Raw genomic sequence first — 65,524 nt, 5'->3', positions numbered from 1 at the left:
CTCATCAATAATGCATAATGCACATTCAGTCATGTGGACCCTAAGCCATACCACAGGCACTCACACACAAATAGATACACATGCCCAATATCTGAGTATGTCCCAGGTGCACATATTCAGAGCCAATACAACTCCACACTTGGCCACACACTCCCTGAGAAGTTACAAGTACATGATCACAGCCACAAAACAAGCATCACCTATGTTATATAAGGCATATGTGTTAGTGACATGTGATAGACAGACTGACAAACAGACTCAGGTGTGTCTTCCACACAAACTGGGTAATCACATACGTTTAGATACATGGCCCACATAGTCTAATGCACACAATACATGAGACCTCACAGGTCACTCAGCACCTTGCACAACACACATGGAGTCCCGTGTGCTGCTCAGCCCCCAACCCTAAGTCATGCCTGCAGCCCCAGCTCCACACTCTCCCCAAACCCTCCCATTTGGACACACACAACAGCATGGTCGGTCACGCACTCACACTCACACACAAACACAAACCTCCTCCTAGATATTTTTAAACTCAGGCTAGTTCTGCTGCTATGGCAACCGCCCCAAACCCATTGCCATAGCAACTCAACGTCAGCTTTCCAAGCACCAAATCCTGGGGGATTGCAGGGCCCCAATCAGAGGCTAGTGGAGGGGGTTGCTGTACCCTCTGCCATCATCCGTGCCACTCCAGTACCCTCATCCTAGAGCCTCAGGGGAGCAACCACCCGAGGCTGGGCAGGGGCTGGAGCCAGGGATACAAGACCGTCAGACTGAGCTGGGACAAGGGCAACCCTCAACTTGCTTTTTCCTCCTGTTCATCAGAGCCTTATGGAGGAGCTCATGGGACAAAAGTCAGCCTGCATTTGGGCACAATAAGCCTGGGTTCAGAACCTGGCTCTGCCATTTACATGCTGTGTGACTTGGGCATGTTCTTATCCTCTCTGAGTCTTACACTCCTTAATTTGGAAAATCTTACTACTGTTGCTGTCAAAACTAACATCCCAAAGGACTATTGTGACTTGGTGGTGAAAAGCCCAGGCAGACCTGCATCCAAACTCTGACACTCCCACTCTCTGTCACAAAGTTGGGGGGCAATTAGTAGTCCAATGACACAGGGTTGCTAGGAAGATTTCCAAGAAAGGGGTGTGGTCACTGACCTAATAATTTTTCATGTATTCCAATGTATTTAAGTCTTAAACATGGCCTTGGGGGTAGGTACTATTATTATTATTCTCGTTTTGCAGAAAAGGAAACCGAGGCTCAGAGAGCTTGCCCGGGATCACACAGCTACAGAGTTTTGAAGCATAGGATTTGAATTGAGGTGGTCAAAGACACACCTTTAGCTATTTCTCTCTCCTGCCTCTGGAAGAGGGGAGTTTGGGGAAGGGTGATAGAATGGTGGATACTTGGAAATGCTTTCTAGCCTCAGTTTGCCAGCCTGCAAAATGGGAGTTCAAACAATCCTGTTGGCTGCAGTGTTAGAGGGCCTATGAGGCAGCTTGCTCCTGGGGGCTCTGAGGACAGGCTGGCACACCTGAGTGTAGGTGGGGAGTACATTGGGAGGGCAAGCGGGCAACTGGGTAGGCACAGGAGGGAGCTTGGCTGGGGCTCAAGCCCTGCTTTTCTTTCCCAGCCCAGTGACCTCAGGCACAAGCATTCTCTAGTCTGAGCCTCAGTCTTACTATCTGTCAACTGGGTGGTGAGGAGTACAAGAGCCAAAAGAGGTCAAACCACTTGGCATGGGTCCCAATGAAGAGCTGATATTAGCATCACCTTTCCAGTCTGTACCTGGGATTTAGGAGAGGCAGGGCTGTGTTGTGCAGGGTTTTGCAAACTTTATTTATTTGTTTGTTTGTTTGTTTATGGTTAATCCTCACCCGAGGATATTTTTTCCATTGATTTTACATAGAGTGGTAGGCAGGAAGGGAGGGAGGGAGGGCGAGAGAGAGAGAAACATCCATGTGAGAGAGAGATATCGATTGGTTGCCTCCTGCACGCACCCCAACTGGGGCCAGGAATCGAGCTTGCAACCCAGGTAGATGCCCTTGACTGGGAATCGAACCTGCAACCCTTCAGTGTGAGGGCTGACACTCTAACTGCTCACCCACACCGGTCAGAGCTGCAAACTTTTTTTTTTTTTATCCTCACCCGAGGATATTTTTTTATTTTTTGTACAGATAGAGTGGGAGGGAAAGAGAGGAAGGGAGAGAGAGAGAAACATCGACGTGAAGGGACACATCGAGTGGCTGCCACCCACACGACCAACCAGGGCCGGGGACAAACTGCAACCGAAGCACGTGCCCTTAGCGGGAACCGAACCCGGGTCTCTCCGGACCACAGGCTGACGCTCTAACCGCTGAGCCAAACTGGCCAAAAGGGCAGGGCTGCAAACTTTTTTGACCTGCAGTAAGAAATACATTTAGTCATGATTCAATGCAAATAATGCTGAAACAAAAGTTTTATGAAATCATACTCCAACTATACCTTAGTCTGTCTGTTTCTACACTATGAGCATAGGCTGATCTGTTCTATTCTACTGAAAAAATGCTGGTTGATCTCACAGTGAGTGGTGACCGACAGTATGAAAAACCTTGGTGTGATAACCACAAGGTGGACTCGTGGAGTTGCTGAGGGATTTTAAGCAGGGAGGTGACATGGGCACCAAGGGGGAGTGGAGGAGAAGGGGCCAGATGGGAGCTGGGATGGAGCCAGGACCAACTCCCGGGAGAAGGGGTTCTTTGCCTGGACCCCAGCAGGGCAGGGGAGATGGAGAGGTGTGATCGAGGCCAATATGTAAAGCAGTTAACGCAGTGTATCACACACAACATATCATGGTTATGAGTATCAACCCTGAAGGCAGATTCTCACTTATCCATCTGACAAAAATATTTTTTTATTTTTTTTATCCTCACCCGAGGACATTTTTCCATTTTTTGTTCAGACAGAGCGGGAGGGAGAGAGAGGAAGAGAGAGAGAGGGAAACATCGATGTGAAGGGACACATCGGGTGGCTGCCACCCGCAAGACCAACCAGGGCCGGGGACAAACTGCAACCGAGGTACGTGCCCTTAGCGGAAACCGAACCCGGATCTCTTGGGACCGCAGGCCGATGCTCCAACCGCTGAGCCAAACCGGCCAGGGCCATCTGACAAAAATATTTATTGAGCACTTATACTATGTGTTGGGCATTGTTCTTGGCACTGGAGATATAGCAGTGAGCAAAAAAGACACAAATTCCTGACCTTAGGGAGACAGACAATAAACAAGCAAAAAGGAAAAGAAAAGAAAACATATAGTATGTTAGATGATGCTAAGTGGCATGGCGAAAAATACATCAGGGAAAGGGGTGAGGGACTGGGGTACAGTGGGTGGGAAGGGGTTGCAATTTTAAATAGAGTGGATAGAGAAGGCTTCACTGAGGAGGTGACATTTGAGCAGAACCCTGAAGGAGGTGAGGGTATGTGGATCTCTGGGGAAAGAGCGGTCCAGGCAGAGGGAAGAGCAGGTGCAAAGGCCCTGAGGCAGAAGTGCACCTGGCACAGTGGAGGAAGAAGGAGGAGCCCAGGGAAGCTGGAGAGTGGGAGGGATGGGGTCAGAGAGTTAGGCAGGGAGCTGATTGTGTCTGCCTTGAGGGCCACGTAAGCACTTAGCTTTCACTCTGAGTGAGGTGGGACCATGGGAGAGTTTTGAGGAAGGAATTTAGTGCATTTAGGTTTTATTACAAGATGTTTTTTTTTAATTCTCACCCGAGGACATTTCTCCCTTTTTTGTTCAGATAGAGTGGGAGGGAGAGAGAGGAAGAGAGAGAGAGAGAGAGAGAGAGAGAGAGAGAGAGAGAGAGAGAGAAACATCGACGTGAAAGGGACACATTGAGTGGCTGCCACCCACACGACCAACCAGGGCCGGGGACAAACCACAACTGAGGTACGTGCCCTTAGCGGGAACCGAACCCGGGTCTCTCTGGTCTGCAGGCCGACGCTCTAACCGCTGAGCCAATCCGGCCAGGGCCACTTGAGGACATTTTTACATTAATCTTCAGAAAGAGCCAGAGGGAGAGTGGGAGGAAGAGAGAGAAACATTGATGTGAGACACATCGAGTGGTCACCACCCACACGACCCCAACCGGGGCCAGGGACAGACTGCAACTGAGGTACGTGCCCTTAGCGGGAACCGACCCTGGTCTCTCTGGTCCACAGGCTGATGCTCTAACCACTGAGCCAAACTGGCCAGGGCTTATCACAAAATCTTGCTGGCTTCCTATGAACATTACTCTGTCAGGGGGGTGGGGTCGAAGTAAGGAGCCCAACAAGGAGGTGACCTTGACCATCCAGGTGAGAGGTGCTGGTGGTTGGACCCAGATGACAGATAGCAATGCAGGTGGGGAGACATCACTGGAGTCCTGGTTCTCCCATGTGACTTCGGGTAAATCATCTCACCTCTCCCGAGTCTCAGTTTCCCCATTTACAAATGGGGTTGATAATAAAACACCTACCTCTGAGAGCTCCTGCCTGGTCTCAGTGTGACAGCTGAGATGGAGCCCTTGCACAGAACGTGTGCTCACCAAATACTGCCTGCCATTGTCACTGATATTATCCGCAGGCTCCCAGACCAGCGACATTCTGTGTCCTGTCCACTGGGGCAAGGATGGGTTGCAGGGAGGGGGAGAAAGGGAGGGGTTTGACTTTGCATAATGATTATGTGCATATCTGATCCCGGGGATATTTGAGTCAGAATCTTGGAGCAAAAATCTTTGCGCTGGGAGGGCCTTTGGGGGTCTTTTGTTCCTCGCAGCCTCTTTGTGGGGTGGGGAGATGGAGGCCCAGAATGGTTTATCATGCCCAGAAGCCCACAGTGAATTGGGGGCTGAGCCAGGGCTAGAATCCATCCTGTCTCCTGTCTCTTAGGCCGGTGTTCCCAGTCCTGGCTGCCTCCTTGGTGAATATGGCATCTGACCACGTCCCCTCCCCCCAGCCTTAATATCTTCCTATGACTCCCTACTGCCTCTGGGATAAATTCCAAACTCTCCCAGTTGCTCAGGCCAAAAACCTTGCATTTGCCCTTGACACCCCCTCTTTGCCTCACACCCACAACCAATTCATCAGCAAACCCTTTCTGCTGCACCTTTAGATTCCAAATTTGACCCCATGGTGTCGCCTGTGTCATCGCCACCGAGGTCCAGGCCCCCAGCAGCCCCCCTGGACTCTCACAGAAGCTTCTTTTCTGCGCTCCCCGCTCCCCCCTCGCCCATCTTTTCAACAGCCAGAGTCGTTCTTTTATTTTTTTATTTTTATTTTTTGCTAATCCTCACCCAAGGATATTTTTCCATTGATTTTTAGAGAGAATGGAAGGGAGGGAGGGAGGGAGAAAAAGAGAGAGAGAGAGAGAAAAAGAGAGAGAACTATCGATGTGAGAGAGACACCTGCAACCCAGGTAACATGTGCTCTGGATCGAATGGAACCCTCCACCCTTTGGTCCACTAGCTGGGCTGACGCTCTAACCATTGAGCCAAATCGGCCAGGGCCAGAGTCATTCTTTTGAAAAGCAGGTCAGATCAGATACTGTGCTATATGCAAGAAAAATTTTTAAAAGGGGGGTGGGTGGGTTTCTGTAAGAACTTTGTAGAATAGTGTAGATTTAATGCGTTTGGTTTGTGAAGGAAGAAGGAGCATTTCTCCACAGGGTGGGCATTTATAAATATTATGGATGGGGAAACTGAGGCACGGGAGGTTAAGTCACTTGTACCCTGAGGCTTGAACCCTGGAATCCTGGCTGCAGAAGCTACTCCCTTAACCATCCTACCACACTGTCTCCCTTTCTCACGTCTCTCTCAGCCCACTTTCTCCAAGGTATGTACCCCTCCCCCCACTTCTCCAGCTCATCACAGTGCATAGGATTAAGCCGATTCTATGCAATCATCTTTGGTTGAATTTAATTTTAGTAATTTCTCCCCTTCATCCACCCCCCCTCCCATAGGTACCCACTCCGGGGTGCTGAACTTTTGGCCCCAATCCTTCTTCTATTCTTTCATTGAAATCCATGTATAGCCTTAAAGTTAGTTTTACCTATGTGTTTCTTGAATTTGCAAAAATGCCTTTGAGCTACAAACCCATCTTTCTTGCATTGTGCTTTCTGAGAGCTGTTTCTGTGGCTCTACTTATTTCTAGCACATGGTGAGCGAGTGTGAAGAGGAGTCTGGAGAGGCTGCCAGGGTTTAAGTCACAGTCTGGCTGCTCACAAGCAAGATGATCTGGGGCAAGTTACTTAACCTCTCTGGGCTCCAGTTTCTCCATTTGTAAAATAGGGGGTGTTAAACAATGGTACCTTTCTCACGAGGTCATTGCAAGCTGGCGTCTTCAAGCATTTAGCACCACGCATTTACTAAGCATTGCATTGGATCCTTTTGCATTGCTGTGTGGTATTCCATCCTGCATTCCACGTTCTACTTCTCGAGCCCTACTAATGGACGTCAAATTCCTTCCAACTCTTTGCCGCCTCAACTGCCCTCATCGCTCATTCTCATACCTACCTCATTTACGAGCCTGTTGGAGAGTGGGGGAATTCAGTTGGCAGCCATCCTCACATTTAATTTCTCAAAGTATTGCTAGATTGCTCTCCAGAAAGGATGCACTCAATTGGACTCCTACCGTCAGTGCCAAATGGCTGGTCCTTCCATACACTTCTCTAGAACTTGGTGTTCTTAGACTGTCTAATTTTGGCCAGTCTAATGGATGTGAAAGTCTTGCTTTATGTACTCTCTTATGTAGATCAGTTTAGCATTTCTGGGTCTTCATTTCTAACCAGAATTACTAAAAATGAACACACGCCTCCCTGTGCGTATGTGTGCGTGTAAGGCTTTGAATGCTAACACTTTACTATTTTAGCCCCTGTCACAGTAAGCAAGGGACCATAATAGTACCTTTCTCCCACATTGTTAAGGTGACTTATTTATTTTTTCATAGCAGCTTTTATTTATTTATTTTATTTTATTATTATTATTTTTTACATTTATTTTCAGACAGAGTGGGAGGGAGGGAGAGAGAGAGAAACATCGATGTGAGAGAGACAAATCGACTGGTTGCCACAAACACAATCCCAATCAGATGGGGACAAACTGAAACCGAGGTACATGCCCTTGGCTGGAATTGAACCAATAGTCCAGTGACCCGCCCTCATGTGACTAGAGCCTTCTCACTGAGAGTCACACCCTCTTCCTAGGTTTATTTTCTTCCCTTGGCTCCCAAGACACCCCACTTTCATGATTTCCTTCCTTTGTCACTGGCTGTTCCTTCTCTGTCTCCTCTGATGTTTCTTTGGCATTTAGGGGGTTTTGAAACAGTGGAGGATCATGGGGCTATCTTTGGTCCTCTTCTCTTTTCTCTCTTCATCACTCCGTTGGTGATGGCCTCCCGAATTTATATATCCCGTTGGTTGGACCTCACTTCTGAGTTCAGATTCATACATTCACCTCACCTCTCAACACGTCCACTTAAAGTCTATTAGGTACCTTAACATGTCCAAAAATAAACTCCTGACTCCCCCCTCCACCCCATCTAATTTCCATAAAGAAAAACTTCATCTTGGCAGCTTCTCAGATAAAAAAAATCTTGCAATCATTTAAAAAAAATATATATTTTTTGCCCTGGCCGGTTTGGCTCAGCGGTTAGAGCGCCCGCCTGCAGTCCGGAGAGACCCGGGTTCGGTTCCCGCTAAGGGCATGTACCTCGGTTGCAGTTTGTCCCCGGCCCTGGTTGGTCGTGCGGGTGGCAGCCACTCGATGTGTCCCTTTCACATCGATGTTTCTCTCTCTCTCTCTCTTCCTCTCTCTCCCTCCCACTCTGTCTGTACAAAAAATGGAAAAATGTCCTCGGGTGAGGATAAAAAAAAAAAAAAAATATATATATATATATATATATATATTTTTATTGATTTTTTAGAGAGAGAGAGAGAAACATCGATTGGCTGCCTCCTGCATGACCCCACCAGGGGTCAAGCCCACAACCCAGTCATGTGCCCTGATCGGGAATCGAACCTGGACCTCTCAGTCCATGGGGCGACGCTCAATTCACTGAGCCACACCGGCTGGGCTTGCAATAATTTTTCACTTCTCCCTCCTAACACACAATCGATCAGCAAATCCTGTTAGCTCTACCTTCAGAACATATGCAGGTTCTAACCACCTCCCACCACCCCCACTGCTACCACCCTCGTAAAATCCACCATCATTTCTCATTCGAATTGTTTTTTAACCTTTTGGTTACACTTTTTTATTGAGGTGAAAGCCACATATAAAATTAACCATTTTAAAGGGCACAAGCCAGAGACATTTAGTACATTTGCAGTGTTGTGAAAGCATCAACTCTATTTAATTTCAAAACATTTTCATCATCCCCAAAGGAGAGCTCACAGCCACTCAACAGTGACTCCCCATTCTTACTTCCACCTCCCAGTCCCTGGAACCACCAGTCTGCTCTGTTTCCTCTGTGGATTTGCCTACTTTGGACATTTCATATGAGAGGAATCATACAATACGTGACCTTTTGTGTCTGGCTTCCTTCACTTAATGTTTTCAAGGTTCATCTATATTGTAGCCTAGATCAGAACTTTATGGGTTTTTTTTTGATGGCTGAATAATATTCTATTGCTTGGCTATACCACATTTTGTTTATCCATTCATCCATTAATAGACATTTGGGTTGTTGCCACCTTTTGACAATTCTGAATGGTGTTGTTATGACTATATGCAAGTATTTGTTTAAATATGAGTTTTCATTTCTCTTGGGTGTAAAACTAGGAGTGGAATCGCTGGGTCATATGGTAATTCTATGTTTAACTTTTTGAGGAATTGCCAAAATGTTATCTCATTTCAATTATTTTAACAGCCTTTAAATAATTTTTTATCCTCGCTGAAGGATATTTTTCCATTGATTTTTAGAGAGTGGAAGGGAGGGGGAGAGAGACAGAGAGAGACAGAGAGAGAGAGAAAGAAACATCAATGTGAGAGAGACATGTCAATTGGTTGCCTCCTGCATATGCCCTGACCAGGGCTGAGGATTGAACACGCAACCCAGGTACATGCCCTTGATTGGGAATCAAACCCAAGACCCTTTGGTCCATGGGCTGATGCTCTAACCACTGAATCATGCTGGCCAGGGCCTATTCCTTTTTTTTTCTTTTCATTTTTTAAACATGTTTTTATTGATTTTAGAGAGAGAGGACGGGAAAAGGAGAGAGAGAAACATCTACTGATTGCTTCCTGCACGCCCCCTACGGGGTATCAAGCTGGAAACTGGGGCATGTGGCGTGTGCCCTGACCAGGAATTGAACCAGCAACCTCTTGGTACACAGAATGACACTCAACCAACTGAGCCACATGGGCCAGGCATTAACAACCTATTCTTTTTTGTTGTTGTTCTTAATCCTCTCCCGAGGATATTTTTCCAGTGATTTTTAGATAGAATGGAAGAGAGGAAGGAAGAGAGAGAGAGAGAAACATCAATGTGAGGGAGACACATTGATTGGTTGCCTCCTGCATGACCCTAATTGGGGCTGGGGATCAAACCCAAAACCCAGGTACGTGCCCTTGACCAGGAATGGAACCCGTGACCCCTCGGTCTGTGGCTGATGCTCTAACTGCTGAGCCAAACTGGCCAGGACTAACAGCCTATTCTTAGTACCTTCAGCCGGACCACTTAAGTCTTAAGACATGAGTAAAGCTATGTTCCTGCTGCCTCCACATTCAGGGGGTCCCATCTCATTCAGAGTAAAACCGGAAGATATCATTCACAATGGCCTACAAGACCCTCCATGACTCGGCTTCTGACTCCTTCCCAGACACCTTCTACATACTTCCATTCACTCAGTATTGACCTCCTCATTGTCCTTTATTTATTTATTTTCATTTTTAAAAAATTTTTTCTTTATTGATTTTTTTTTTTTTTTTTTTAGAGAGAGAGGAAGGGAGAGGGACAGAGAGAGAGACAGAAACATTGATTGGCTGCCTCTTCCATGCCCCCCACTATGGATCAGGCCTACAATCTGGGCATGTGCCCTGACCCGGAACTGAACTGGTAACTTCTTGGTGCGTGGTCAATGCTCAACCACTGAGCCACACAGGCCAGGGCCTCACTATCCTTTAAGTTCATCAGCATGGCCCTGGCTGGTTTGGCTCAGCGTTACAGCGTTGGATCGCGGACCGATGAGTTGCAGGTTCGATTCTGGTCAAGGGTACGTACCTCGTTTTCGATTCGACCCCGACCCTGGTTGGGGTCGTGCGGGAGGCAGCCACTCTATGTGTCCCTTTCACATCCATGTTTTTCTCTCTCTCCCTCCCATTCTATCTGAACAAAAATGGAAAAATGTCTTCGGGTGAAGATATAGAAAAGCATCAGCATGTTCCCACCTCATGGCCTTTGCAATGACTGTTTCCTTTTCCTAGAATGCTCTACCCCTGTACCCACGGGGCTGGCTCCTTCACTCACCTCAGGCTTTGCTCTAAGTCAGCTTCTCTGAGACACCTTCTCTGACCACACTGTCTCCATTATTCTGCTTTATTTTCTCCACAACACGTATCCCCAACTGACATTTATTTATTAATATTTTATGGTTTGTTTCCCTTTCACCAGGTCATGACCTTTTTCTGTTTGTTCACTGATATCCTTATCCCCAGCACCCTGGAAAGTTCCTAGAACATAGCAGGTGCTCAGTAATGTTAGAGGAATGAATGAATGAATTGAACTCTATTTATAGATTGAGAAAGTGAAGCTCACAGAAAAAGCAATGATTGGTGAGAGTTACCCCTGCTGGTAAGAGGAAGCACTGGGTTCTGTTCTGGGTCTCTCTGCCTGCAAAGCTCAAGTTCTTAACTGGATGGTTCTGTGACTTTTATATCTAGGCCTCATCACAACCCTACATGTCAGTCTTTTAGCAATACTCAATTCGCGGGTGGGAAAACTCATACCCAGAGAGGAAAGAGGGCCCCACAACCAGTTGGTGGCAATGTCAGAACTGGTTACTTTGCCTTAGGGCAGGATTTCTGGTACTAGCCTCTGGCACACACTGGTCCCTCAATAAACGCATAACGACTGGTGTTCAGGGTGGGTTTATAGTAATGCTCATGTAAGCTTCAGGGCCCATGATTTGCATAGGCCTTTCCAAGGCCCTACAGATGTGTTCTTATGGTCTGATGATGTTTAAAGGAGGATATTTAAAATGCAATTGGTTATGACCACTGTCTTTTTTGAGTTCCTTTCCCCCCATGGCACTTCTCTTTATCATGGTGGTGCTGGAGTAGTCTCAGGCATTTATGGGACCTAGCTGATGGGAATGCGAGTTGAGGACTCTTAGGTTGGGTTTTGTGGGTTATTTTGATGGGGCTCATGGACACTTTCAGCTACACTTAAATCACCTACCTAGTTGTGGTGGTGTAGGAATGGATTCCGGGAATGCTCCTATTGTCCAAAGGTGCTAACTCACTAGGTGCAAAGCCCGTCTATTGTGGCATGAAGTGTCCTCTAAGTGGCTCACTCCAAAAGCACCTGCACAAGGGAGATGAGTCAAGAATCAAAAGGACTGAGCCAGAAGCTGGTTTGTGGAAACATTTCCCAGAATTTCCAGCTTACATGAGTTAAACTTCATGAAAATTTTCACAGATTTCCCCCAAATTTAGATAACATCAACAATACTGACGTGAAGCTGAAACTTAAAAAATTTCTAATGACTAAAATAAGTTCCATCAAGCATGCTAGAGGAAGGAAAATTTACCTTTCTCTCTGGAGATAAGGGTATTGTGAAATAAGTATATGAAGTAGGAAACATCACAGAGGTGTGTCAGGCAGTAAATTAATAAAAACATTACGTTATCATCTTTTGGGATTTTGCAATGTGTGCAGCACTTGTCAGCTCCTTTAAAAAAATTGATTCTGGAAAGAGGAAGGGGGAGAGAAACGCTGATGTGAGAGAGAACCATCCATTGGTTGCCCCTTGGAGATCGGGAATCGAACCTGCAACCTGGGTATGTGCCCCCATCGGGTAAGGAACCTGCTACTTTTCAGGCATGGGACAACGCTCCAACCAACCGAGCCACACGGCAAGGGCAGCTCTTTAAAATGTAATTTGTTATTTCATGTTCAAAGTAAATTTTCATGTTTACATTTTGTGTTTGTGATTTTGTATTCCTTTTCTTTTTTTCTTTATCCTCACTGGAGGACATTTTTCCATTTTTTGTTCAGATGGAGTGTGTGGGGGTGGGGACATCATGCGAAAGGAACTCATCCAGTGGCTGCCACCCGCACAACCCAACCAGGGCCAGGGACAAACTGCAACCGAGGTACGTGCCCTTAGCGGGAATCGAACCGGGGTCTCTCTGGACCGCAGGCCGACGCTCTAGCCGCTGAGCCAAACCGGCCAGGGCTGTATTCCTTTTCTTAAAGAAGGCTCCCCTCCCCGACTCTCTCACCTCATTCTATAAGTTGTAGCGCCCTGTTGATGCTTCACCGCCTCAAAATAGGAGTCGTTCTCAAGCTGTGTGGTCCCGGGCCAGTGGCTGTATTTCTTTGAGCCTGTTTCTTTAGGGGCATAATGGAGATCACAATAGCGCCCACAGCGCAGGGTTGTTACTTTAAATAAGCCAAGGCCTGCAAAGCACTTGGTGCAGGCTTGGGACCCACAGAGCAGTGACAAATCTCAACCGGTCTTTTTTATGCTAAAAGCACTTCCGCAGCTTTCAGACTACAGCCAAGATCTTCCTGCTCACTCCGTCCGAGCCCCCATCCCCTGCTCCCGAGGGCGCGGCCTACTCTGTCGCTGGGGGTGATGGGCGGTGTCAAGGGGCTATTTCCGGGATTTTCTTCCCGATCAAAGGAACAAACCTCTTTGTATGACCGACAGTAATGATTAGCCAGTAGTGATTGGAAAGGAGACTGATGAACCGACCCGTTGCGAAACCTCTCTTCGGAGTTGGCCAATTGCAAGATTTAGGGGGCGGGTTCTTCTCAGGGGCGGGACAAAGAGACGGGCGTCTGTTTAACTAATAGGAATTTGTCTGTGAGTAAACAAGAGCCAATCAGAAGTGAAAAAGCCGGATGCTGGGGCGGGGCTAGAGTTTCGGCAGTTGAACCGTTCGCGAGGAGGAGTGACGGCGGAGGTGAGAGGCGGAGAGAGCGGTGGGTGCGCGGGCCGGGCTGGCGATCCTGGGGGAGGGGGTGCTCTTGGGGGGAGTGGGCTGCGGCAGGCAGCTGACCCCGCAGTGTAGGGATCTGGAGGAGGTGCCCTTTAATGCGGGTGGGCGCTTTAATGAGGGTTTTTGAGGCAGAGGGCAGATAGTGAGTCGGAGGATGGTTTGTATTTCACAGGAGGTTTTTTTTCATGGTAAAGTGTGTAGATCAGGAGACAGAAGATGGTAAAATATAGAAATGCCCTTGTAATGATAGAGGAAGTAAGCCGCCGTTTTAGGAAAACAAGCACCCAGGAAAAAACATGACCTTTTCGCTTCCTGCCCCTGTAAGCTGCTTACCTCTTTCCCGCCAAAGAATGATGCCCTGCCCAGGCTGCTATAAAGCTAGGCATGCCCTGCAGCTCGGGCCCCAGAATTTGGAGACTGCCTCCTCTGGGTCCGCATGGGTGAATAAAGGAACCACTTCGCTTCCTCTGGTGTTAGGTCTGAGTCTTTTCCCTTACATTTTGGTTACCTGACCGGGAAATGACTCACACAAGCAGGTGATTGCCACGGGTGAGGTGGCCCTGCGGGCACTGCATGGAGCCCTGTGACAGAGGGAAGCGCCTGACCTGGTTATTTTGGGTCCTTACCCATCCGGGGCTCCGCTGCCAGCTGCAGGTGAGGTTCACACCCCACCTGGGCTGCCAGAGGAAATGCATGGGTTCAGTTTCGGGGGCTGTGCAACTTCAGGACTGGTGAGTGCCCCAGGGACCAGGAGCCAGAGTATAGACCCACCCTTGAGGTGGAAGGAGAGACTGATCACCTTTCAGGCCCTCCAGCCTCCAGGTAGAGCAAGCCCCAATGGGAGGGAATGTTTAAACTCATTCGACTGTCAGTGTGAGAGTGAGTGTGAATGTCTGTGCAACTCCACCAGCCTAGGGAGTCTGAGTGGGCCCCCACCTGTGGTTCTGTGGTGACCTCATACGGCTAAGGGCAGTATCAGGTTCTGGGGGACACAGTCCCTCCCTGCGAACCTGATCCTGATCCAAGTCAGGGGCTTATACTGACCTGCCAAAGCTAAGAGGCACCTAAGTCCCCGCAAGGGGAGTGGCCAGGCCGGTGATCGGAAAACCCCACCCCTTGTCTGTCTACCCGTTTCAGGAGGGAAACCACAGGAGGAGGTCCGTCAACAATACTTGACTGCATGGTACAGAACTTTGATCGGTTCTGGGGCCAGGATCTGAGAATGGCCTACTTTTGGGGTGGGCTGGCCCCCTGAGGGATCCCTCAATTTAGGGATCATATGCGCAATACATCTGACAGTGACAGGGAGGCCAGGGCACCCAGACCAGTATGTCTACATAGACAGGTGGCAGGAACTAGTTCAGGACATGCCGAATTGGCTCCAGTGCTGTGCAGGATAGAAGTCAAAATTGGCAGGGATAGCTGGAACAAAAAGGAAGACCTCACGCTCGTGCTGCTATCGCCCAATGCAGACAGTCCCAGCCTGTGTCCTCATAGCTCAATCTAAGGAAGCACGCCGACCCCCATTTTCAAAGGCGACCAAGAAGAAGAACCACTCGTCAATTTACCCCCCCCCCATATGCACCTGAGACAGTCCCCCGGGCTCCCTAAATCGAAACTCCACCACCATCTGTCTTGCCAGCATCTGTTCTGCTAGCGCCCCCAGCCTCCCCAGTCTTGACAAGGTTTCAACAGCGGCAGCCATTCCAGATGCCCCTCAGGGAGACCCAGGCCCCACCGCAAATTGGGCCAGATGGTACTGAGCAGCCAGGATGGACCATCGTTTATTACCAGCCCTTCACCACCACTGACCTCTTAAACCGGAAACACCATACTCCGTTCTGCTCAGAGAAACCCCAGGCCCTTTTCGACCTCATGGAGTACATCATGCAATCCCACCTGGTATGGTTGCCAGCAGCTGCTCCTCACGTTGTTTAACAGAGGAACAAAGGTGCATCCTCCAGGAGGCCCACCAATATCTAGAAACCACAGCTCCAGTGGGCACATGAGATCCAGTCCAATGGGCAAGAGCAGCAGCACCTGAGGCCCAACCTCAATGGGACCACAACTCAGAAGAAAGTAGGGCCGCACTCCAGAGATACAGGGATGCCCTCCTCCGCAGAATCCGAGCAGGGGCCTGGCAGCCTACTAACATGTCAAAGGTAGCTAATATAACTCAGTGAGCTGATGAATGCCCCAGGGATTTTTACGAGCGTCTGTGTGAGGCCTATCAGATATACACCCTGTTTGATCCCGAGGGGCCAGACAACCAGAGAATGGTCAACACGGTGCTCATCTCCCAGTCAACCTCAGACATCAGAAAAAAACTTCAGAAGCTCGAGGGCTTTGCCAGGATGAACATAACCCAACTAATAGAAATTGCCAGCAAGATATACAATAACAGAGGAGGCAGCCGAGCGGGAGGCTCGAAAAAGAATGGAGAAAAAGGCAGCTCTCCTAGTGGCTGCACTGGGAAAGCCCCTGCCACCCAGAAAAGGCCAACAGCCAGAGAGGAAGAACAAGTCCACACACTGGAGTGTAGAGTCAGACCAATGTGCCTACTGCAAAGAAAGGGGACACTGGAAAAGGGAATGTCCCGACCGAAAGAAGAAAAGGCAGGCCAATAGGCAATCGGGACCTGAGACCCAGGCGCCTACCATCCTTAGTCTGGCAGGCCTAGACTCGGACTAAGGGAGACCAGGCTCACTATACCTAGGCCCCCATGAGCCCATGGTCCAAATAACAGTAGGGGCCAAACCCTCCCGTATGGTGGATACTGGAGCAGAACATTCAGTGATAACAACTGCAGTCGCACCTCCCTCAGGGCGTGAAATTTCCATCGTTGGCGCCACCGGACAGCCCAGTGGCCCCAAACAGTTTTGCCAAGCCCGAACTGTAGAATGGGGCCACCAGGTAAAGCATGAATTCCTGTACATGCCGGAGTGCCCACTTCCACAACTGGGCCGCGACCTGCTTTCTAAGCTGGGAGTCCAGATCTCCTTTCGCCCGTCAGGAGAGGCTTACCTACAAGTTGGCACCCCACACCTCGTAGCAATCCTAGTTCCCCGGGAGGAGGAATATCGACTATATAAAGAGGCAGAGGAAGGCCAACAGGAGCCCACAGAAAGAAGAGGGGTTGACCTGCGAGAGAAATACCCAAAGGTCTGGGCAGAAGACAACCCACCAGGATTAGCAGGGAACCACCTGCCTATAGTTATAGAACTGAAGCTGGGAGCTGGCCCAAGGTAGATCCGTCAGTACCCCATCCCCAGGAAGGCCCGGCTGGGCATCGCAGAGATAATCCAGAAGCATCTGAGGGAAGGTATACTTGTCTCATGCCAGTCCCCATGAAACACTCCCTTGCTGCCAGTAAAGAAGCCAGATGGGAGCGGGTACAGGCCAGTACAGGACCTGCGAGCAGTGAATGAGGCAGCCATTGCAGTGCACCCCACGGTACCGAAACCCATACACGCTCCTCAGCCAACTCCCGCCGGGGGTGCCCTGGTTCACCTGTTTGGACTTGAAGGATGCCTTTTCTGTTTGGACTTGAAGGATGCTTTTTCTGTTTGGACTTGAAGGATGCCTTTCTGTTTGGACTTGAAGGATGCCTTGATTTGCAAAGGCGAGCCAACCACTCTTTGCTTTCGAATGTGAAGACCCCCACACTGCGGCAAAAATCCAACTGACCTGGACTAGGTTACTACAAGGATTTAAGAATTCACCTACTCTCTTCGGAGAGGTCCTGGCTAGAGACTTAAAACTGTTTACAGCCCTGGCCAGTTTGGCTCAGCGGTTAGAGCGTTGGCCTGCAGTCCAGAGAGACCCGGGTTTGGTTCTTGCTGGGGGCGCGTGCCTTGGTTGCGGTTTGTCCCCGGCCCTGGTTGGGTCCTGTGGGAGGCAGCCACTTGATGTGTCCCTTTCATGTCAATGTTTCTCTCTCTCTCCCTCCCACTCTATCTGAACAAAAAATGAGAAGATGTCCTCAGGTGAGAATAAAAAAATAAAATTACATTAAAAAAAGAAAACCGTTTACTGACAAAGAAATGAACCTAGTGCTGCTGTAATATATAGATGACCTCCTGCTAGCCGCCCTTACACTGGACTGGTGCTGGGAAGTAAGTACCTGTCAGCTCCTTGAACTATTAACAGGCAGGGTACCAGGCCTCGTGGAAGAAAGCACAAATGTGTCAGGCCCAGGTAAAATATCTGGGATTCCTCATTTCCCAAGGGAAACGGGTCCTGGGCCAAGGAAGGAGGCAAGTCATAATGGCCCTACCCACCCCAGCCACACGGAGGGAACTTTGAGAGTTCCTAGGGCAGGCCGGGTTCTGCCGAATCTGGATACCGGGGTATGTGGCGTTAGCCAAACCACTATACTGAGTGCTGAAAGCCCAGACACAGCACCCCTCTTATGGGAAGCCGAACAGGAGAAAGCCCTCCAGGGCATAACAGATCATCTTGGGTGCGTGCCGGCCCTAGGGCTGCCGACTACCTTTCGACCTCTACACACACGAAAAGGAGAAAAGAGCATTAGGGGTCCTTACCCAGCAAATGGGACCATGGCAAAGGCCAGTTGCGTACCTGTCTAAACAACTGGACAGTGTGGCAGCAGGCTGGCCACCCTGCCTGAGGGCCATAGCTGCAGCTGTCACTCTCTTACAGGCGGCAGACAAACTAACACTTGGGCAAGAGATCAACGTATTTGTTCCCCACATGGTATCCAGCCTTTTGGCTGGACAAGGACACAAATGGCTCTCCAACCCGAGACTGACACAGTACCAGGGACTTCTCCATGAGAACCGCCGAGTGAAAGTCAGCACTGTTCAGTGAAGAAACCCAGCTACGTTCCTTCCTGCTGAGCTGGGAGAACCAGACCACGACTGCCTCGAGACAAGTGAAGAGGTGCCTGCCAGCCGACCAGACCTGCGGGACCAGCCTCTAAACAAGCCAGACCTAACGCTCTGCACCGATGGGAGCAGGTACATGACTGAGGGGAAGCGAATGGCAGGGTACGCTATCGTGGACAATGAGAAAATAATTGAAGCCCCTGCCAGCCAGTTGGTCCATCCAAAGGGCAGAACTCTGGGCATTAATCAGGGCGTTTGAAATAGCAGAGGGGAAAAGGGTCAACATTTACACAGACGCTTGGTATGCCTTCGCCACCATACACATCCATGGGGCAATCTGCTGAGAGAGAGGACTCTTAACAGCCAAAAGTAAGGAAATTAAAAGCAAGGCAGAGATACTTTGACTGCTGGAAGCAGTCTGGGCCCCTTGGGGAGTAGCAGTAATGCATTGCAAGGGCCATCAGAAAGAAAAAACAGAAATAGCCCAAGGGGACAGAAGGGCCGATCAGACAGCAAAAGCAGCAGCTACAGAAAGGGAGGCCCCGACAAATACCCCAGCCATAGAAGGTATCCTATTAGAACTGAACCTCCGGACCGCAGGCGGACGCTCTAACCGCTGAGCCAAACCGGCCAGGGCTAGAACTGAACCTCAACCAGCCAGACTACACCCCGGAGGAACAGAAATGGGCCATACAAGAAAACTGCCTCTGAATGCCCACTGGCATATGGAAACTGCTGGAAGAACGGCTCTACGTACCCCAAGGCCAGGCCAGCAATTCGTCAGGCAATGCCACGCCCTCACGCATTTAGGGAAAACCTCTCTAGAGGCCTCACTGGGGAGGTATTACTGTTTCTCTAGTGGATCTGAGCTATGTGCAGCGGCAGCAGCTCAGTGCCCAACCTGTGCCAGGAACAGTGCAGCAGGCCACCCGAAAAGCCTCCCTGGAATGCAACACGGGGCAATAGCCTTTTGAGGACCTGTAGATTGATTTTACTGAGGTCAAGAGTAGCCAGGGATACAGATACTTGCTTGTATTAGTCTGTACTGTCTCAGGATGGGTAGAAGCATTCCCCACCAGGACAGAAAAGAACAGAGAAGTAGTTAAGACCCTCCTCAGAGAAATTATTCCTGGCTTCGGGTTACCTATGATCATTGGCAGCGACAATGGGCCAGCGTTTGTTGCAAATGTGCTCCAGGAACTAGCAACACAGTTAAAAATTACTTGGACACTACACACTGCTTATCGCCCTCAGAGCTCAGGAAAGGTAGAGCGCATGAACTGGACTCTGAAAGAAACCCTTGCAAAGTTCCATCAGGAGATTGACCTGCCCTGGCCATATCTATTACCCTTAGCATTGTTCAGGGTGTGAAATGCCCCTAATCCCACAGGGTATACACCTTTTGAGTTAGTCTATGGGAGGCCGCCAACCATACTACCCCTACCTAGAGTAAAGCTCCGGATTATAGGAGAAGCAGGGCAGACTAAGTACCTCCAGAAGCTAGGGGAGACACTTAGCCAGATACATCAGGCCGGATTACGCCAAGAACCCTTACCGCGAAGGGGGCCAGCCCACTCACATAAACCAGGGGACTACGTACGGATAAAGGACTGGAAAAAGGAACCCCTCTAACCCACGTGGACTGGGCCCCACCTAGTCATACTAATGACCCCTACTGCACTTAAGGTTGCAGGAATCATCCCCTGGATTCATCACAGCTGAGCCAAGAGGGCAACGGACCCAGCGGACTCCAGGACTGACAGGGACCCAGAGGACCAGCCACCACAGTTGCCGACCCTGAAGCTGAAAAGGAAACCAGGCATTGGTGGAGGCTCAAAGGAATAGACTTGCCCAGGATGGTACCTGACCGCAGTAGGAGGCTTTGCCATAATCCTAGGAATTGGACCAATGACTGTAGCCCCAGCAGAATGGAACACCTGGGAGCGGCTGGCTCTCAGGGGAACATATCTTGGGCTTGTTTGTGCTTTTGGATACTTAGTATGCTTTGCTTAGCAGACCTCACCCCAGTTCAAGCTCCTGAATGTAAATGCAGCAGGCCTAGAGAAAAGATGAGACTAGCAGGAGGGGTAGTGTCCTATACTTGGCCCGGGACCCACTTTGCATATAGCACTTCTATGCCCCAGGACTGGATATAGGCACAGACGTCCTACTGTGCCTGGAAAGGGCAGTTATACTGGCCAGGAAGAATGGCAGGGACTTAAGGATACCAGCGTCAAAAATGCCAGTCATATGGACCCCCGGGCAGACAGGTTTGTTGGAGTATTCACCACCAGTTAAACAGTCTGAATCAGGAGAAATTTGAGGCAGTTAGAAAGGAAGCTGTAGAAGAGGTAGCCAACCGACTGAAAAACCAGGAGACATACAAGGGTGCTAACCTTACGGCTTTCTAGGAGGAACTACAGAAAATAAGCCGCATAGTACAGGTCCAGGAGCTAGTACGGATGAGGTACTCGGCGTATCAGAATACTAGCAACGCCCCTCAGGAATGTTGGATTTGCCTGCCAATCCAGGAGAAAGGACTCCTTGGAATCCCTGTTCCACATACTTGGAATCATACTAAGGTACCTCCTGGTCCCAATCAGACCCTAACCCAGGGGCCGGTAACAACCAATGTATTCCTGGACGCCAGAAGATCAAATGTCACCTGCCTAGAGTCCAAAAAGGTCTCCCCAAAAGAAAATCCAGTAAGGTCTCTCAACCCAGAGCTTTGTACCAGTAACCTCGGTGTCCCTAATAACAGAAGTGTCTGTACTGAGCCTGGACTGTTCCTCCTATGTGGATGGAAGGCTATAGGTGCCTCCCTGCCAGTTGGTCTGGGAGATGCCTAGAGGTCTTCCTTACCCCTAGCATCAGCATCCAAACCTCCCGGGAAATGTCCGCTCTACTCCAACCAAACTGAAAAGGACCTACCCAAATCAAAAGCGGGGCGGCTATAGCAGTTGTAGCCGAAATTGGCATTGCGGCTGGGGTAAGGGCAGGAGTAGGGGGCCTGGGGTTCTCTGCCTCTACCTACTACAAGCTGTCTGCCCAACTTAATGCGGACATGGACAGGGTAGCAGACTCCTTGACCACCATCCAACAACAGATTGACTCATTAGCAGAAGTAACCTTACAGAACTGCCGGGCCCTAGACTGGCTAACAGCAGAAAAAGGGGGAACTTGCATGTTCTTAGGGGTAGAATGTTGCTACTTTGTAAACCAGTCTGGAATCATAACCTAACAAAAGGTCAAAGAACTCAAGGAAAGCATAAGGCGCAGTACCAAGGAACTAGAAAATTGGAATTGGGGCATAAACACACAGGCCTGGTTCCGATGGCTACTCCCACTAATTGGACCATTGGCCATCATTCTCCTAGGAATAAGCCTCGGACCATACGTAATGCGAACTATAGTCTGGACTCGGAGAGTCCACCGTGACCAGGCAAACCACAGCCAAAGTATTAGCCCTCCAGCAATATCAATATAGGTATCAAAACCTGTGAAGGTCTGAGGATCCAGACTATAGCCGTTTATCTAATGATGCAAATAGCAGCAGTAGCAACTAATAGCATCAAAAGGGGGGGAATGGTAGAGGAAGTAAGCTGCCATTTTAGGAAAACAAGCACCCAGGAAATAACATGACCATTTCGCTTGCTGCTTCTGTAAGCTGCTTACCTCTTTCCCACCAAAGAATGACGCCCCGCCCAGCCCTCTATAAAGCTAGGCGCGCGCTGCAGCGTGGGGGCCGGGAATTTGGAGACTGCCTGCTCTGGGTCCGCATGCGTGAATAAAGGAATCACTTCGCTTCCTCTGGTATTTGGTCAGTCTTTTCCGTTACAGTAATACAGTCTTGCGATCTAATGGGAGATGTTGAGGCAGACGGTTATTATGCGTAGTATGAAGGGACGGAGGTCCCTGCGATGAGTTATAAGCTTTGATTTGGGTGGAGGGAAATGAAGAAGTGACACTGAGGAGGGCGGGAGGGAGGCCTCCAGAGATGAGGATATGCGTTAATGAGGTGGAAGGCATAGCCTTTACTGAGGGCTTACTGTGTGCAAGGTACCTGTCAAGTGTGTTATGTGAATTAACTTGTAAACTTCCTAACAACCCCATTGTGGTTAGGTGCATGGGCTTTGAAGCCTTGGGTTGCTTGAGTTTGAATCCTGGCTTTGCCGCCGGCCCTACCAATGAACAACAGGGTGGCTTGGGTGAGTTGTTTAACCCTTTTTACCTCAGCTTCATCATCGATAGAGGGACCTCTTTTCTGACTGTATCACTCACCTAGTGGCCTCACGCAGTTTTGGGGTTTCAGATAATCTTTACATAGTGATATTTCCAGTCTGGATCTCCCATGTGAACTTCAGAGTCAAATGTCCAATAACTGAACCTTCTCTGCTTGGAAGTCTAACTGACATTCATACCTTAAAAACTTGTCCCAAACCAAACTTGTGGTTTCCCCACTTCAGCCTGCAAACCCAGTTGATGGCACTTCCATTCTTCCAGAAACTCAGCACGAAAACCTTGGAATTGTTGATCACACCTCCTTTGTTTCTCCCCCACATATGCTTTGTCAGTCAGATCTCATCTGCTCCACCTTCAAACATACTCCAAATTCAGCCGTGTCTCACTACCTCCCTTGCGACACTCTGGTCTAAGCCCTCACCTATTTTGACTTCATCTGTTGCAGTGAACTCCTCACTGGGATTCCTGCTTCTGCCCTTGGCCCCACATACAGGGGGATCTTGTTAACACAAAAGTCAGGCCCGGCCGATGTGGCTCAGCGGTTGAGCGTTGACCCATGCACCAAGAGGTCACCAGTTCAATTCCCGGTCAGGGCACATGCCCAGGTTGTGGGCCCAATCTCCAGTGAGGGGGCATGCAGGAGGCGGCCAATCAATGTTCTCTCTCATTGATGTTTCTATCTCTCTCTCCCTCTCCCTTCCTCTCTCAAAGCAATAAAGAAAAAATTTTAAAACAAAAGTCAGATCATAGGGGTGCATTCTTTTGATTCAGTGTTTCGGGTTTCTTTGGATATAGTCCCAGAAGTAGAATTGCTGGGTCATAAGGCAGTTCCATTTTTAATTTTTTGAGGTAACTCTATACTGCTTTCCACAGTGGCTGCCCCAATCTGCATTCCCACCAGCAGTGCACAAAGGTTCCCTTTTCTTTTCATTCTTGCCAACACTTGTTTGTTGATTTATTAATGCTAGCCATTCTGACAGGTATAGGATGATGTCTCATTGTGGTTTTAATTTGCATTTCTCTCTCTTTTTTTTTTTTTTGAGGACATCTTTTTATTTTTTGTTCAGATAGAGCGGGAGGGAGAGAGAGGAAGAGAGAGAAACATCGACATAAAAAGTACACATTGAGTGGCTGCCACCCACACGACCCAACCAGGGCCGGGGACAAACTGCAACCGAGGTACATGCCCTTAGCGGGAACTGAACTCGGGTCTCTCTGGACCCCAAGCCGACACTCTAACCGCTGAGCAAAACCAGCCAGGGCTAATTTGCATTTCTCTGATAATTAGTGACATCAAGCATCTTTTCATATGTCTGTTGGCCATCTGTATGTCCTCTTTGGAGAAGTGTCTATTCAGGTCCTCTGCCATTTCTTAATTGGATTGTTTTGTTTTTTTGGTGTTGAGTTTTATAAGTTCTTTATAAATTTGGAAATTGACCCTTTATCAGATGTATCATTGGCAAATATGTTCTCTCATTCAGTGGGTTTTCTTTTCATTTTGTTGATGGTTTCCTTTGCTCTGCAGAAACTTTTTAATTTGATGTAGTCCCATTTGTTTCTTTTTTCTTTTGTTTCCCATGCCAGAAGAGATATAGCAGAAAAAATATTGCTATGAAAAATGTCTGAGATTTTACTGCCTTTTTTTTTTTTTATCCTCATCCGAGGACATTTTTTGATATTTTGTTCAGATAGAGTGGGAGGGAGAGAGAGAGAGGGAAAAAAAATCAACGTCAAAGGGACATATCGAGTGGTTGCCACCCACACGACCCAACCAGGGCCGGGGACAAACTGCAACCGAGGTACATGCCCTTAGCGGGAACTGAACCCGGGTCTCTCCGGACCGCAGGCTGACGTTCTAACCGCTGAGCCAAACCGACCAGGTCTTACTGCCATTTTTTCTTCTAGGAATTTTATGGTTTCAGGTCTCACATTTAAGTCTTTAATCCATTTTTTATTAATCCTCACCTGGGGATATTTTTTCCATTAATTTTTAGATAGAGTGGAAGGGAGGGAGGAAGGGTTTATGAAGCATTTGGGAGGGAACAGAATCCAGGTGAAATATGGGGATGATGGAATGCAGACTGAAGGCGGGATGTGTGGAGTCGAACCCTGGGCAAATATGCAGGCAGAATCCTGGTGGAATAATAGGGGGCAGAGCGGAATTCAGGTAGTATATGGAGGAGCCCCAGGAGAACATGGGGGCTGCTGTAGGGAAAAGGGGAGTATGCTGTGCCCCCCCCCTCAATCTGGGAGAGCAGGATGCAAATAAGGGACTTGGGGAGAGAAGGGGAGGAGAGGAATGGTTTGGGGAATGTGGGGGGGGCAGGACTGGATGGAATATGGGGGGAGGGAGGTTCTGCAGAGGGAAGGGAAGGGGAGCTCAGAACCTCAAGTCCATGTGGAGAATGAGTGTTGAGGAGTGGGACTGATTACATCAGCAGTTGTTGAGGGCTCACGACAGGCCTAGAAGAGGGGATGGGGAGGGAGGGAGGGAGTGGGCAAGGTTTGTGGAAGTGAGGGAGGCAGGTGTGTTAAGGGAAGGTTGAATTCCAGGAGAATATTTAGGGCTTTAATATCTGGTGACTGAGGTGGAGGCTAATGTTTCCAAGGCACTTAGATGTGGAAAGGCCCTTTTAATCTAGTGCAGGGCTGCTATCCGTGGGGTGAAAATGGGGGCTCATGTAGGGAAGTGGGGAAGGAAGAGGGCTGGAAGGTTGGCAGCAGGGATGGGGTGGGGCGGGCGCCCTTCCTCATCTGTCACCTTTGCTGGGAGTTGCGGACCACAAGTTGGGTGGTGAATGGGACTGAAATTGCGCTGCTCCTCGCTTCTCCGGTGTTCTGCAGCTGCCTCCAACTCCTTGGTAACCAGGGAGGCAGACCGCTGATTGGCTCATGGAGTCTGAGGGCGGGTGGTCAGTGGGCGGGTCTAGGGCACCAAGTCCGACAAGTCCAGCGCTGCTTGGTGCCTGCTTTGGGGACAAGGGGATGAGGAATATGTTGAAATATGTAGCTGTGGGGACCTCTGAGCCGCCTAGAGAATGAAAGCACAATTGCAAGAGTGAATTTTCCAGTGAAAGAGGTCTCCAGATTTTATGAGTCCCTCCAAGACCAGAGACCTCTGGCCAAATAAAACCAAGAGCTTCGGTGTAGGGACTGGTGCCTGTCAGGATGTGTGTGGCTCAGACAGTTGTCGTTGGTCTGGAAGTGGTATTCTGGGAGCCACTGAAATTAATGGCAAAAGTTATAGGCCTATTCATTTACCTGGGGAAGGTTCAGAAGTTTCATTAGATTCTCAAAGGCTCAAGGGCTGTAGAAAGGTTAAAAATCACTGACCTAGAGTTTCAGGGCTCATCTCTTTTCCCCTCACAATGTGACATTTTCCAATACCAGACCTTAGGAAGGACTTCCTGGGGAAAGTGTGAGGACTAGAGTAGGCAATGGGGGAGAGAAGGAGATCAGGCATTGGAGGGGTCCCCATGATCTGGGTTGAGGGCAGCCCTGGGTGGCTGTATCTTTGGAGCAGCTGTGGGACTCTGGACAGGGCCCTTTTTCTCGCGGAGTCTCAGTTTCCCTGTCTGTACACTGGGGAGGGAATGGGCTTGCCTTGTCTCTATAGTCCCTTTCAAGTTCAGAAACAACAAAGCAATGATAATAATAATGATGATGATGCCAGTATGTACTGCGTGCTAGCTGTGTATCAGGCAGGGCTCAGTTTCTCCAAGCATTTTAGCATGATTAATTCATTCACTCCTTACACCAGTGTAAGGAGATGGGCACCGTTATCCTACTTAGTTGTCCTCATGACCGTCGTCTGGCTCGGTACACCTCTGCTCTCATCACTTACCGCCCTCCCTCCCGCATGCTGCCCTCCTTGCTATTCTTAGAACCAACTTGGAACTACCCACCTTGGGGCCTTTACCTGGCTGTTCCGTCCGCCTGGACACTCTTCCCCAGGTATTCTGTCTCCCTCTCTCCAGGCCTCTGCTCTGGCCACCTTAGCCAAAAGAGCAGCCCTCACCCCGCAGCATTCACTTGCCCCATTGCTTGACTTTTTTTTTTTTTAATCCTCACTTGAGGATATTTTTTCATTTATCTTCAGACAGAGTGGGAGGAAGAGAGAAAGAGAGAGAGATTGATGTGAGAGAGACACTCAATTGGTTGCCTCCTGCACAACCCCAACCAGGGCCAGGGTCCAAACCACAACCAAAGTACGTGCCCTTGACCAGAATCGAACCCATGACTCTTTGGTCCACAGGCTGACACTCTAACCACTGAGCCAAACTGGCCAGGGCACTACTTGATATTTTTATACCTCTGACTGTTGCCACTCTCCTGAGGGTAGGGCCATAATCTAATCTGCAGATCCCCAGCACCCAGAGTGGTGATGAGGAGTCTGGATCCAAGAGAGGGGGAGTAACTTGCTGATGTCTGTGCAGATAGCTGAACCCAGGCAGCCTGGGGCTCCCGTTCTGAACCAGCCCCTAGAACCCAGGCTGAGGCGGAGGCCTGACTCTCTCCCAGCTCCGTGGAGAGCCAGCAGTGAGTAGTAGCTCTGTTGGCTAAGAGAAGGTACTTCTGCTTGCAACAGCCTAATTAATAAGATCAATGTTTAATTCAATGTGAATGATTTAAGCGTCTCATTGATAATATATAGCATTGGCTGTTCTCTCAGCGTGGACCACTTTCCCGGAAGAGTCACGTGGTTGGCTCCCTGGCCTCCTGCAGTTTTCCGCTCAGATGTCAGCTTCTCACGGAGGCCTGCCCTGACTCCCTGTTTGGAATCTCTGCCCCACCTGACCTCCATACCTCCGTCCCCTTTCCAGCTGGATTTTTCTCTCCAAATGTTTGCTGAATGAAGGAGTGAATAATAATAAATGTGTAATGAGTATAAGGATGAATAAGTAACTAATAGTATTAATCATGATTCTCTTGTTGGCAATTATACATTCTATCAGCCAGCATGTATCGGGCATAGTAATGTGCAGGTTCTAAGTGCTTTTATGTGTATTGTCCAATATAATCCTCACGATGACTCTGTGAGGTTGGTGCCATTTTGTACCCATTTCCCAGCTGAGGAAACTGAGGCAAAGTCTCTTTCCTAAGGTGCCACAGCTGGTAAGTGGTGGAGCCAGGAAATGAATTCTGACCTTCCAGCTCCTGAGCCTGGGTCTCAGCCCCTCTGGGTCTCTGTCTCATCCCCTTCTCTAGTGACACTGGCCATGGACCAGCCAGCCATCCTGCAGGCGGACTACGTCTTCCGGGGTGTGGAGCATGCCGTGCGCGTGGTGGTTTCTGGACAGGTGCTGGAGCTGGAGGTGGAGGACCGGATGACGGCTGACCAGTGGCGGGGCGAGTTCGATGCCAGCTGTGAGTGTGCCTGCCTGGGCTGGGCTTGCCTGTGTTCCCCCAAGATCAGCTTCTGGAAGATGATGCCAACTGGGATCCTGCCCACCTGCCTCTTCTACCTGACCAGAAGCTCTAAGGTGGGGCGGGGGTGTAGGCCTCATCCCTCAGGCCAGAGGCACTGGAGTCAGGGAAAGTTGGAAAGCTTGGATGCATTGCCCTTGGGTGGGGCAGGTGGTCAGACCTCAGGAAGGACTTTTCTCCCCACCTAGTCATTGAAGATTTGACTCACAAGACAGGGAACTTCAAACAGTTCAACATCTTCTGTAACATGCTGGAGTCGGCCCTTACCCAGGTAGGGACCAGGGGTAGGGGCTGGGGGAGGTTTCTGTCTCCTGGTTTCTTGGGGGTTAGAGGCCCATCTGATGTATGCAAGACCTTCTGTATTCTCTTTCATTGAAGGGACAGGGCTATCTCTCTTCTTCTTTACCAAAGAAATGGCTTATTTAGATTCTAATGAGAGTTATTCTCAGGTAGAAAATTCAGGTCACAGAAATGTAAAGAAGAAAGGAAAAATCACTTCTGATACTCGCTCCTGGTAATTTTTTCATGAAAATCTGGTTGTTTCTTCATTTCTCTATTCATTTGTGAATCTTTGTGTGTGTGTGTGTGCATGCGTGTGTGTGCACATTTACAGATCTATAATTATACGGGGGGGCAAAAGTAGGTTTGCAGTTGTAAATATGCAAAACAGTTTATTCTTGTATTATTATTTATTAATTGTTGTATTATTTTTCATACCAACAACTGCAAAGCTACTTCTGCCCTGCCCTGTATGTAGTTGGTATATTTCTCAAGGTATTCTGTCACCTGCTTTTTTGAAAGATTCAACAATATTTCATAAAAATTTAGTTACATTAGTGAATATCATTCATTTCATTATACTGTTGTTGGCATGGGAATACAAGAGTGAACCAAGAGAAAACCCCCTGCCTTCATGAAACTGACATTCTAGTCGGGGAGACAGTCAGTTGAGAAGAAAATATCAAATAGTCAAAATTAATAGGAAAAAACAACTGGTTGAAACAGAGTGACAAGGAATGCTATTTAGATGTCATTTTAAAACTGTGAATTACATTATTTCTCTGATTAGAGATAAAATATGCAGTCATGTAATTGTGACAATAGTATGACTTAGAAAGTGAGAGTCCCTCCCCTGGCTGGTTTGCTCAGTGGTTAGAGCGTCAACCCGCAGACCAATGAGTTGCAGGTTCGACTGGTCAAGGGCACCAGTCCCTTGACTGGTTGGGGATCGTCCCTGGCCCTAGTCAGGGTCATGCAGGAGGCAACCAGTTGATGTGTCTCTCTCACATCGATGTTTCTCTCCCTTCCTCCCTCCCACTCTCTCTGAAGAAAAATGGAAAAATATCCTTGGGTGAGTATTAAAAAAAAAAAAGAAAGTGAGAGTCCTTTTCTGTAAAAATTTTGGTAGTAGAGGCATAATAACATAATAGCCAAGAGCACGGAATCTAAATTCAGATTCATCATTGCCACTTACTAGCTGGGAGCCTGGGCCCGTTACTTCCCCTCAATGCCTTAGTTTCTTTAATGTGGGGATGATCGTTGTCCCCATTTTATAGTGTTGTAAAAATTAAATGAATTATATGAAAAAACTTAGAATGATGCCTGGCTTAGAATAAGTGCAATATAGGTATCGTCTATTTTTATTATTGACAACTTTTGAGTTTGTCGTCCTTGTTAATGGTGGCATAGTATTCCATGTATCCATTTATTATGATTTCTCTAACTCAGTGGTTCTGAAACAAAGGGCCTTGGGCATTTAGAAGGGGATTTGAGAGCGCGCTGTTGTATGCGAGCCCAGATTTGCGACTGGGACAGACGGGAGAAGACTTGGGTAATAAACATGTATGAATTGAGATCTTGTTATACTCTTAGAAATTACTGAGGACACCAAAGAGCTTTTATTTAGGCAGGATTTATCTATCAATATGTGTTGCCATGTTACAAATTAAAACTGAGAACAATTTATAGTTATCTATGAATTCATTCAAAAATAACAATAATAGCCCGGCAGGTGTGGCTCAGTGGATTGAGTGTGGTCCCGTGGTTGTCAGCTTGATCCCCAGTGTGGGGCATGCCGGAGGTAGCCAGTTGATGTTTCTCTCTCATATCGATGTTTCTACTTCTTTCTCCCTTTCTTTCTCTCTAAAAAATCAATTTAAAAAAGCATTAAAAAAAGATAAGAATAGCCCTGGCCGGTTTGGCTCAGCGGTTAGAGCGTCGGCTTGCGGTCCTGAGAGACCCGGGTTCGGTTCCCACTAAGGGCGCGTACCTCGGTTGCAGTTTGTCCCCGGCCCTGGTCGGTCGTGCGGGTGGCAGCCACTCGATGTGTCCCTTTCACATCGATGTTTCTCTCTCTCTCTCTGTTTCTCTCTCTCCCTCCCGCTCTACCTGAACAAACAAAGAAAAAAGATAAGAATAATAAAACTGTTACATGTTAACCTCAATAACATGTTTATGAAAAATATATTTTCTGAAACCAAATAAGTTAGGAAGAAAAATAGCATTGTTTTACATGTTTTCAAATCTCTTCAACATCTGGCTTAACAGAAAACTGCTGGATTCTCTGATGTGTCCTCATGTTCTGTGTTGTGATATGTTTTGGTCGAAGTTGGAAAGGGGTCCTTCCATAGCTTTGTCAGATAATTGTGCATGTCTTTCTTAGCTAATACATTAAAACAGGACAGGTGTGCCCTGGCTGGTGTGGCTCAGCGGTTGGAGCGTTGGCCTGCGGTCTAGAGAGACCCGGGTTCGGTTCCTGCTAAGGGCATGTACCTCGGTTGCAGTTTGTCCCCGGCCCTGGTTGCAGTTGTGCGGGAGGCAGCCACTCGATGTGCCCCTTTCATGTTGATGTTTCTCTCTCCCTCCCTCCCTCCCTCCTATCTGAACAAAAATGGAAAAATGTCCTTGGGTGAGGATAAAATAAATAAATAAAACAGGACAGGTGGTAGTTTATTATTATGTTTTCTTTATTGATTTTAGAGAGGATGGGGGAGAGAGAGAAACATTAACCAGAGAACATCCATTGGCCACCTCTTGCACGCCCCCTACTGGGGATTTGGCCCACAACTTGGGCATGTGCACTGACTGGGAATCGAACCAGCACCTCTCAGTCTATGGGACACTGCTCAGTCTCTGAGCCACACCAGCCAGGAGGTGGTAGTTTCTTAAAGGCTGGTTGTAATGTGGAACCTGAAACCATAGCAATGAACTTTTTATTCGGTCACACTAAAATCTATTGGTGTATCTTGCACTTTGCCCGGATATTTTACCCATTGTGTAACATCATATATTGGTCATTTGGAAATACTGGTTTATTGACTTGTGCAGCTCTTCCAAATGTTATCACGAGTCATTATATAAAACCAGGAAGCCACATTTGTTAATATCCTCACCGATTTCACCAGGAAAGTCTTTCAACATCTCGAGGCTGTCAAGCACCCGGTGGCAGATCCAAGATATCCCGAATTCCAGTTTTCGCTTTGACATTTGAATTTTTATCATTGGCAACCAATACTGGTAGCTGTTTTTCTGGATGCGACAGGCTCACTCTGTTCATTTTTGAGAAGACGCCTGCTGGACACCCAGGCTGAGTAACGCTGGTTTTGTCTGTCAGTGGTTTCTTCAAGTAAAAATAGCGTTCCGTGAAAAAGTGGCCAGCTTTGCTCACAACTCGATGGCACAGTGCTCTTCTGAGACAGCTGTCGCACTTTGGTGTGCAGCGGGGTGCGTACTTCCCATTTTGTCACACAGAGTACTACAAAGCTGTGTACGCAAGGGTTGAGATGCAGTGAAATTAATAATTTTTTCGGCATCATCGAGTACATTCTGAGGTTTCGTTTCCTGTGTTTTATCTATTTGTCTGTCTGTCTATCTGTCTATCTGTTTGCTTATTTCTCCCTCCCGGTCCCCCGCTGAGACCGCATGGATCGGAGAGTGCAATGCCTACCAGAACATTTGCCGCCGCTGGCTGAGTTTCTGCTAATGGGCACCGGCGTGTTTACCCACCATTACTTTTGCACCATTAGTGCGGGTGTCAACACAGCACAAATGGCAAATGACATCTTAGCGTTATTATGCAAATGGTTTCACCTCTTGGATTCCCTGGAAGGGTCTCAGGGATCGTCACCAGGGTTTGACGGACAATACTTGGACAGGCACAGTCCCAAGCTGTCCCCCACGGTTGAGCATTCAGGTTCTTTCTTATTTCTCCCTCTGGTGATGTTGTGCCAGCACCTTGGACAGGGCTATCTTGCTGTCGGGTGTGGTGTAGGGAAGCCCAGCTAGCCCAGAGAACAGGTCCAGGCGTGGCCCATGTGTGTGGGTTGGGTGCTCTGGGTATGGCCCTGGTGGGTCTTGTAGTAGCTCCTCTCATCCTCTCCCAACAGAGCAGTGAATCGGTCACCCTTGACCTGCTGACCTACACAGATCTGGAGTCCCTGCGGAACCGAAAGATGGGGGGCTGCCCAGGCCCCTTGGCCTCGAGGTCAGCCCAGCTCAACTCCAAGCGCTACCTGATCCTCATCTACTCTGTGGAGTTTGACAGGTGGGACAAAGGGCTGGCTTTAGGTCCAGGCTGGTGGACAGGTGGGAGATGATGTGTTTAGACCTCAGGAACACCTGGTACCCAGGGCAGGGTAGGGATGTTGCTTAAACCTTGCCTTTGGAATCTTCAGTGTTGAGGTTTGCATCATTTAATGAGATGTTTAGGCATTTGGGGGCAATTCAACAGTTTCATTAGGGACTCGGGCCCCTTGTGTTTTTTTGTTTGTTTTCTTTTGTCATCCTTAACATGTTGGCTTTTTGATTTCATCCACATCTCTTCATGGTCACAAAATGGCTGCTAGATCGTCAGGCATTGCATATGTATCAAAGCAAGAGGAAGGGCAACAAGGCTGTGCTTGCTAATTACATCTACTGTTTTTATTAGGAAAACAAAAGTGTTCCCAGAAGACTCCCAACAGATTTCCTATATTTGTCCAATAATGGTCACGTGGCCTTTCCCATAGTACTTGGCCTGAAGTGGTCACATGAAAGGGATGCTGGGAAAAGAGTATCTGGCTGTCTGTCTGTATAGCAGGAGGCAGCAAGGGAGAAGGGAGCTGGGAATGGCAGTCAAGTCGCTGGGCACAGCGTCTGCTCCCTTTGTTAATAACAGATCCTGGAGTTTCTATCGGGAAGTTATCAGTCTTCTATGAATGGCACCTCGTGGGGCAGTTAATCAAGGTGCCCTACCTTTCTCCAGCCAAGGGGGACTCAGGTCAGGTCATCCAGAGTCTCCTATTATGGAATCTCAGTTAGGATTGCGCTTGGCTGCGAGTTACGTGACCCGGTGGTTCCACATTTGCTATATAAGAGGGTCTTGGGGGGGCCGACTGGTGCCAAAGGGGCAGGGAGGGGGTTCACAGCTGCATTGGGGACTTGAGCCTTTAGGAATGTGAGGTTATTGGAACTGTGTGTTTTTGTACCCTAAGGCTCTCAGAGTCTGGTAGATACCCTTGGGGATGCTTGGCCTCTGAGATGCCATGGTTCTAATCCTCCCCAGGATTCACTACCCGCTGCCCCTCCCGTACCAGGGCAAGCCGGACCCCGTGGTCCTTCAGGGCATCATCCGCTCACTGAAGGAGGAGCTAGGCCGCCTTCGAGGGCTGGACGGCCAGGACCCTCGGGACACCCGGGATTCCGAGATCTGGCACCTTCGGGAGCAGTGAGTCTGGAAGGGGTGGGCAGTTGGGGCTGGGAGGGCACATCCCATCATGCACTCCGGGCCCCTATGCTCAGCACTGTTGGGCGGATGGCGGTCCCTCATTCACTGAATATATATTCTGAGCTCTCTTCTGTGCCTGTCTTGTGCTGGGTGGTCCTGGGGACACAGTGGTGATGGAGAACATCCTGGCCCTGCCCTCCTGGGACTCCAGTCCCATGGGGGAGACAGATCTGAAGGTGCAGAATGGACAGGGTGGGGGATCCCAGAAAGGGGACCTGACCTGGCGTGGTCAGGGGTGGTATTCCAGGGAACAGCATGTGCAAAGACAGGGTGGGAAGTAGTGCGATATTCAGTGCCTCTTTTGTGCTGTCCCCTCCCTGCCCCCCATGTGAGTGACCACCACAGGGGGCAGGTAGACGTTGACCACATAAGCGCCCAGATATATCATCGCAAAGGGAGCCTGTGCTGTGGAAGGCTACAACAGGAACCTGGTGGGTCTCGATGGGGGCCAGAGAAGGGGATGGGCAAGTGTTCTAGGCAGAGGGAACGGCATGTGCAAGGTGTTAGCTGGGAAGGTGGTGAGAACAACGGGACTGAGAGAGTGAAGTGAAGAGAGCAAAGGCTTTTGACGTATTGAGCGCCTGCTGTGGGCTGATGGGAAGCTGAACTCGGTCTCCATCTGGGGGAGGCCCCAGACACTGGGGAGGACTAATATTTTTAATAGTAATAGTAGTAGTGAACATAATAATAATAACAGTAATACCAGTAGCCAGTGTTTTTGAGCATTTAACTGGGTGCCGGGGTCGACGCTCAGTGCTTTATGATTTTAATTCATTGAATCCTCATAAAGTGGGCGTAGGCATTGCTGTCGTCCATGTTTTATAGAGGAGGAAACTGAGGCCCGGAGAGGTCAGAGGACTTGCCCCAGGCCACACAGTGAGTAATACGGCCAGGTTGGACCGTGCATCCGGGCAGCAGCGCCACGCCCCCTCGCGTTCCCAGCCACTGCCCCTTTGGCAGCTGCTAGCCCAGGACTGAGTCCTCAGTGCTGACGGGGAGGACCAGCCCCTCCCTTCCCGGGTGTGAGAGCTCGGGGCTGGAGAACCCTGTGGGTCTTCCTAGAGGAGCTTGGCTGTGCAGCACTGGACGCAGGATAAACTTGACCTTCAGTTCATCCTCAGGAGCTACGCTCAGGTCAAGCTGGATGTGCCGGCGTGAGTGTGTTTCCCAGGCAGGCCACAAGGTGGCGCCCTCTGCACTGAGCTCCTACAGCTTAATAGTGGCTCTTTTTTTCTTCCCAGTTTGGAGTTAGGAAGTTTGGGAAGACTCCAAGATGTATTCATTCATTCACCCAACATTTAACGAGTTCACACTGCATGTCAGGCACACCACCTGGCACTATTAATGTTTATTAAGCCCTGACTCAGTGCCAGACTTGGTCTAAGCACTCTTCCTAGATTGCTACAACTTTATTGAATTTTAGAGAGAGAGGGAGAGGGAGAGAATGATGAGAACATTGATTGGCTGCCTCCTGCATGTCCCCCACTGGGGATCGGGCCCACAACCTGGGCATGTGCCCTGACCAGGAATCGAACCGGTGACCCCTTGGTGCATGGGTCGACGCTCAACCACTGAGCCACACCAGCTGGGCGATTGCTACAACTTTATAGGTATTTATTATTACTGTCGCACTTCACAGAGATGTGAAGTGAAACTGCCCAAGGTCACCCAGCTTGTAATAAGTGTAGCAGAGTTGGATGTAGGCAGCCTGGTTGCAGAGTCCAGGTTCCTTCCCAGTGGCCAAACAGCTGGTGACTGTCCTCATGGGGGGAGGATCCAGACAGAAAACAGATAGTCACACTGACAAACACCAGCTAGGAAGCTAGGAAGGAAATGTACAGGGAGCCAGGAGAGCAGAGAACAGGGACATGACCCAGCCTGGCTGGGGGCGGGCAGGCTTCCCTGGGAGGTGATGTTGGAAGGATGAGTGGACTCATTCCTGTCTGGAGAAGGAGAGTTCCAGGAGGGAGCTGCATTTGCTAAGAAAAGCTTGGCTGGAGCACCCCAGAAGAGGAAGGTGGGAAGAGTGGGGGAGGAGTCTATCTGCTGGAAAGGGCTGAATGGAAAGCTCCTTGGAGACTTTGGGGGAGCCACACATTTTGAAAATCATTTTATTAGGAGAAATTTCAAGCACACACAGAAGTAGACAGTAGTATAATGTGCATTTATCTGTGTCCCAGTTTCAACGGCCATGACATTTTGCCTATCTCGATCTATGTTCCCCCCTCTCCCCTGAGAGGCAAATTCCAGACATTTCTCCTCTGTAAATGCTTCACTGTGTATCCTTAACATACAAGGACATTTAAAATAAAAGCAGAAGCACTGTTACCACATACAGCAAAATTAACAAAAATTCCTAACGTGGGCGTGTGTTGACACTTCTCTGATTATCTTACAAATGTCTTTTGTAATTGGCTTATGTGAATTACTATCCAAATATGGTGACACATTTCAATTTATTGATGTGTCTCTTAAATCTCTTTTAATTTATTACAGTCTCCTCCTTTTTTCATGCTACTTATTTGTGGAAAAAATCAGGGTAGCCCTGGCTGGTTTGGCTCAACGGTTAGAGCGTTGGTTTGTGGACCAGAGAGACCCGGATTCGGTTCTTGCTGAGGGCATGTACCTCAGTTGCAGTTTGTTTCCGGCCCTGGTTGGGGTCGTGTGGGTGGCAGCCAGTTGATGTGTCTCTCTCACATTGATGTTTCTCTCTCTCTTTCTCCCTCTCGCTAAAAAAAAAGACAAAAAAATAAATCAATAAAAATTTAAAAAGCCAGGGCATTTGTTCCACAGTGTATACTACATTCTGGATTTTATTGATTTTATCTCCATGGTTAATGTATTGCTCTGTCTTTCATATTTCCTGTGAAGTGGTTATCAAACCTATAGGCTAATCGGATTCAGGGTTTTTTGTTTTTTTTTATTCTCACCAGAGGACATTTTTCCATGTTTTGTTCAGATAGAGTGGGAGGGAGAGAGAGAGAGAAACACCGATGTGAAAGGGACACATCAAGTGGCTGCCTCCCACACGACCCAACCAGGGCCAGGGACAAACTGCAACCGAGGCACATACCCTTAGCGGGAACCGAACCCGGGTCTCTCTGGACCGCAGGCCGACACTCTAACCACTGAGCCAAACCGGCCAGGGCCAGAATCAGGGTTTTTGAAAGACACCTTCCTTGGTGGTGGTGTTTACCTGCCTCCTGTCAGGAGCTCTGGTTTCTTTTAGTGGGAAATTGTATTTAGAGATCACAGTCTGGTTGTTAGGGGTGCTTATTGCCACTGGGTTGACATTGTTTTCAGGCCTTTTAGTGGAAAGAGCCTGAAGTAGATACATTCTTAGAAAGAGAAAAATGACGTCTGTGTTTACTTAACCTCTTTGATTTGTATGTCTTTTCTCATACTGAAATTTTAGTTTCTAGTAATACTAACATAATTATTTTCTTTATCCTGATAATACCAATATAATTACTGAATAATAAGAGTACTTAATGAATTTTAAGATTTCTTTGCAGTACTTTTCTATTTATTACCATTTAGAGTGGGAGGGGGAGAGAGAAAAACATCAACTGGTTGCCTCCCACAGAACCCTAGACTCTGATCCATGGGCGGATGCTCTAACCGCTGAGCCAAACCGGCCAGGGCTTGAGCCTGTTTTTGTTTTTAATTTTTTTTTTCCTTTATTGATTTTAGAGAGAGAGGAAGGGAGAGGGAGAGAGAGATAGAAACATCAATGACAGAGAACATCAATTGGCCGCCTCCTGCATGACACTGGGGATTTGACCCACAGCTTGGGCATGTGCCCTGACTGGGAATTGAACTGGCGACCTCTTGGTGCATGGGTTGATGCTCAACCACTGAGCCACACCAGCTGGGCGGATGTACTATAGAAATTTAACTAGTTCTTTGTTGATGTACATTTTGGTTATTTCCACTATTTTGCTATTACAAATAGTGCTGTATATAATAGCCTGTGTGTACATCTTTTTCTCAATGAAGGGTTTTGAGCACTGAGGTGACTTGATTGTATTTGCATTTTAAAGAACGAGTCCTCTGGTGAATGGGAAGCAATGAGACCCCGCTAAGGGGCCAGGGGAAGGCTGGACTCTGGTCAGGACCTTGGGGTGAGGCTCTGAGGGTATACAGCAGGACAGATCAGTGATGTATTTTGGAATTAGAACTAAACACGGCTGTGTCCTCCTAGGGATGGATAGGGGTGATGTGGCCATGATCCTCGTTATATGAGGGAGGTGGAGGAGGGGAGGTGATGGGACCATGGGGGCAGCTGGGACTGGTGGGTTTCCCCTTTGCGGGGGAGATGAAATAGTGGTGAGTGCCCACCCCCCTGGAGGAATGGGGATGAAGGGACCATGCTCCTCTGGTCCCCCCAGCTCTCGCTTTCTTCCCTCTATCCCCTCCACCCAGGGTGTCACGTCTGGCTTCTGAAAAGCGAGAGCTAGAGGCCCAGCTGGCCCGATCGCGCGAGGAGGCGCTGGCCGGGCGGGCGGCGCGCCAGGAGGTCGAGTCGTTGCGCGGACTCGTGCGCAGCCTGGAGCTGGAGCTGCGGCAAGAGCGCGGTCTCGGGCACCGTGGGTCCGGCCGCCGCAGCCAGGACTGCCGCCGCCTGGCCAAGGAGGTGAGGGCGCGCTGCGGCCGGTGGGGGCGACTGGTGGGGCGCAGACCTGGGCCTCAGGCTGGACCTCTGCTCGCTCGTCCATTCCCTGCAGCTTGAGGAGGTGAAGGCGTCAGAGCGGAGCCTGCGCGTCCGGCTGAAGACGCTGAACAGCGAGCTGGCCTCTTACAGGAGAGGGTAAGGGGCGTGGCCCGGGTGGGCGGGGCCTTGGAGCCGCAGACCTGGCCTGCAGGTGGGCTTGGGGGCCAGCCGGGCTGGGCGGAGTCTGAGGGAGGTTGGGCGGAGCCCGGGCTGGATGGAGAGGGTGGGTGGAACCTGAGAGTGGGCGAGGATGGAGGGGGAGGCGGGGCCTAATGGACTGCACGTGGCGAGGCGGCCTCGGATAGTTGGAAAAGGTGAGTAGGGTCTGGGCTTCAGGCGACATTCAGGAGCTCGGGGCTGGACGACAGGACTGGGAAAGGGGCGGAGTGTGAGGGTCTAGCTGAACCAAAGGGCGTGGCCCAGCAGGTGGGAATCTGGGTGATTTCTGCAGGTTTTTGTTGGGGGTGGGTGGTGGAAAATTGGTGAGGGAAACCAGGGAGCGGTGGGAGACCTCAGCAAGAAGGGCCAGGTGAAGGGGGTGGTGAGGCTGTAGGGAAGTGACAGGTAATGTTTTTAGGAAAGGGTGGTGGGGCTCTGAGAGGGGCAGAGCCTAGAAGATTCCGTGAGGGTCGTATGCATGTGCGGGGGCATGAATATCTAGACATTGGGGGACCTGAAGGTTTGAAGATGGTGACGTTTGGAAAGAGGCCTGGGATAGAAGTTGTCATGGCCGGTAGGACACTGACAGTGGGGTCTTTTGTTCCCAGGAGACGGACTCCACCTGTGGTGCCGCACCCAGTCCGGGACGACCGGGCTTCATCGTCCCGGGAACGCTCCACGTCGCGTGGCCGTGGCGCCACCCGCTCCTCATCCCGGGAGAGTGGCCGTGGGGGCCGGGGTCGAGGCCGCCCTGCCCGCCCCTCGCCCTCGCCCACAGGTCTGTGCCAGCCCTGCCCTGCCCGAGGGAGGAGGTGGAACGGACTAGAGTGGTGGAGGCGTGATCCTGTGACCCCAGCCTTTTCTCCACCCCATCCTAGGTGGTCGCTTGCCCCGTTTTGACCCCACAGCCTTTGTGAAAGCCAAGGAGAAGAGGCTGAGAGAGATCAAGATGAAGTGAGCATCCATTTCCTCCTCCCTTGCCCATATCTCTGCCCCTTTACTTGGTCCTCTGATCTGTCCTCACCTCCCATCTGTCTCCATCACCTGTCACCTGCTCCATCTCTCCCCTTCCCTCATGTGACCTCAGGTGGGTCACCAGCGACGCCCTTCCCCACATTACTAGGCACACCGGCGTGAGTCTCCTTTTGATTCCTCAGGCAGCAGCAGCGGCAGCAGCAGTGGAACCGGTTGGGCAGTGGAGGGAGCGGGGATGGGCCAGCCGTCTCCTGGGCTCGCCAGACTCGTCCCCCCGCTGCGGTGACTGGCCGAGGGGATGCAGCTAACCGCTCCCGAAACCGGAGCTCCTCGGGTAACCGGGCGGGCGCGTACCGGCAGCAGGTGGGCTTGGCGGGGGCCGGAACTGCGGGGGGTTCGCCTCACCTTCTCCTTCTCCCTCTAGTGGACAGTTTCCGCAGCCGCTGCTCGTCTGCCAGCTCCTGCAGCGACTTCGAGGATTTCTCGGAATCCCTCGCTAGAGGGTAAAACTTGGGCTGGAGGATAGGACAACCCCATACAGGCGGCTGGGGAGACTGGCGACAGTCTTTTGCAGGGAAATTCAGTGATGGAGACTTGAAACCTTGGAGGAGGGTGAGGTGGGAGGTGCCAAAGACTCCTCCCATTGGTCCCCAATTCCTCCCTCCTTAGCATTCGCCGCCACCCCAGGAAGCCCCCCAGCCCCACAACCTTGAGTGGGTCCAATGCGGTGAGTGTTTTCCCTCAGGCCTTGGAGGAGGTAGGGGCAGCATGAAAACCGGAGAAGCCGCTGCTCCCTCCTCCCTGTTCCATTCTGGGGATCAGGCTGCAGAGGCGCCCCTGAAGTGCCTCTGGACACCGCTTCGCTTCGAGATCACTGCATTGGAGGGCAGGATGGGGGTGGGGTGGGGGGGGGGCCGAGGACGCTGATTAAGAGCATCAGTCTGGCCACAAATTGCTTCCTACCACCTGTGTGACTCCAAGGTGGTTTCTCAGCCTGTGTGCTTGTTTCTTTATCAGTTAAATGGGGATGGTAATAGTAGTCACCCCAGAGGGTTTTGGTGAAGATACAAAGTTATTTTATGTGGGTGCCTAATAGGTGTCAGCTCTTACATTTTCTGAGGTCGTTAGGTTCAGAATTTCTGGTAGAATTTGGGGGGCAGGGGTAGAGGGAGGGTGCCAGACTCCTTTCATGCCTTCCCTAGTTACAGAAGTCCATCCCGGTGGAACGGGGCCGCCATCAGAGACGCCTGGCCAATTCGGGGGGCTGGGTCCCCTCCAAAGGTAAGCCCAGGACTACACATCTCTTCCTCACATGCCCCAGAGCCTGCTGGGGTGGTACCAAGGGCAGCATATTGGCCCCGGAGCTCCCTGTGGTTTCAGGCCCCTCAGAGCCGCCCCCACCCACGCTTGTTCTCACAGAGTACAGCTCTGACTACCAGGCGGCCGACATGGCCGAGATAGACGCCCGTTTGAAGGCCTTGCAGGAATACATGAACAGACTGGACACGCGGGCGTGACCTCGGCGAGGGAGCCGGGCCCCTCCATCCCCTGCCCACCGCTGGATTCGACTTGGGGGCGGACCAGTGTGTACTTCCAGCCCTGCCCCTCCTGGTGTTCCTGGGGTCTCAGGTGTGTGAGGCCCTTTCCCTCCTGCTCCTTCAGGCATTGCATTCTGGGAGGGAGGGTTGTGCATTTTGTAAATAAACATATTTGTCCTTGGGATCCCTCAGCTTATGACTGAAGGTGTGGGTGGAGGGGGGAGATATGAAGATTGGGGGAGGTATAGTTGGTACCTTTGTGCATTTCTGGGCATGTCTGTGGCTGGGGGAGGGGCAGATTGGGGTTCAGGCTCAGGAAAAACCTTGTACTCTCTAAAGCAGTGAAAGTTGGGGACCTGCAGGGTGGTAGTGAGCAGCCCATCCCCAGAGGGGTCCAAGCAGAGATTCTGCACGGGTGTCTCTGGCTGTGTGGTGGGGAGGGGTGTCTTGCAGCATGGTTCACTACTAGGGAGGACCCCGAGCTGCTGCCAGTGACATCTGGGCTGGCGTGGTGCTGACTCCTACACTCCGACCTCAGACCTCTGGGTTCTGAGCTGGGATCTCTCGGGTCTTGGTTCAGGGTCGGGGCCTCTGGGTTCTGAGTACCAGGGAGGACAGAGTGCTGGAGGGTGGGGTGGTGGTGGCTGAGGCCTCTGGGAGGGAGATGGGGAGGGGAGGTGTGTGGCAGGACACAGGAGCACAGTTTCGAGTTGCACCTTTATTGGAGGGGGAGGCCATGGGTTTCTGACTGGGGGTGGAGGCAGCCAGGGCCTCACCCCCTGTATTGTGGCCACTCCTGGATGAGTTCGTAGAGCCGGTCGCCTGGAGAGAGCGTCTGCTGCACATCCCGGTGTCCTTTGACTTCGTAGTTGGGCATCAGAGCTCCCTGAGCCACTCCACAAGCCAGCAGACTCTGGGCAGCCCTGATGGCCCGGGGTGGGGGCACCCGCTCTAGGGGGGAAGAGGCAGGAGTTAAGCTGGGGCTTCCTCGAAGGGCAGAGGTAGTGTGGGGTAGTGGTTCCAATTGTGCTTTCCCAGCTGGCCTGCTAGAGCCCAGAACCCAGTCTGCCACCCCCTAGCGGTGACTTAACCTCTCTGCCTCAGTTTCCTCATCTGTGAAAGGAGAGAACAGTGGCACCTAAAATGAGTTACTCTCTGTAAAGCCCACAGAATGGTACATGGCACAGCAGCTGCTGGCTGTCAGGACTATTGCTCATTCTCCTCCGTCCCCAGGCCTTTGGGTCCAGCCCACAACAATGCTGTCACAAGCACTCCTTGGGTGCCGTGGACGGGCCTAAGGACTTTTATATAGAATAATGTCCTCATGCGAACCATGTGGCTGAAAATGGTCATTATCCAGGAAGGAAGAAATGAGGCCCAGAAAAGCAGAGCCCTTGTCCAAGGTCACAGAGCTTGTAGGTGGCAAAGCCCTCACACCATGCGGTGCCACCCCCCCAGGCCCACGTCACCCCCCTATCCTGACCAGCTGGACGGTCACCCACCCATGTAGTTGCCCATGAAGGTGATGCCGATGGATATGGGGTTCCAGGCGCGACCTGCGTGGTCACCCTTGACCTTCCAGCCCCGGCCTTCGTACACAAGCCCATCTTCTCCGATCAGGAAGCTGTGTGGGGGTGAGGGAGATTGATGAATGAGGGAGGGCTTCCTGGGAGAGGACTCCTCCTCCTCCTCCTCCCCTGCCCCTCCCCCCCGCCACTCACACACATTTTCCTCCACACCCTCCTTATCCCCAATGACAGTGGCTCCTAAAATGCCAAGCACAGCTCTGTATGCACCTTTTTTCTTTTCTTTTTTTTTTTTTTTTTATCCTCACCCGAGGACATTTTTCCATTTTTTGTTCAGGTAGAGTGGGAGGGAGAGAGAGGAAGAGAGAGAGAGAGAGAAACATCGATGTGAAAGGGACACATCGAGTGGCTGCCACCCTCACAACCAACCAGGGCCTGGGACAAACTGCAACCGAGGTACGCGCCCTTAGCGGGAACCAAACCCGGGTCTCTTGGGACCGCAGGCCAATGCTCTATCCGCTGAGCCAAACTGGCCAGGGCTGTATGCACCTTTTTTTTATCCTCACAGCAAGTCTTTGGTCACTACTGTCCTCATTCTGTAGGTAATCAGAGGGGAGACACCTGCCCATGGTCACGCAGCCAGTCTGGGGCAGAGCCAGGATTTTCTCCCAGGTCCTCCTGACTCCCACCCCCAGGATCTGACTCCTTGCTCTGTGCTGCCTCCCGGGGGGACTTCTGAGCTCTGGATCTGCTGAGTCCTCACATGCAGTGGTCCGAGGCAGGCACTATTGTCATCCCGCTCGCTCAAAGGGGAGGAAGCTGACTTAGAAAGAGGTGATTTTCCCGGAGTCGTGCCCCCAGGCCCCCGCCTCGGAAATCTCCACTGAGAAGCTCTAATGGCCTCCCCCCAGTCTGCTTCCGGCTGCCTGCTAGGGGTCCACTCGGGGTGTCAGGATCAGGGACTGAAGGGCTGGGGCCACAACCAGACACAGACCCTGGAGCCCCAGCATCTGCTCCTTGAGATTTCTAATCCTGGCAAGTCCTTAGGACTCTCATTCAGCGCGTCTTGACTGAGCGCGTCTGGCCTGGCACGTCGGGTGAACTGGCTCAGCCAGCATCTTTGGAAAAGCAGTATATGCCACGTCGGCCCTGGAGCTCACAGGTCACCAGTGACGTACTGCGTGCTGCAGCTTCTGGATCTCAGCTCCTGAATCTGCCGCTTGGGAAGCCAGACTCAGAATCTGGCGCTGAAGAGACTAGACATAGTGGCCCTCGGGGCTGGGCCGGTGATAGCTCTCATGTCCCCGGCACCTGGCAAAGGCGATCGGTGTTCCTTGCGCATTTGTTAAGTGGATGCATCTCATTTAAACCTTCACCACCACCAGGTGGGTGCAGTCGGGAGCCTCAGTTTACAGGTGAAGAGCTGAGGCCCTGAGAGAGAACGTGACATGGCAAGGAAGGAGGGTTCAGGACGTTTGGATCCGACTCTGAACCCTCAGATCTGAGAAGCAGGTTGCAGCCTGCTCTCCTGGAAGGAGATTTAGGCCAGAGACTGGAGCCAGGCCCTGGGCTTCATTACTTTCCGGGAACACAGAATCGGGACACGTGGAAACCAAACCTTGACGTGGGAACCTTTGTCCTTTTTTTTTTTAATCCTTACCCGAGGGTATGTTTCCATTTATCTCCAGATAGAGTGGAAGGGGAGGGGGGAGACAGAGAGAGAAACATTGATGTGAGAGAGATTGGCTGCCTCCCACACGACCCCGACCAGGGCCGGGATGAACCACAACCGAGGTATGTGCCCTTGGCCGGAATTGAGCCCGTGGCTCTTCCACGGGCTGACGCTAACCGCTGAGCAAACCGGCCAGGGCTACGTGGGAACCTTTGAATTGTAAACTCTTGAGCCAGAAGAGCTGGGATGCCCTTGGAGGCTTCTAGAGTTCTCTAAGTGAGGTTCCCAGATTCCCCCAGCCTCCCCCCCCCACCCACTGAAGCCTTCCAAGGGTGGGACCTGGGAACCTGTATTTCCAGGAAGGTGATTCTGGTGTTTACCAAGGTCTGAGAACCTGTAGTGCACAAATGTTCTCTCATGCTGGATACTAGCCTGTAAATGGAGCTGGTGGGCATGGGTCCCAGAGGCCTATCTAATCAGTACCCTTCATGCCCTAGAGGGAGCTTCTTATATCTGAGGAGGGGCACGTCCCTCCCTTGACTCCCGCCTTCCTCAGGAGATGAGGACTCAGTGGCCCACGGGCCCTGTGTCACCCAGCCCCTCCCACTTCTGCCTCATTGCACATCACCCTCCCGGCCACCGCCTAGCCCTGCGCTCTGGCCTTCAGGCATGACCTGCTCCCTCCCCTCGCAGCCTTCATCTCTGTGGCACCCCTAGCTTACTATTCCCTCAACTCCCATCCCAGAGCCACCATAATGGGAAGCCGGCCCCTCAGCCTTCCAAAGGCACCCCCGTCACTCTTCCATCGCTGCTGTTACCGTCTGAACTTCCTGTGTTGACTTGGGTTCTCTTTGCTGGCCTTTAAATCCGGTCGGGTTAGATTCTCACCGCTTGTGGCTGTGTTCCCGTCCCAGCATTTAGCATGGCCTGGCACGTAGCTGGTGTCTAATGGCAACAGTCCAGCGATGTGGGGCTCCGACCACATGCCAGGAGGTGCCCTACGTGCTGTGCTGTTTGAGTTTAGTGATCAGGTGGACAGCAGCCCCGTTGACCGCAGTAGAAAGCCGAGGACAGTGGCCCTGGCCCGGTCTCAGGCTGTCATAAGCAGAGCTGGGGACTGGAACCAGGCTGGCTGGCTGCCTCCTAACTAAGGCACCAGACACTTTCGTGTGTGAGTGAAGTCAGTCCCTTCCTCCAGGGAGTAGAACTTGGACTTCAGCCCTGTCCCCTCCTCCTAGCATCTTTGTGCCCTATATGGTGACTCGGAGGAAGCTGTATGGGTGTCAGCCAGGTGGCCCCAGGGCTGTCGGGTTCTAGCTGGCTCCCAGCCGGCACTCCCTCCCCCACACTTACTTGTAGCCCACGTCGCAGAAGCCCAGGTTCTGCGCGTGGTAGTGATGCACGTTCTGGGCCTGCTGCCGGCACAGGGCCGGGGTGTTACAGGAGCTGCCCGCCGTGTGCGACACCACCACGTAGCGCACGGGCAGTGCCAACTCCTTGGCGCACTCGGACTGCCGGGCCCTCCACTCCTTCCCGGGCACGATGGGGCCACAGCAGGTCTGGTCTTCCGCCTCTGCGAGGCCCAGAAGGGCGAAGAGGGCCCAGGCCCGCAGCGCACAGCGCAGGGACATGGTGGGCAGGGCGCACAGGGTTGGCTATCAGCGCCCGCTGCCCGGAGCTGCCTTTTAATGCTGGGCTGGGAGGGGGGAGGGGGAGGGGGAGGGGGAGGGGGGGGAGGGGGGCTTGCTTCACACCCTGGCGGGACTTCCCTAGACTCTGCTTCCTTCTCTGGGGGGCTGCAACAGGATGCCTGTGGTTGGGTCTGAGGGAAGCCGGGAAGGGGAACCCGTGAGAAAGTCAAGGGGCCCTTCACCCACTGAGAGGGTGAGGAGAAGCTCACGGCCCCTGGGCACGGTGCCCTGTAGTTTCTGGAAGACTTGCGGCCTGGACCCTTGCCCAGCTTTGTCTCCTCTCAATGGGGCGTTGGACACCTCATCAGGAGCTTGACACCAGAGAGTAGCCCCGGGCCTCTTCCTTCTCCCAGCGGGGACTGCAACAGGTTGCCATTTTCTAGACGCTTCTCCCAGGCCCAAGCTCAATGCCATTTAACCTTTTCAGTAAACCAAAGAGGTGAGTGTTGAGAAGCCCATTTCACAGTTGAGTAAACTGAGGCTGGGAGAAGGGCAGTCATGCTGCTGAGACATGGTACGTAATAGAGCCTGGTGGCCCAGAGCCCGGATTCAGAGCCAGGCTGCGTGCATTTGAATTCTGGCTACACCCCAATGTGTGGGCTCAGGCAAGTGACCTAAGCTGTCTGTGCCTCAGTTTTCCCCACCTGCAAAGTGGGGGTTCAGTGGGATGACAGGGTGGAGCCCTCAGAGGATGCCTGCCTCTCCGGCCACAGGAGCAGCGCAGGGACTGGAATTCAGATGTGCCCGTGGTGGTAAGCAGCAGGCTTCACCGGGCGGGCGCCGCTGGCGGCTCCGTGCTGCGCAGGAGGGTCTGAGGGCCGGAGAGGGGCGCTCATTTGCCCAGGGCCACTCAGCGGCTTGGGGTCCCCTGTCCGGGCAGAAGGCTTTGCTGGAGCCTCTGCTCTGCTCGGGCTCCCTTTCCCACGTCCTCCTAGAGCACACGGTGAGATCAGAACAGACTGCCTGGTCGGCCCTTCCTCCCTTCCTGCTACTTTAGCGGATTAAAAAAAGATGACAATGCCCTGGTTGGTTTGGCTCAGCGGTTAGAGCATCGGTCCGCGGACCAGAGAGTCCCAGGTTCGGTTCCCGCTAAGGGCATGTACCTCGGTCACAATTTGTCCCCGACCCCGGTTGGGGTCGTGTGGGTGGCGACCAGTCAATGTGTCTCAGATCGATGTTTCTCTCTCCCCTCATCCCCCCACCCCCGCTCTATCTGAAGATAAATACTCGGTTGAGGATAAAAGAAATTTTAAAATAAAATAGCATACATATAGAAAAGTGTTTAGCCCTGGCTGGTTTGGCTCAGCGGTTAGAGCGTTGACCCGCAGACCAGAGGGTCCTGGGTTCGGTTCCTGCTAAGGGCACGTACCTCGGTTGCAGTTTGTCCCTGGCCCTGGTTGGGGTCGTGTGGGTGGCAACCAGTCGATGTGTCTCTCTCACATCAACGTTTCTCTCTCTCTCTTCCTCCCTCTCTCTCTCCCACTCTATCTGAAGATAAATGCAAAAATGTACTCGGGTGAGGATAAAAAAATAAAAAACTAAAAAAAATTAATAGAAAAGTGTTCAAATGTACTTTTTACAGTTAATAGAACACATCTGTAGAGTCAATAGAATTAATAGAGTATAGAGCTCTATTAATTTTTCTACCATGAGCACATCATGTACCCAGCACTCAGAGCTACATCTAAGATATTAATAGACATTGCCAAACACCATTTCAGAAAAGTTTTAGTATTTCTTTCCCTCAGCAATGTGATCAGTTTTGAATTGCTTGGCCCACCTAGGGGATAGTATCTTATTAGTGTTTTAGTTGCATTTCCTCGAACATCAGAGGGGTGATCTTTTTTTTTCTTTACATATTTATGACTGCACCCGTCTTCTGTGAACTGTTTGCTCATCTTTTTCAATCACTTCCCTGTTGGGTTGTTGAATATGAGGGACATTAACCCTGTTTGTTTAATGTGCTGCAAACCTTTTTCTCAAGTCTATTAAAAAGTTTACTCTAGCCCTGGCCAGTTTGGCTCAGCGGTTAGAGCGTCGGCCTGCGGTCCGGAGAGACCCGGGTTCGGTTCCCGCTAAGGGCACGTACTTCGGTTGCAGTTTGTCCCTGGCCCTGGTTGGTCGTGCGGGTGGCAGCCACTCGATGTGTCCCTTCACGTCGATGTTTCTCTCTCTCTCTCTCCCTCCCACTCTATCTGTACAAAAAATGGAAAAACATCCTTGGGTGAGGATAAAAAAAAAAAAAAAGTTTATTCTTTTCTTTTATAGTTTCTGTGTTTCCTTCCACACCAAGATGATCTTTCCATACCAAGATGATAAATATTTGTCTATTTTAAAAAAATGTTATCTTGTGTTTTACTTTTAGACCTTTACCTCAGCTAGCATTTGTAGTTGCATATGGTGTGAGGTAGGGGTCTGACTTTGTTGCCAAATGGCTGCTCATTTGTCCCAGCACCATTTATTAAATAGTTATACCTGGTTTTAAATCTCAGCGTTACCACTTCTTAGCTGGATGACCTTGAGTAAATGGGCAGCATTTGATATAATTGACCACTTCGTTTTTCTTGAAATACTCACTTCCTTCAGCTTCTGTGTCACAAGAGTGTCTTGATTTTCCTTCTGCTTCTCTGGCTGGTCTTTTGTTCTCCCTTTCACTGATTGTTCCCTCCTGGACTGTTATACTCTACTTTTCTGCCAGGTGATCTTGTCCAGTTAATGGCTTCAGCCACTGAAATGCAGATGACTTCCAGATTTTTATGTCCAGCCCAGAGTTTGCAACTGAATTCTGTATCAGTGTGTCCACCTGCCTACTTAACATCACTTGGATGTCCCACAGGCACTGCGAATGCATGATTTCCCAAATGGTTCATGATTTATTATTCCAAAATGAATCCTCTCCCGAGAGTCCCTGTTTAACGGAATGATATGATCATCTTCCAGTTACAAAAGCCATACATCTGCCCTGGCTGGTTTGGCTCAGCGGTTAGAGCGTCGGCCTGCGGTCCGGAGAGACCCGGGTTTGGTTCCCGCTAAGGGCACGTACTTTGGTTGCAGTTTGTCCCCGGCCCTGGTTGGTCGTGTGGGTGGCAGCCACTCGATGTGTCCCTTCACGTCGATGTTTCTCTCTCTCTCCCTTCCTCTCTCTCCCTCCCACTCTATCTGTACAAAAAATGGAAAAAAAAAAAAAAGCCATACATCTGAGCACTATCTTTGACTGACCTCTCTTCTCTCCCCTCTTGTTTCCTGCACCAAAAACGATGTCTAGCACATAGCAGCTGCTCAATAAATACCAAATGATTGAATGAATATTTAATTCACCCCTGAGTCATGTTGCTGTTACCTCTTAAACATCTTATAAATTAGATCTCTTCTATTTCCACTATCTTCACCCTGGGGCAACTCCTGGCACCTGGAGTTTGCTCCCACCTGCTCAGTAACGTCCTAGTCTGCACCCTGGCCCCTGTGAAGCCAAAGCTCAGATCTGGTCAGGTCTTTCCTGAAGGTCACTTTCTAAACTGAACCACATTTTTTCTGTGGCTTCTCGTGACTCGTAGGATGGGCCCCAAGCTCTCCCTGTGGCCGCCAGCATAGGCTACCTTTACCCTGTCCCGCCTCCCTCACTCCCTCTTCCTGAGTCCCCAGCCACCTCACCCTTCTTGCTGCCCTTGAGGATGCTTTGACTGTCCTGCCCCGAGGGGACTTTGTACACACTGCACAAGATTTAAATAGAGGGAACTTGTGAAACTCGGAAACTTTGTACCTTGGTGTTAAGATTACAAAACACGTAGCTAGACTTTTGCAAATATTTGCACATCACATTTCATAATGATGCTAAGAATATAATCATTAGCCCAGGGGTGGAGTGAAGTCTTCCCTAGAATTTTATCTAGTCTATCTGGTCAGCCTGCAATTTCTCGACAGGCCGTGTGAGCATTTGTTTAAATGTTAATCAATGGGTAACTGTTCAATTGCCTTTAATCTTGGGGTTTTCTAACAGGAAATTACATTAGATTTACGCCTTATATGCTTTAGGAAGTTGAATTTTTAAGTATTTAGCTCATCGACTGCCTTTATTTGGTCTTGTTGTAATTAATTCAGCTAGTATAAAAACTCACCAGATTCTCCTACTGTTAGCAAAAAGAACACTTGTTTTCTTTGTTGTAGCGACAGTGATAGAAAAATTAAATGGTGATTATAGCAAGGACAAGTTTAAAACATTGCAGAATTTTCACTTTTTCCCTTGATGTTCCCAAGCCTGGGATGCTCACTCCCCCTCATTTTCCCCATCCTGTCACTTACTATTCCTTCTATGTCACCTCAGAGGTGACAAATCCCCGTTTGCTTCCCCCACACCATTTCTGCTCCTTCATAGTTATTATAACTAGTTATTAACTTACCTGTGCAACGTTGTGATTAATTTCTGACTCTCTTACTGTACAGCAAGGTCTGTGAAGAGTCATGGTGTAATTTGTTGTCCAAACCACGACACTTAAGAATAAAAGAGGGAAGCTATTAATTAGGCTGGGTCAACAGGTGTAGATGGACTGTCCCAAATAATCCAGTTTGAGTAATTTCCCCATTTAAAGACAGAGGCTCTCATTTCCCCTCTCCCTCATCATTGCACCCTCAGTTCCTAGCACACAGTTGGTGATGAATACACGTGAATATCACATGTTAAGCCACCCTTAGTTTCTACCTCTACCAAATGGACTTAGTGGCTGCCCGTCCCCCGCAGGGCAGCTGTAAGCTCAGGCTGCCCGCATGAGTGTGTTCCCGGACGAGGGGACAGAGGGAGGCCTTCAGGACCCTATTGCTAAACAGTCAAAAGTTAGAATCAAGTTAACAGCTGCTAAACACAATGATTTGCCCTCTTCACAAAAACACCTGCAAAAAGACAAAGTAGAAAGATCCGATCTGATATAGATGTGATATAGAATCACACCAAACGACTATGTGATGTAGAAAGTCCACACGAAATGACTGGATAGGGCAATTTCAAGGTGGATTTCCTTTTCCACCAGAGATCTGGTTCACTCTGGGGAGCTGGGTGGGAGGAGGGGAGGGGTTGGCTTTCTCCCACAGTTATTTCTTTTTTCCTTCTCTTAATATTTTTACTGATTTTTAGAGAGAGAGGAAGGGAGAAGGAGAAAGAGAGAGAGATACATCGATGTGAGAGCAGAACATCAATCGGCTGCCTCCCTCATGCCCCTCATTGGGGATTGAGCCATAACCTGGGCATATGCCCTGACTGGGAATCAAACTGGCAGCCTTTTGGTCGCCTCCCAACCAACTGAGCCACATCCACCAGGACCTCCCACATTTATTGACTCAATCCCTCTTTCTGTAATTTGGGAAACTCACATGATAAATACCCATTTTTCCCCTTCCGCTCTGGTGGGGGAGGGGACTGCGGCCCTTTGCGCCTGTCCTGATCCTCATCCAGGATGTCTCACAGGTGTCCCCTCCCTTACCTGGGCTACGCCAGGTCACCTCTGTTCACAAGGTGCTCCCAGCCTACCATCCTGCAGGCACCGTCTCTCTAAGTTCCTCAGGGAACCGGAGGCTGGAAGGCTCCAGTGGAACTTGGAATTCCTTGGAATTCTGCCCAGGAACATGGAGGCTTCTGACAGGCTCCTGCCTCCCAACTCGCAGCCCACCTGCTTCTTTTCCAAACCTCCTTCCCCCGCCCCATCATGGGGCCTCCTGTGCACCCCACTCGCTTGCCTCAGGTCTGTTTACAGCTCCTGAAATAGGGGACCCCTTGGGTTTAGGGGTGCACGCCTGACCTCCTTGCATCACTGACTCGGGGAAGAGGCCCACAAAGGTTCTGGGAAGAGGCTAGGGGCTGCCTGTTCAGGGAATTCTGTGGTCTTGAGGTCCCAGAGCATGTCCAGAGCAAGGGATTCATCTTGCATCTGGGGATCCCTTATCCCGAGGGGAGAGACTTAGGCCTGAGTTTAAGGGCAGGATTGATTCTATATTGCACGTGGGTGACCCTATTAGCGTGGTGCCTGGCAGGTAACAGGTGGCCAGGGAGCATCGTCAGCTGTGACCTTGGAATTGGTCCTTGGTGTGGGGGAAAGGATGCAGCATCCCTCTTTGCTGTTGCCTCCTTCCGCCGCCAGGGGGCGAACGGTGGTTTGCTCTCCAGTAACAGCACGAAACAACCGGAGAATGAAGAATGGAGAGCCCAGAGCTACTGAGTTTTATGTTGGTGTGAACGAGAGATCATTCTGGGGAGCGGAGAGGGAGTGGGAGATAGACACTCTTGGAGGGCACCTATAACCATGGAAGCTTCCGGAAGCCAGTCTTCAACCAGGAGGGAAGCCACGATCAATGCTCCAGAGACAGAAGACGCGGAAAGAAACCAAGTCTATAATAATGTTGCTGAGCCTCGGGAGGTAGCCTCACCTGAGACCAGCCCTCTCACCAAATTCTTCTGCCCTTTGACACTTTGTAAATTAGATTGATTTTTACTCTTTTCTTCTTTCAACTTCCCAATTGATCAGGACTGTTGTATTTAGTCTATCTTTGAAAGGTTGTATAATATAATGGTTGTGGTAGGCTCCCAAAGGTCCCCCCAACGATACCCATGTTCTAATCTCTGGAACCTGTGAATGTTACTTTATGTAGCAAACCACCACCACCGCCACTGCCACCATCATCCCCCAAAAGGGTCTTTGCAGATGTGATAACGTTATGGATCTTGAGATGGAGAGATTATTTTGGATTATGGGCTCTAAGTACAAGCATACGTATCCTTATAAGAGGGAAGCAGATGGATATTTGACTACAGAAGAGACAGTGACGTGAAGACAGAGGTAGAGGTTGAAGTGACACCAGCGTCCACCAGAAGCTCGCTCCGCCCTGGCCCTGGCCCTGGCCAACGCCCTCTCCCTCTCTCTCCAGGGTGTGTTCAGTCCCGGTTACGGATATCCCAGCTGCCAAGTCGGTTTATGTCTGAGTGGGCGGTGAGTCTTCTGACTAGCAGCGCTTGTCTCTGTGTCTCTTGCACTGTGTCCACCGCACCTACATTTCTCCCAGTGCCTCCCACACTATTCCTGCTAATTATTTTCAGGCCAGGTGCAACTTTTATGGGTAGAACTTCTTGAATTTTCTATCCTTAAAAATGATTGAGCCCCAGCTAGTGCGGCTCAGTTGGTTGAGCGTGGTCCCATGCACCAAGAGGTCACTGGTTTGATTCCCCACCAGGGCACATGCCTGAGTTGGGGGCTTGATCCCCAGTGGGGCACTACAGGAGGTAGGCCATTGATGGTTCTCTCTCATCATTGTTTCTCTCTCTCCAACTTTCTTCCTGTCTCTCTCTCTCTCTCTCTCTCTCAAATCAATAAAAACATATTTTTTTAAAAAAAGACTGAGGTTTGGCCAACTCTTTCACAAAATATTCTATGTCCAGAGAGATGGTATTGGGACTTGGGTTAATAAAAGTCCAAGTTTACCTCATGATCAAGAAGATTTTTGGTGGAATCTCCAAGATCATTATCTGCCCGTGTTCCTTACGTTACTGTTCACTCCTAATTGTATTTCTACGTCCCTCAGGGAGGAGGGAGTTGGAACCTCTCTTGGCACAGACCAGGTGATGAGAGAGTGCAGGTCACCTGGACCTGTGCACAGTGTGGCCACTCCAGAGGAGTGTCCTTAAGAAAAGGAATTCCACTATCCCCACATGGTAGATCTACTGAAGTCTAGCGTCGAATCAGAAATTCTCCATTCAAATTTGAAGACGGAATTACCTTTGTATTTGGGGTACTTCTGTATTATGTAGGCCGAATAGTCTCTACTTACATTTTTTTTACTAGAAACATGTCAAGTTCCCAGTTCAGAGGTGTTTTATCAGATCATGTTTGGGGTTCTGGCACGGACTCAGCAATGTCACCCCGGCACGGAGTTGGTCAGACCCCATTCCTGTACTAAAGCTCCTTCTATTGAGAATAGTTCAAGGGCTTTTTTTTTTCTGAAGTTCTTGCTACTGCGGCAGAGCGTTAGAAGCAGGCAAGGGCCCAGCCCGACCATCCAGGTCTTGGCCTGTACACAAGGGCCCTTGCATGCGGCAGAGACCAGCCTTGCAGCTCGCAGTCCACAGGCTGAGCAAAGGGCACCATCCACCCACTCAGACGCCAGAGGATGGGCCCTCCGACTCTAAGAGGTGGAGCCCCTCCTCCCAGCCACATTCCACATACCTGACATTCCTTTTGAAAACAGGAAGTTCCACCAAATTTCTGTGGTTCCCTGGAAGGAGTTCCCTGAGGCCAGCTGGAAAAACCAGGAGGACGTTCAGCCTCTTTAGCACCTGCTGGTAAAGGGGAACCCGAGACATTACAAAATAGTAGTGTCCTGTCGGTTTCACATTTCAGAATCATGGTCTGCCAGCACCATCCGGGATTTGTGGGGATGTCTTCTCTGGGGTTGGTTCCAGGGGTGCCTGAAATCAGGACCTACTTTCCAGAGGAGCTGAGCGTGGGACAGGTGACTCAGTAGGAAAAATAGAAATTACATCACTGTGACATGCAGCGGGGCCTCGTGCCAGGGTCTTCCTGAGAAAATCGGGCAGAGATAATGCAATCATTGGGGCTTCCAGTAGACTCTTACTTTCCATGGGATCCTGGGCATCCTTTGCAGTGGAAACAGCTGGGAGCTTAGTAGTGACCAAGACAGCCCTGGTCCCTGTCCCCATGGGGCTCTCGGTCCAGTAGAGATGCCAGATTCATCCCAGACAGACATCCCAGAATGGGCAGTGTAAAGGACAAACGCATGCTATGTGAACATACAGTAAAAATTTTTCCATTAAGCAAGGAAGGAGATATACATCAGCCAGAGTTAACCCATTGTATAGTTAATTCATCCCTCAGGCGTAAAGGCTAACCACAGATATCTTCTGTAAGTGCTTGCTTGCTTGCTCGCAAACCCTGAGCCCAAACTCCTTAACAGGGGCTAAGACAACTATATAAGCAGCCCTCCCCCTGAGCTCGGGGCTGCTCTCTCCTCTGCGTAGGATGGGACAATCACCAAGCGGCTAATAAAGCTCTCTTCATTTGAGCCCAGTTCGGAGTCTGAGTCTGGTCTGTCTCGTTGGTCTACAACAGCAGCACAGCAGCACAGGGGTAGTGGATGTGGAGGCAGCTTGTTGGGGATTTTTTTTTTTATCCTCACCCAAGGACATTTTGCATTTATCTTCAGATAGAGCAGGAGGGAGAGAGGGGGGAAGAGAGAGAGAGAGAGAAACATCGATGTGAGAGAGACACATCCACTGGTCGCCACCCACACACGACCCCAACCGGGGTACAAACTGCAACCGAGGTACGTGCCTTTAGCGGGCGCCGAACCCGGGTCTCTCTGGTCCGCGGGCCAACGCTCTAACCGCTGAGCCAAATTGGCCAGGGCTGTTGGGGATGTTTTTATGGTCCTTTAGTTTTCTGATGTACAGGTGCCTGCCCAGGACCGTGATGGGTGACAGACTGACACCCAGGCATCACTGAATTTAAAGTAATGCGGCCCTGGCCGGTTTGGCTCAGCAATTGGAGCGTCAGCCTGCGGACCAGAGAGTCCTGGGTTCAGTTCCCGCTAGGGGCACGTACCAAAAATAAATAAATAAATAAATAAATAAATAAATAAATAAAATAAAGTAATGCTTATCTGTTTTCTGCTTAACAGAAAACAGAAACGGCTTTACCCTGAGGGAAAGTGTTCTGTGTGAAACAGGGTATGAGCAGGTATGCAGTGGTAAGCTGGGCCCCTTGGCTAAGGCGACTAAGTGGCTCCATCTTTTTTTTTTATCTTTACCAGAGGACATTTTTCCATTTTTTGTTCCGACAGAGCAGGAGGGAGAGAGAGAGAGAAACATGGATGTGAAAGGGACACATCAAGTGGCTGCCACCTGCACAACCAACTAGGGCCAGGGACAAACTACAACCGAGGTACGTGCCCTTAGCGGGAACTGAACCCGGGTCTCTCTGGACCGCAGGCCGATGCTCTAACTGCTGAGCCAAACCGGCCAGGGCTAAGCGGCTCCATCTTTATCAGCAGTGCACCTTCCCCAGTGTTTTTCCAGTACTAGGTTGATTACCCCTAGAAGTAAAGGAACTCTGCTTAAGGTTAGGGTTGACCTACGTAATGGGATGCATCTTGCAGTTTCTGAGTATCAGGAACTGACAATCATGAGCCCGGTGACTAATGTTTATTTTGGCTTCTGTAATAACTGCTTTTGCATCCACGATTGTACCGGTTCCCTAATGGGGAGTCGAAAAGAAATGTGACTTCTGTCTTTAAAAGCGGATGAACAAGCCCTGGCCGGTTTGGCTCAGCGGTTAGAGCGTCAGCCTGCGGTCCAGAAAGACCTGAGTTTGGTTCCCGCTAAGGGCATGTACCTCGGTTGCAGTTTGTTCCCGGCCCTGGTTGGTTGTGCAGGTGGCAGCCACTCGATGTGTCCCTTTCACATCAATGTTTCTCTCTCTCTCTCTCCCCCTTCCTCTTTCTCCCTCCCACTCTGTCTGAACAAAAAATGGAAAAATGTCCTTGGGTGAGGATAAAAAAAAAAAGCGGATGAACAGGAACAATCGGGGCTGTTGATTTGGGGAGACCGTGTCCCCCGCAGCCCACCACCGGTGAATAAAGTGCTCCTTTACAATTCAGCTGTGCATCTCTGATGGTCTCGCTGACACATTGTAACAGTGGAAATGTTAACTTTGGCCAGGGTGAGGTTCCTGTATGCAGGCTGGGGTGGAGGGTAGGGAGCAGGTGATCAGCTCAGATGTGCGGTGGCAGTGAGGTGGGGCTCAAATCTGTCAGTCAAACTGTAAAAGACAAACACATGCTATGTGAAAGTACAGTAACATTTTTCCCATTAGGCAGACCTTTCCCCCTGGACTTTAAGAGAATGGCAAGAGTTAATAGATAACTAGCTGCTAGAGTTAATAGATAACCACTGCACTGTATAGATAACCATAGGGGTTTTAAGAGAATGGCAAGAACTAGCTACTAGAGTTAATAGATACACACTGCAGTACGCATAACCAATGGACATGGACAACAAAGCCGGGGATGGGGCGGGGGTGATGGGGAGGAGGGTGTCAATGGGGTAAAAAAGGAGAAACATCTGTAACAAAAATAAAATTAAAAAAATACAAGATAAGTTTATTAATTTTGAAGAAAAAAAATAGATAACCACTGCATTGTACAGATAACCATTGCTTTGTGTGCACCAAACCTGCTTGCTCCCTCAGGCATAACGACAAATCGCAAATACCTGCTTCTGTACGTGGTTGCTCGCTCGCAAACCCTCAGCCCAAATTCCTTAACAGGGGCTAAGACAACTATATAAGCAACCCACCCCCTGAGCTCGGGGCTGCTCTCTCCTCTGCGTAGGATGGGACAGTCACCACGCGGCTAATAAAGCTCTCTTAATTTGAACCCAGTTTGGAATCTGAGTCTGGTCTGTCTCGATGGTCTACAACAAAACACAAAACATCAAATCTCCCCCGTAGCTGGCCGGTGTGTGATTCACTGGTGCAGCGTTGACCCATGCACCAGGAGGTCACCAGTTCAGTTCCTGGTCAGGGCACATTGTGGGCCCAATCCCCAGTGGGGGGCATGCCGGAGGTGGTCAGCTGATGTTCTCTCTTATCAATGTTTCTATCTCTCTCCCTCTCCCTTCCTCTTTCTCTAAAATCAATAAAGAAAAAATATTGTTAAAAAAAATCTCACCCTGGCCGGTTTGGCTCAGCGGTTAGAGCATTGGCCTGTGGTCCAGAGAGTCCCAGGTTCGTTCCCGCTAAGGGCACGTACCTCGGTTGCAGTTTGTCCCTGGCCCCGGCTGGGGTCGTGTAGGTGATAACCAGTCGATGTGTCTCTCTCACATGGATGTTTCTTTCTCTCTCTTCACCCCTCTCTCCCTCTTGCTCTATCTGAAGATAAATGCAAAAAAAAAGTCCTCAGGTGAGGGTAAAAAAAGAAATCTCCCTCATATACAGGGAGATGAACAGTACTACTTGTAAACAGCCTATTTGGCCCTTTGAGAAAGTGTAAAGATTCGAACCCAGGGCTATTTGACCCCAAACCCTCATCACTGTCAAGTCAGGGCTCACAGTACGCATGGACAGATCCTCAATATCTGTTTCATCAACAACCTCTGAGACTCCCTGCCCTGTCCCTGATACTCTCCATTTTCCCACCCAAGTTCTGACTCAGCCGCCCACAGAGCCCCGGATCCAAGCCCAGGAGGGTGGGCTGGGCTCTTCCCTCCTCAGAGACACCAACCCCAATCCTGCCCCAGGGAACCTGTTCTCCATAGGTCTGGCTGGTATCCGGGCCAACCTCACCCCTCTTTCTGATGCAGATATGGAGCTGGGAGCGGAGCCCACCTCCAGTCTCCTCAGGAAGTACCTGGGATGGCAGACGTGAGAGCTGAACCCGTTTATTTGGAAGACGTGATGGGACAGTTTAATCGGGGAAGGAGACACAAGTCTGTGCCCGAGCTTTTCCATTCCCACGTTTATTAAACATCTGTACATGACTCACTAAGAAAAATAGATATGACACCATTCTATGTGCTACAGACAAAAGTAAGTTGAATTACCAATAATGGTTAACATTCTAGGTAGTATACATTATTGTATTTTCAATAAACTCTATTTTATTATTATTATTATTTTATCCTCACCCGAGGACATTCCTCCATTTTTTTGTTCAGATAGAGTGGGAGGGAGAGGAAGAGAGAGAGAGAAACATCGACGTGAAAGGGACACATCGAGTGGCTGCCACCCACCCGCACGACCAACCAGGGCCGGGGACAAACCAACCGAGGTACGTGCCCTTAGCGGGAACTGAACCCGGGTCTCTCTGGACCACAGACCGACACTCTAACCGCTGAGCCAAACCGGCCAGGGCTATTTTATTATTATTTTTAAAGGATCCATTTTGACAAACTCATTGGTATGACAGCCTGAAAGAGTGTCATGATACAAAGTTTGGACAATACTTCTCTACCCTGCAGCCGTAAGAGCGGGGAGGCCTATGCCCTGGCCGGTTTGGCCCAGCAGTAGAGTATCAGCCTTAGGACAGAAAGTCTCAGGTTCAATTCCGGTCAAGGGCACATACCTCGGTTGCAGTTCGGTCATCAGCCCTGGTCGGGGTCATGCGGGAGGGAGGCAACCAATCGATTTGTTTCTCTCACATTGATGTTTCTCTTTCTCTCTCTTCCTCTCTCTCTCCCCCACTCTATCTGAACAAAAATGGGAAAATATCCTCAGGTGAGGATTAAAAAATGAATAAAATGAAATAAAAGAGAAGAGACCCTGGCCGGCTTGGCTCAGCTGTTAGAGCGATGGCCCGTGGACCAATGAGTCGTGAGTTTGATTCCAGCCAAGGACACGTACCTCGGTTGGGGTTTGTCCCTGGCCCTGGTTGGGGTTGTGCGGGAGGCAACCAGTCTATAGTCTCTCTCACGTTGATGTTTCTCTCTCTTTCTCTCCCTCCCTCCCACTCTATCTAAGATAAATAGAAAAATATCCTCCGGTGAGGATTAAAAGAGAGAGGGGAGGCCTGAACAGCAGGGTGCGGCGTGTGCTGTCCCCCACCCCCTTGGGAGAGTGCAGACATTTAGAACTTTGGTATTGTATGATTATTTCTTTTTTTTATTTTATTTATTTTTTATTTTTTTTATCCTCACCCGAGGACATTTTTCCATTTTTTGTTCAGATAGAGTGGGAGGGAGAGAGAGGAAGAGAGAGAGAAACATCGATGTGAAAGGGACACATCGAGTGGCTGCCACCGCACAACCAACCAGGGCCGGGGACAAACTGCAACCGAGGTACATGCCCTTAGTGGGAACCGAACCTGGGTCTCTCCGGACCGCAGGCGGACGCTCTAACTGCTGAGCCAAACCGGCCAGGGCTTGTATGATTATTTCTACTGTCAGATGCCTCCTCTCTGGTCTCCTGCCTCCTGTCCACTCCCTCATAGAAGACAGACCCTGAGATCTCCCATAGATTCAAATTTCACCCCTTCATCCTGTGTAAGACCTGTGCCCAGAAAACTCATCAAGGCCCACAGGTTGACAGACCCCGTCCTGCCCTCTGCCCTCCCAGGGATGAACCCTACTGAAATAGTCACAGTTCTTGCTCGTTCTTAAAATCACAGCTCAGACGTCCCCTCCTCCAGGAAGCCACCCTTGATGCCCATGGCCCTCCTTCCCTACTGACTCTGGGTCATTACTGTCTGGAATGGTCTGTGTCCCCCACTGGACGTGAGAACCAGAAGGACAGGGCCTGGGACTAAGTCACCACTGGGTCCCCAGCATCAACTAGCATGAGGTTGATGACAGAGCAGGTACTCAGAAATATTGAATGAATGAATCAATTAATAAATAGATAAATGAAGGGGTGGATGAATGAATGAAATCACTGTGTTCAGGGTATACCTATCTTAACGTGTCTGCCCTGACATACTGACTTTCTGAGAATTGGTGCCTGAAGCTCAAAGCTCTCCTCCAGGCGGCCTCCTGCTCAGCTGCAGCCTGGATCTCAGATGCTGGGAAGGCCCGAGGGACCCTCTGTACAGAAAACCTCCCTCCCAGCCTCATCTCCCCTGCTCTCCCATCCCACACACATGGGATCCAACCCAGGCTCGAGATGCAGGCTGCCAACATCCAAACTCTACCTGGAGTGAGTCAGTTGGACCAGCGCACAGAGCCTTTTTTTATTTACTGATTTAATAATTACTGATATTACTGATTTGGCTGCATCTACGAGAGACAAACACCTATTACATCACTGTTCAGCTTACACACAACTTCCAAAAGAAGTGAAGAGAAAAACAAGCAAGAAAGTGCACCGTCATCCTCCCTCAGGGGACTGGTTCCTTTACCTTCCGATTCCACGTGACTTCCCTGAGAGGACAGGCTTCTCCCGCTCCCACGGATCAAGCACGTTCAAGCATAAAGAAGATGAGTTCCTACGAAGGAGACACGTGAACATTTTCCACTCACCCTGTTGTTATAACTCTTAGAGGGTCATGATCTACTGAAGAGTCTTTGGACTCTTTTGTCCAGAACCTCAATGAAACAAATAAGTATGATAAAGACACTGGTTACATCAATCACTTCTAAAGTCATCAATTGCGCCCTGGCCATGTTGGCCTGCGGTCCAGAGAGACCCGGGTTCGGTTCCCGCTAAGGGCATGTACTTCGGTTGCAGTTTGTCCCCGATCCTGATTGGGTCATGCGGGTGGCCGCCACTCGATGTGTCCCTTTCACATCGATGTTTCTCTCTCTCTCTCCCTCTCTCTCCCTCCCACTCTATCTGAATAAAAAATGGAAAAATGTCCTCAGGTGAGGATAAAAAAATAAAGTCATCAATTGCTTACCAGGTGTCCAGCATGTCTCCCATCCTCTCATTCATATTTTCCTCTCCTCTTCCTCCCCATCAATCTCAGGGCCTGCAACCATACCTGAGATGTACAAACTGTGTGTCCCTGAACAAATGACGATTAAAAAAACCAAAACAGTAGACACAGTGTCCTTTTGACATTTGAGTTCCTGTCTTGGCTTCAGGGGTGACCCCAGAAACCTGGCAAATTTCTCTTTTGGCCCACTATTCAAATTAGAGTTTCCAAATCTATAAATAAAGGCTCTTTCACCTGAATAACATCAACTGGTGTTAGGTGAGCAGTGACTACACCCTGGTCCTCAGGTTGGGAGTGTGAGATAGGTCAGCCTATTTGGAGCTCCTCAGGAGACCGAGACTTCCAAAAGAAAGGAAAAGACTTGTGGGTTTAGGTGGGTGAGGCATATTTTGCTCTCTCTCTCTCTCTCTCTCTCTCTCTCTTTCTTTCTTTTTGTAAAGCCTCACTCGAGGATACTTTTTCATCCATCTTCAGATAGAGTGGAAGGGAGGGAGGGAGGGAGGAAGAGAGAGAGAGAGAGAGAAACATCAATGTGAGAGAGATCCATCAATTAGCCTCCTGCACAACCCTGACCAGGGCCAGGGACTGAAGTGCAACTGAAGTACAGTGCCTTTTTTTTTTTTTTTTTTTATCCTCACCCGAGGACATTTTTCCATTTTTTGTATAGATAGAGTGGGAGGGAGAGAGAGGAAGAGAGAGAGAGGGAAACATTGATGTGAAAGGGACACATCGAGTGGCTGCCACCCGCACGACCAACCAGGGCCAGGGACAAACTGCAACCAAGGTATGTGCCCTTAGCGGGAACCGAACCCGGGTCTCTCTGGACCGCAGGTGCCTTTTTTTTTAAATCCTCATCTGAGGACATTTTTGCATTTATCTTCAGAAAGAGTGGGAGAGAGAGAGAGAGACAGAAACATCGATTTGAGAGAGACACATCGAGCGGTTGCCACCCACACAACTGCAACCGGGGCCGGGGACAAACTACAACCAAGGTACGTGCTCTTAATGGGAACCAAACCCAGGACCCTCTGGTCTACGGACCGACGCACAATCCCTGAGCCAAACCAGCCAGGGCTGTCTTTTGCTTTTTCTGTTTTATCCATTTGGGAAAGTGGGGTGAATCCCCGCCCTCTTTTCTTCTGGCTTGATGACATTTTTTTAGTATTATGCTTAGATTTCATTCTCATTATCTTTCGTGTGTCTACTATAGTTTTTGTTTTGTGGTGGTCATGAGGCTCACGTATATCAGCCTATATGCATACCAGTCTATTTTAAGTAGATAGCAAGTAAGTTTGAAACACATTCTAAAGCCACATTTTGACTTCCCCTCCCATGTTTTATGTTTTTGATGTTTTATATTTTGTGTGTGTGTGTGTGAGTGTGTGTATTTCTTAACTAACTGTTGTGGCCATGGTGGGAGTTGAGTTTAGGACTCCTCTACATCACCATCTTGAATTACTCTCCTCAAAGTCATTTTGAAAGGGAAATTCAAATCAGAACTAGCAAGACTTACAACTTTACATTGACTAGAATGGTGATAATTTTTTTTTTTTTTTGTACATGCCCCTAGCAGGAACCAAACCCAGGACTCTCTGGTCTGCAGGCCGATGCTCCAATCGCTGAGCCAAACTGGCCAGGCTAGAATGATGATAATTTTTAAAATAGAAAAAAAAAAGTGTTAGTAAGGGTGTGGAGAATTTGCAAACCTCATACTTTACTAGTGTGAATGTAAAACAGCACAGCCACTGTGGAAAACTGTATTTTTCCTCCAACAGTTAAACTTAAAATTAGCATGTGAACAAGCAATTGTACTCCTGGGTATAGAACCTAAATAACTGAAACAGTTGTTCAAAAATCACTTAGACATAAATGTTCATAGTGGCATTATTCACAGAGTCAGAAGGTGGAAACATCATGGATGTCTATCAATTAATAAATGGCTAAACTAAATGTGGTATATCCGTACAATGAAATATTATTTCTCATAAGAAATGAAGTATTGATCCATGCTACAACATGGATGAATCTTGGGAACACTGTAATAAGTGAAGGAAGCCAGACACAAAGCATATATTGTGCCTTTCTATATATATGAAAAATCCAAAATAGGTAACAACATTGAGACTGAAACTAGATTAGTGGTTTCTAGGAACTGGGAGGAGGGTGGAATGGGATTGCTCAGTGAGTATGGTTTTTTTTGGGGGGGGGGGTGATGAAAATATGACACAACATTTTGAATATATTGAACGCCACTGAACTTACAAGGGCAAAATGGTAAACATTATGCTATGTGCCTTGCACCACACATAGAAAAATGAAAAGTAAAAACATTTGGATGGGGGAGCCTGTGTCTGGAGAGCTGGAGGAACTGTCCACGCCGCTGGTGCTGACCACGTTGACCTGTCTCATTATTTCTGTTGCTGGAATGTTACTTTCCCTGAGTATTTCCACTTTATAGTCTGATTCTGATTCCCACCTGCTTGAGCAGAGTAGAGGCTGGTCTGGTTCAACTAGATCTAAAACCCTTGATCGATTTGGTCCCTGAAACAACTCATTCCCTTCTCACTGATGATCAAATACCACAACTGTGCCAGATTCTCAAGTGACTTCCTTGAGGGCCAAGCCACAAAGTGATGTACAAAGTGCTCAGCAGAAGGCGCCCCAAGTGCCTTCGGGATATAATGGGGTGACTCCCTGAAGCCTCTGGGTTCAGGAATGTTATTTTGGGGGGTGACATTGAAACGGAAACCTGGAGAATGAATAGAATGCATGTGAAGAGAGTAGGGAGACAGAATTGGCTTTCTCTTAAGCTGGCAATGACCGGGTCAGAACGATGTTGGGCCATGAAGCTGCTAAGCAGAACTGCGTCCCTCTTGAGATTTTATTCCCTCAAAAGTGCCCCCAAAGTGAAAGCCACGACTACCCTGCAGCAGAGCCTGCACATCCTCAACCTTAAATGATTTAGTGGTTGTCCCTCTGGAAAACTATGCTCATGCATCAAGAACGGGTTTGTTGCCCTGGCCGGTTTGGCTCAGCGGTTAGAGCGTTGGCCTGTGGTCCAGAGAGACCTGGGTTCGGTTCCCGCTAAGGGCACGTACCTCGGTTGCAGTTTGTCCCCGGCCCTGGTTGGGTTGTGTGGGGGGCAGCCACTCAATGTGTTCCTCTCGTGTTGATATCTCTCTCTCTCTCTCTCTCTCTCTCTCTCCCCCCCTCCCTCTCTCTCTCTTGCTCTATCTGAACAAAAAATGAAAGACTGTCCTCAGGTGAAGATAAAAAAAAAGAAAAAAGAACTGGTTTGTTCGCTAAAGTGGGCAGTGGATACGAGGACTCTACCAACTTAGGAGCCTCTCATTTGCTTCATCTCGCATCCAGTCTCACTTAAAAAAAAGCGTCGTCTTTCAAGATAACCCATGGAATTGAAGCAGTTGGTGGTAATTGTGTCACTTCAACAAGGGAAAATGTGGCCCCACACTGTGGAGTGCCTGCAGGTGACATCGATATTCTAAAGGAGTTCCTGCTCATTGTCATCACACCTGAATTTGGTCGTTGGGAGGTAGCTGCCCTTCAGTCTCAGCTAAGGGTTGACAAAGCTGTGGCCAAGAACAAGATGAAAGCTGGGTACCTGATGTCAGGGGAGGCTTTTCTGGGTTTCCCAGATGAAGCTGGGTCTCAGGCTCTCGTTGCTGGTTTGTTGGTGCCACCCTCCGCCCTCCTTCAGCAGGTCCACTCAGTAGCTGACGCTGATGTCACAGATGCTGCAGAGGAGTCTGTTTCCGGCCAGAGTCCACGGCAGCCAGCGGAAACGTGGGGAACGCACCCTTTGTTGATGCTCAAAGCCTGAAACACATTGCAGGAAGGAGCCGGACACTTTCTCAACCCAGAGCAGCAAACACAGGAAAGTCCCACATCTAAAATGTCCCATTTGTCTTTGTTTTCAATGAGGTGAAATATCTTAAGAAGTATAAATGCAGGTAATTGTTCCCAGATGACCTGAAGTCAACAGAACAGTCAAAGTATTGAGAGAGAGAGAGAGAGAGAGAGAGAGAGAGAGAGAGAGATTAGGGAGACAGACAAGGACCATCATGCACGGGCCCTGGGACATGTGGATGTGGATGGGGCACAGACACTGATGTTGAGGAACAGAACGGAAAGTGGGGACAGTGTGGTGAGGCCTGCAGCTGTAGGATGTGGAGGCTGAGCCATGAGAGCCACTTTGGGCTGTAGTACGGAGCTGTAAAAAGCTGAAGGCGATGGGCGCCATGAAAGGCGTACAGGGCACGTGGCCCCCAGCCCACCCCCTCAGGGCTCCCCGCCTGCACAGGCTGCACAGCTTCAGCCTGCCTTTCCCAGGTGGCCTTGCAGCTGGATGA

The 65,524-nt window shown here is 49.8% G+C and overlaps 2 protein-coding genes across 3 annotated transcripts; one reads left to right on the top strand and one right to left on the bottom strand.

The window, feature by feature from the left end:
* Positions 1-13,104: 13,104 nt before the first annotated feature.
* CCDC61 (coiled-coil domain containing 61) lies at positions 13,105-40,866 on the top strand. The gene is made up of 14 exons (XM_036275882.1): positions 13,105-13,146; positions 27,480-27,638; positions 27,887-27,969; positions 32,084-32,241; positions 33,241-33,402; positions 37,888-38,098; positions 38,190-38,272; positions 38,944-39,113; positions 39,214-39,289; positions 39,493-39,644; positions 39,735-39,813; positions 39,980-40,037; positions 40,519-40,591; positions 40,730-40,866. The coding sequence occupies exons 2-14, from the start codon at positions 27,491-27,493 to the stop codon at positions 40,825-40,827; spliced, it is 1,551 nt and encodes a 516-aa protein (XP_036131775.1). The 5' UTR covers positions 13,105-13,146; positions 27,480-27,490; the 3' UTR covers positions 40,828-40,866.
* A 684-nt stretch (positions 40,867-41,550) lies between these two features.
* Positions 41,551-45,701, bottom strand: PGLYRP1 (peptidoglycan recognition protein 1). 2 transcript variants are annotated; one of them, XM_036274876.1, is made up of 3 exons: positions 45,400-45,701; positions 42,351-42,472; positions 41,551-41,799 (listed from the first exon to the last, which is right to left on the bottom strand). In XM_036274876.1, the coding sequence occupies exons 1-3, from the start codon at positions 45,675-45,677 to the stop codon at positions 41,621-41,623; spliced, it is 579 nt and encodes a 192-aa protein (XP_036130769.1). In that variant the 5' UTR covers positions 45,678-45,701; the 3' UTR covers positions 41,551-41,620. The 2 variants fall into 2 exon arrangements, with proteins under 2 accessions (XP_036130769.1, XP_036130770.1); XM_036274877.1 differs by lacking the exon at positions 45,400-45,701 and adding an exon at positions 44,865-45,393.
* Between the last annotated feature and the right edge of the window lie 19,823 nt (positions 45,702-65,524).

The sequence above is a fragment of the Molossus molossus genome, unplaced genomic scaffold, assembly GCF_014108415.1.
Source record: "Molossus molossus isolate mMolMol1 unplaced genomic scaffold, mMolMol1.p scaffold_m16_p_21, whole genome shotgun sequence".
In the NCBI taxonomy this organism is placed as follows: Eukaryota; Metazoa; Chordata; class Mammalia; order Chiroptera; family Molossidae; genus Molossus; species Molossus molossus.
The sequence above is the reverse complement of the archived record's forward strand: the minus strand, read 5'-3'. Positions and strand labels throughout refer to the sequence as shown.

What these genes read in the sequence shown, in the direction of transcription:
- CCDC61 (XM_036275882.1), top strand. Translation starts at nt 27,491, where the DNA reads ATGGACCAGCCAGCCATCCTGCAGGCGGACTACGTCTTCCGGGGTGTG. An exon ending in CTGGCCTCTTACAGGAGAGG is followed by an intron (nt 38,273 to 38,943) that starts GTAAGGGGCGTG and finishes TTTTGTTCCCAG; the next exon opens with GAGACGGACTCCACCTGTGG. An exon ending in CCGAAACCGGAGCTCCTCGG is followed by an intron (nt 39,645 to 39,734) that starts GTAACCGGGCGG and finishes TTCTCCCTCTAG; the next exon opens with TGGACAGTTTCCGCAGCCGC.
- PGLYRP1 (XM_036274876.1), bottom strand. Translation starts at nt 45,677, where the DNA reads ATGTCCCTGCGCTGTGCGCTGCGGGCCTGGGCCCTCTTCGCCCTTCTG. An exon ending in TTCTGCGACGTGGGCTACAA is followed by an intron (nt 42,473 to 45,399) that starts GTAAGTGTGGGG and finishes ACCCCCACACAG; the next exon opens with CTTCCTGATCGGAGAAGATG. An exon ending in CTTCATGGGCAACTACATGG is followed by an intron (nt 41,800 to 42,350) that starts GTGGGTGACCGT and finishes CTTCCCCCCTAG; the next exon opens with AGCGGGTGCCCCCACCCCGG.